General features: G+C 41.4%; 1 protein-coding gene across 3 annotated transcripts; it reads right to left on the bottom strand.

The window, feature by feature from the left end:
- Nucleotides 1-13,074: 13,074 nt before the first annotated feature.
- On the bottom strand, nt 13,075-55,420 carry BTBD3 (BTB domain containing 3). 3 transcript variants are annotated; one of them, XM_049869248.1, is made up of 5 exons: nt 55,206-55,420; nt 22,069-22,342; nt 21,480-21,570; nt 20,808-20,926; nt 13,075-17,513 (listed from the first exon to the last, which is right to left on the bottom strand). In XM_049869248.1, the coding sequence occupies exons 2-5, from the start codon at nt 22,209-22,211 to the stop codon at nt 16,481-16,483; spliced, it is 1,386 nt and encodes a 461-aa protein (XP_049725205.1). In that variant the 5' UTR covers nt 22,212-22,342; nt 55,206-55,420; the 3' UTR covers nt 13,075-16,480. The 3 variants fall into 3 exon arrangements, with proteins under 3 accessions (XP_049725205.1, XP_049725207.1, XP_049725206.1); XM_049869250.1 differs by lacking the exon at nt 55,206-55,420 and adding an exon at nt 34,017-34,870; XM_049869249.1 differs by lacking the exon at nt 55,206-55,420 and adding an exon at nt 34,191-34,870.
- Between the last annotated feature and the right edge of the window lie 16,669 nt (nt 55,421-72,089).

Raw genomic sequence — 72,089 nt, 5'->3', positions numbered from 1 at the left:
TGTATTAGTTATCTATTGAGGTCTAACAAAGTACCCTAAAATCTAGGAGCTTAAAAACCAATAGACATTTATTATCTCGCACTGTTTCTGTGGGTTGGAAATCTAGGTGTGGTTTAGCTTGGTGGTTCTGGTTTGGAGTGTCTCGTGAGGTTGAAGTCAAGATGTCAGCGAGGCTGTAGTCGGCTGAAGGCTTGCCTGGGGTTGAAGGACCAAGATGGTGTACTCAGGAGGCTAATATCAGGAGGCCCCAGGTCCTTGCTGACTCTTGGCAGAAGCCTCAATCCCGTAGCACTTTAACCTCTCCACACGATGGCTGAGTGTCCTCACACTATGCTGGCTGTTTTTCTCCTCATTACTGTTTATTTAGAGAACTGGAGGAAAGGAACGGTTTGGGAGGCATTTAAGCATTCATTGAATGTACCACCTTGCCCTGGAAATCCTGATTTATGCTTCTGAAAGATCTCTCTGGCTGCTGTGTAAAAACCCAACTAGAGGAAGCTAAGTTTGGATGTTTAACAAGTGTTATGAGGCTGTTCAGGCAAGAGATGATGGTGGCTTGGGCTGGCATATGGACAGTGGAGCTGCAAAGAAATGGATGGATTAGAGATGTATTTTTACTATCAAAACAGCGGAATTTGCTACTGGATTAAAAAACCAAAAATCCAAATCCATCGCCATCAAGTCAATTCATACTCATAGAAACCCTATAGGACAGAGTAGAGCTGCCCCATAGGGTTTCCAAGGAGTACTAATGGATTCAAACTGCTGACTTTTTGGTTTGCAGCCAAGCTCTTAATCACCATGAAATGACTTAAAAAAGAATCCAGGATGACTCTGATTTAAGTAACTAGATTGGGAGTGGTACCTTTTACTGAAATTGGGCAAATAAAAGATGAACAAACTGTTTTTTTGTGTGTGTGCTTTATTTATTGACTTACTTTTGTAAGGGAGGAGCAGCGGTAAATAAGACTTTTGCCTTGAAAATGAAAATTCTGAGATGTCCATTTAGAGATCCAAATGCAATTGTGAGAAGGCAGCTGGACATACAAACCTGGATCTCAGGTCTGGGCTGCTGTTGTTGTTAGGTGCCATCAAGTCAGTTCCAACTCATACCGACCCTACGTACAACTGAACGAAACACTGCCTGGTCCTGCCCCATTCTCACAATCGTTGTTATGCTTGAGCCCATTGTTGCAGCCACTGTGTCAATCCATCTCATTGAGGGTCTTCCTCTTTTTCACTGACCCTCCATTTTACCAAGCTTGATGTCCTTCTCCAGGGACTGATCCCTCCGGACAACAAAGTATGTGAAACGTATTCTTGCCATCCTTGTTTCTAAGGTGCATTCTGGTTGTACTTCTTCCAAGACAGATTTATTTGTTCTTTTGGCAGCCCGTGGTATACTCAATATTCTTTGCCAACAACACAATTCAAAGGTGTCATTTCTTCTTTGGTCTTCCTTATTCATCGTCCAGCTTTCACACGCATATGAGGTAATTGAAAACACCATGGCTTGGGTCAGGTGCACCTTTGTCTTCAAGGTGACATCTTTGCTTTTCAACACTTTAAAGAGGACTTTTGTAGCAGATTTGCCCAATGCAATGAGTATTTTGATTTCTTGACTGTTGCTTCCATGGGTGTTGGTTGTGAGCTAGAGACATAAATTTAGGAGTCATTTACACCCTGCCCCAGAACTTAGTGGCATGAAATGAAAATTGTTTTGTTATGCTCACAGATTCTGTGCATCAGTATTGGAAAACACACAGCGAGAGCAGACCCTCTCTATTCCATGATGTCTGAGGCCTTGCCTGGGAGTGACCCAAATGCCTGGAGCTGGAACAGTAGGGCCTGGAGGATCTACTTCCAAGATGGCATCCTCAGCCACATGTCTGACACCTGTGCTGAAAGACGGGCTCAGCTGGGAATCTCAGCCAGAATCTTACATGTGACCTCTCCAGTATGGCAGTCTTGGGATAGTCAATTTCCTTACATGGCCACTTGAAGCTCCAAGAGCAAGCATTTCCAGTGACCAGGTTAGGAGCTGCATGGCCTTCGATGACCTAGCCTTGGAAGTCACACCACATTACTTCCACTGGGCTCTATTTTGATCTAAATTCAAAAAGAGTAGACATTGGCCCCATTTCACAACAGTAGGAGTACTGGAGAACTCAGGGTCATGCTTAAAACTGCCATACCTTACTCAGTCTTCCCCACTGATGACATCAGCTCTGTGATGCAGGAATTTTTGTCTGTTTTGTTCACTCCTGTTTTGCCAGTGTCAAAAAATATGAATGATTATTGAATGAATGGATGAATGAGGAATATAAAACCATGAAACCAGATGAGCTCACTTGGAGAAAAAGTAGTAGAGGGGAGATTAAGACAGTGTGGGAGCACTCCAACATCTAGGGGTCTGGTAAAGGAGGAGGAGACAAAGTTCTTACACTGGAATCTCCTGAGCCGCTTACAAATCTGTCAAATAGAAATGGCCACCTAGGACCCATGCTTGAACCTCTGTATCATGGGGGATCTGGTACCCTGGAATTCTCTGCCCAGTTGGCCTCAAGAGCACTGCCTGGGCCTGCATGGGTCTTTCTCCCCCGATCTCTCCACACAAAAGCAGGCCATGTCACCAGTGTGTACACACCTAGCATTACAGGTAGCCAAGGGGAAGCTCTTTGATGTTGTGTTGGGGTGGACAGAGTTGAACATACCAGCTGAGGAAACCAAACAAGAACTCCTGTGCTGTGAGATAAAGTCAGGGGTGGTAAGAGAAAGGGTGCGGGCCATGGACGGGGGTTCATGATCCAGGGACCAGCTCTCCTCGCCTACTACGTTCTCTGGTGCAGAATTCTGAGGGGGCAAGACTTCAAAATTTGAACCTGGCCTTCCAGGTCACTATGGAGGCATATTTGTCAAGGCAGGATTCTAGAACAGATTTCATTTAGCAATTTGTTAGCTTGATTAATAACTTTTAATATTTAGACATATGGCATGTATGCTGCAATTTGCACAATTGTCTTGGGCCCTATAACCGTTAGGGTTGGGCATGGTCAGATGAGTGGTCTGAGGTGGAGAAGTGGGAGTGCTACTTCCAGAAGCCAAAATATTCAAGTCTCGACTCTTATCCAGCATAAATCCACACTACACTTGCAATTAAAGTTTGCTAAAATTAGATTATGTTACCCCCAGGGGAACTGTGAGACTGCCCTAATGAAATCATGATCTAAACTTTCAGGCTTCTCCCAGATAAGATTAACAAAGATCAAGAATTTAGAATGTTTTTCTATTCAACTATGAATTTTATGAAATAGGAGTCTTCATTCAAGCAGCTAAGTATAAACATCCATTCTTGCATTTAAGGTGATCAATAATTTAAGTTTTAAAATTCAGGATTCCAGTGTTTATGAAAATCTTAGTCTATGTCATGATGCTAGAGGTGGGCTGATCACAAAACCCTTTGTCTACATGTGTCTAAAACAAGCCACATTTTACTGGAAAACATATTCTTTATTGTGAGTTATTGGAGTGGGCCTGTTAGGACTGAAAATTAAATTTGGAGGGAAAAAAAGTGGTCTCTTACAAAATGTGTATGAACTCTTTGATCCAATCCCTACCACAATTTTAAAATTTTCAAACACACAGAAACATAAATTGTACAATGAGACTCCATCTTCCCTGCATCCAGTTCAACGATTATTGACATTTCCTTTAATTTTTTGTTTGGTGGTAATTTTATAATAGTTTCAAGCTGAATCCCCTTCTTGACTGAAGGCAATGGATACTTCTTTTTGGTTCGGGTTTGCTTTTACTTTATTTCTTGATTTTTATTTATCTTGCTACCTGAATAACAGTCATCCTTCTTCATTATATCCTCCAGCATGATGGCGCCCTGCTCCCCCAAAGGACATCTGCAGATAGATAAATGCATTCATCCTAGTTAATTGGTTTTCACAGTTTTCACATTGGGCCACTCTTCTTCCCCAGTTATTGCGCAAATGTTTCCATTGTTAACCAGAAAGGAAAACGTTTCTGGGAAGAAATTGGAAAGATGACATCAATTTAACATAGCCTTTTGGGGTTAGCACAAAATGACAGGACAACAGAAATCAGTTAAAAAGCTTCCCCTGACAGGAGACGCTAAGTGATTCTGAGAGCTGCTCCCAATCAGGCATGGTATTGACAAGAAACCCGCTCTGATAATGACCTACTAAAGACTTTATTGTGATCTCATGCAGTGATTGGTTTTTCTAACCCAGGGCATCATAGCAGGAGGTGGGAAGACTGCATGGCACCTGTATAATGGCAGTCACACGGCAGAGCCTGTAATATGGCTCACTTATTTATTTCAGCTGGAAGAAGCCACTTTTCTTCTCTTTTCTTATTGAGGATGGGGTGGCTTGCAGTACTTACCTCTGTCAGTGTGACAACATGGCGCCTGCTGGCTCTTGCATCCCTTTTGTCCTTCTTATTCCCCCATCTATTGTGAAGTGGTCTTTTAGCTGTAAGAGCTGAATGGCTTTTGGCAAGAAAAAGACTCCCTCGCCTTCAGCCTCTTCACCAAGAAAAGTGGTGATGGGGGTGGGGTGGCCTACCCAAGTTCCAGGGCTATGGCTGGAGCCCAGAAAGCAGCAGTGAGATGAGGTCATTGAGGAAGGAAGGTACAAATAGCAGGAGGAGTGAGACTAAGCCAAGACGGCCCCGGTTCCCCATTTGAGGCCAACTTTGCCCAATTCAGGAAACCCTGGTGGTTACTGGTTAAGAGCTACAGCTGCTAACCAAAAGGTCGGCTGTTCAAATCCACCAGGCATTCCGTGGAAGCTGTAGGAGCAGTTCTACTCTGTCCTATAGGGTCACTATGAGTTGCAATCTACTCGACGGAAACAGGTTTGGTTTTGGTTTGGTTGCCCATTTCAAGGGGTAGCCAGAGCTGAACAGTAAGGAAACTTGGACACCATCCTCTGGACTCCAGGTATGTCTATGGCCACTGTAAGAATGGGTTCTTTCTAGTGAAGGACAAAGCCTGCACATCTTTTCAGCTGCTGCAAGGCCTAAGGGCAGCACTCGGTGGAGAGGGATCAGGGATGGCCTGGTTTTTTCGCTTCACCTGTCAACCTTGAATGGCCTGCACTGTGAGCTTTATTTGGGAGGTCCAGAAGCTGAAAAGCCCTCAAGGAACAGCCCTGAGAATGTCACTCATGAGACTCTGGAAAAATGCTTGGCAAACCCACAAAGGCTCCTTACAGAGGGCAGGCAGTAGATCAGGGAGGTCTAACAGAGCCAACTCCCCTAACGCCAGCCACTTGTCACCATTCGGTGTCACTCATCCTATCCAAAGGAAACAGACCTGTTTCCATCATCCTTCACCCAAACCCTTTGTGTCTCAGGGGAAATGGTGAGGTGCTCTCTCCCTCCTCTGATCCCCATCCCTTCCCTGATTTGTTTTGCCTTCACTACTCTAGCCCTGGTGAGTTGCTTCCATAAAGATTATAGCCAAGAAAATCCTATGGAGCAGTTCTACTCTGTTACACACTGGGTTGCCAGGAGTCAGAATCAAATCAATGGGGTATCCTGTTTCTTGCTCATCTCTGGAGCTTTCTTGAGTTGAAGGTCAAGGTTCCATATCTGGAAGATTCGGTCTTATCAATCTAATAACTGTTTATGTGAAAAGGTGGGTGTTTCTTTGCAATTATAGGGAGGAATTCAGTTCATTTCGTATCTGACTTCTGAATTCTGTCTCAAATGAAACACTAAAAAATAACAAGAAAATCCACTGTAAACATCCAAAAAACATCCTTAATAGAGTTTTCTTGTACATATAAGTTAGTATAGTTAAGTCTTATTAAAAATGGATGTAGTTAACTGCTTGGTTATGCTTTCTTTGGGCATGGTCTTCACTGGGAGAGTTCCTCCTGAATGCAGTAAGCAAAAGATGGAAAGAGATAAAACGCTTTTGACATTCTGTAGCTGGGAAGAAGTTTTGACTGGGAGGTTCTCATATTTAGCCCTGGTTCTCTGCTGGAGTGGACGAAAGAGTCAATCTCTGGGAAGTCACCATGTCACAAGGCTCCCATTGATATTCATTGTTATCGCCAATCAAAATTATACCTATAGATAATAAAATACCTAAGAATAAATATAACCAAGGAGGTGAAAGACTTGTACGCTGAAAATTATAAAACACTGCTGAAAGATTAAAAAAACAAACAAACAAAAAAACCCATTGCCATTGAGTTGATTCCAACTCATAGCGACCCTGTAGAACAGAGAACTGCCCATAGGGTTTCCAAGGAGCACCTGGTGGATCCGAACTGCCGACCTTTTGGCTAGCAGTCATAGCACTTAACCACAACGCCACCAGGTAAGGCATCCCATACTCATGGATTGGAAGACAATATTGTTAAGATGTCAATACAAACTAAAGTGATCTGCAGACTCAACACGATACCTATCAAAGTGTGTGGTGCCAGGGTTTCCAGTGAGGAATATGTGAGTGGAAGTCAAATTTCCAGGAAGTTTGTTTATATTTGGGGTTCTCAACCTTTCACGTGTATCAGAATCCTCATCCTCATTGAGCTTCATATAAATAAAGGGGACCAGCCCTGCCCCCAGTACTAGTACCATTTCCTTTGCTGGTGATTCCAACTCATGGAAACTCCATGTGTGTCAAAGCAGAACTGTGCTCCATAGAGCTTTCAGTGGCTGATTTTTCAGAAATAGATTGCCCGGCCTTTCTTCTGAGGTGCCTCTGGGTGAACTCGAAACTCCAACCTTTTGGTTAGCAGCAGAGAGCTTAACCATTTGCGCTACCCAGGAACTCCAGTTTAGCCCCCAGACTCCTGAATGAGAACCTCTGGGGGCCATGCTTCTTGAAGGCTTATTCTGCAAAATGGAGGCAAATCCAGTCCTGAAAAAGAAACTAGAAATGCACATCCAGGATGTCTGGGCCCTCATCAAACGAGGCCACAGCACTGGCTCAAGGATTTGGTGAGAAGGCAGCGGAGTGGAGGTGAAGGAAAAACAACAGCAGGGGTACATGGACTAGGAGTTGCCCCTACTTCTGGCACACCCATATTTACTTGCATAAAAGCAATTAGCCATTCAAACATTCATAATGTCCAAATCACTCATCATAAATATCAAATCTGCTTTCGATACACAACTAATAATTTCAACACTAACATTGATTTTAATCCCAAAATACTTAGAGAAGAGGTTATGTCTAAAGTGTCTAAGACAGCAGGCAAAGAAAAAACTTATTCTGACTCTAGCAGAGCTAGCAAAGGGGGTGTTCTTTCACCTGCAAAATAGACTCCTCTTGGAAACTATCTTCAAAGAGTCTCTCAAAAACTCGTTACACACACATTTCAGCTTTTACAGTTGTTTTCCGAGGAATTCCCTCGCATAGCAGGTATCTGATGTGCTAGAATCCATCCAAATCAGGGTACCTCATTTCTATCTTTCATTACCATGACGAAATTGAAATATGTATCAGAAATTGGATTAAAATATGAGAATTCCTCAACAATACAGCCTTTTGTAGCTTTACAGACTCCCTAGCAGTGACTTAAAAGAACAGCAACAAAATCCATCTCTTTCATTTTGCTTTTTAATTGTCTTCATTGACAACTTGTAGGAGGTAGGTGGAAACTAAAAGCAGGCTGGTTCTCATAAACGCATATAGGAGGAAACTGCGTGAGTTTAATGTGTGGCCTTTTACATTTTGTTTCCTTTAATCAACACTTAGGGAATTTTCTGCTTGCCAGGAACTGTTCCAAGTGCTTTAGAAATACTGATTTATTTAACAGTCATAATAACCTTAAAGAAAGCACCATTATCAGTGCCATCTTTCTTGAGGGCCTTGAGGCTCAGAGAGGTTATGTAACTTGCCTGAAGTCACACAGCTGGAGCCAAACTTCATATCCAGGCAGGCTTGCTCCAAGCCTGAGCCATTACACTGCACTATGTCAGCTCTCTTGTTTTACCTTCTTCCTAAAAGAATCTAAAGATAGAATCAAGAGTGGGTATCTACAAGCCAAGTCTCTACAGAGGAAGGTAAAGGTGTACTCCTTCCCTCTTCATAAGGACAAATGTTAAGGCAAGAGGTTTCATTCCAACTTCAGCATGCCCTCTTTTAACTGGATGTCACAGTCCCTGCATCCTGGCACCCCTCCCTCCAGGTTTCTAGAATCTTCGTCTTTCTCTCCATTCCCAGGCCTCCTTCCGTCCTCGCTGGCATTACTCTCACAGCCCTAACTGCTTGCGGATGCCCAGTCTGAACCAGTTTATCCTTCCAAGAGTTCAGAAAGATGTTTCCAAAGCACAAAACTTTGGTCTTGTGTTTACTCAGTCTCTTCAATGTCACTGCTTTATTCTGAGGATAAAAGCCATGTAACTTAACCTAACAAGTGACAACCTTCATGCCCCTGCCCAGTTTGTTACCTGCTCCATGCCTGGCACACAGTGGGTGGCCCATTCTTTCACATGCACCCTTGACTACAGCCACGTTGAGCTGTTTGCTATTCTAGCCCCCTGCCGTTCCTCTTCTGGAATTTCCTCCCCCATAGCTACACAACCTACATCACCCACCTTCATCTGGACAGTTCTACTGTATCCTTCAAAACTCAGCTGGACCATCATCCCCCCGGGAAACGTACCGTTCTGTTCCAAGGCTGATCTTGATGCCCCTCTTCAGTGGTCCTTTAGTAGCCAAGGACATGTCTCCATGTTATGGATTGAATTGTGTCCCCCCAAGTATGTGCTGGGATCTTAACCCCTATACTTGTAGCTGTGATCCCACCTGGAAATATGATTTTCTTTGTTGTTAACGAGGTCATATTAGTGCAGGGTGTGTCTTACCTAAAGACCATATCAATGTAGGGTGTGTCTCAATCACTTTTGAGATATAAAAAGTAGATTAGGCACAGAGACAAGCAAGGGGGGAAAAGACAGATGTTACATGAAGACCACCTAGGAAGGCCGGGGCTAGAGAAGCTGAGACAAGGATTTTCTCCCAGAGAAGAGGGCCTTCCCCTAGAGCCAGTGCCATGAATTCAGACTCCTAGCCTCCAAAACTGTGAGGACCCTGAGTTGCACACACGGTTAAGTGCTCAACTACTAGCTGGAAGACTGGCATTCAAACCCACCCAGGGAAGCAGTGGAAGACAGGCCTGGTGCTCTGCTTCTTAAAGGTCACAGCCTTGAAAATCCTGTGGAACACAGTTCGATTCTGCACACAAGGGTAGCCACGAGTCACAATCGACTCGATGGCAACTAACCACAAAAAACTGTGAGAAAATTACCACCCATTAAAGCCACACACTTATATTTGTTACACCAGCACTAGCTAACTCAGACATGCTGCTACCCCTTCAAACCAGAACCAAACCCGCTGCTGTCGAGTCGATTCTGACTCATAGCGACTCTAGGACAGAGAACTGCCCCGTAGGGTTTCCAGGGCTGTAATCTTTACGGAAGCAGCAGTCACTGCCACATCTCTTTCCTGAGGAGCGGTGTTGGTTTTAAACCGCCGGCCTTTTGGTTAGCAGCTGAGTGCTGTAACCACTGTGACACCAGGACTCTTTTGCCACTACCCCTTAAAAAACAAAACCAAACCTGTTGCCATCATGTCGATTCTGACTCATAGCAACCCTACAGGACAGAGTAGAACTGCCCCATAGTTTCCAAGAAGTGCCTGGTGGATTCAAACTGCCGACCTTTTGGTTAGCAGCTGTAGCACTTAACCACTAGACCAGCAGGGTTTCCACTGCCCCCTCAGCACTATTAATTTATACCACCATTCACTAGAGATCCCTGTGATCAGCAGACAGGCAGGGTATGCAATTTCTCAGACCCCACCTATGTGACCTACCCAACCAGATACTCAGGGTTGGGGCCCCACCTATGTGACCTACCCAATCAGATACTCAGGGTTGGGGCCCCACCTATGTGACCTACCCAATCAGATACTCAGGGTTGGGGCCCCACCTATGTGACCTACCCAATCAGATACTCAGGGTTGGGGCCCCACCTATGTGACCTACCCAATCAGATACTCTGGGTTGGGGCCCCACCTATGTGACCTACCCAATCAGATACTCAGGGTTGGGGCCCCACCTATGTGACCTACCCAATCAGATACTCTGGGTTGGGGCCCTACCTATGTGACCTACCCAATCAGATACTCAGGGTTGGGGCCCCACCTATGTGACCTACCCAATCAGATACTCAGGGTTGGGGCCCCACCTATGTGACCTACCCAATCAGATACTCTGGGTTGGGGCCCCACCTATGTGACCTACCCAATCAGATACTCAGGGTTGGGGCCCCACCTATGTGACCTACCCAACCAGATACTCAGGGTTGGGGCCCCACCTATGTGACCTACCCAATCAGATACTCAGGGTTGGGGCCCCACCTATGTGACCTACCCAATCAGATACTCTGGGTTGGGGCCCCACCTATGTGACCTACCCAATCAGATACTCTGGGTTGGGGCCCCACCTATGTGACCTACCCAATCAGATACTCAGGGTTGGGGCCCCACCTATGTGACCTACCCAATCAGATACTCTGGGTTGGGGCCCCACCTATGTGACCTACCCAATCAGATACTCAGGGTTGGGGCCCCACCTATGTGACCTACCCAATCAGATACTCTGGGTTGGGGCCCAGCCATCTTAAAATCCTGCATGTCGTGGATCAAGCACTGCATGGACCCTAGCTCCTCAGAGCACACCCCATAGCTCACCGGCCTGTGACTCCTCATCACTTTTCTAACTGCCTGGATGGAGCAAGGAACAGTGACCAACGAATGGATGACTGTTGGGTTAATCCTTTGGTTCGTTTTGGGGGAACTGAATTATCCAGCAAACACTGTATTCTTCGGTCCATGAATGCCTCCAAACATTCTTAGAGTTCTTCTTCAGAATAAAGATCTGTGACAGCTTTTAGTTTTGAACTGGCTAAGGTTCAAGCGCACTGAGCGTTTCATAAGTGGTGCTGAACTGAAAATTTAGAGCTGATTAAGACAAGTACAAAACCTTTATTACATCAGATATATAGAATGTCTTTTAAACGTACCCTTTTACCTACTCTACTGCATAGCAGAAGGTGGTACCCTCTGCTTCAAGCTTTGAAAAATTATTCTTAGCTTCCTTAGTCATTATATATATACATTTTGGCTTTTCTTTTAGTAATTTAGGAAGGAAAATGCAAGTTTCACAGACACAGTAAAGGCTGCTACATATCAAAACATTGTCTCGTAGACTTTCCTGGTTTCTCCCAAGTCTTCCTGCTATATGTTGCTCATAAAGACTAATTAAAACACTTCCCGTTAATTAAAATTAACAAGGCTACTAGTATGATGTCTGTATTTTTTTTCCAGGTGTAATTTCAGTCCTCTAGAAGAAATTGATGTAAAAACGATTGTCTATTAAGTAGAAAATTGTTCATCAAAGCAGAAAGTATGCCTCCATTTTGAAATAATTTTCTGTATTGTTGCTACATAAACAAGGACATAATCCTTACAGTAGCTTTTAACATAAATACACTCTCCTTTCGTACCACTTAACCTGGTTACCACCAACAGCTTCAAGTGAAATTAGTAACTAAGCCTGCCAAACCAAACCAACCCATTGCTGTCGAGTTGATTCTGACTCATGGTGACCCTACAGGACAGAGTTGAACTGCCCCACAGTTTCCAGGGAGCACCTGGTGGATTTGAACTGCTGACCTTCTCGTTAGCAGCCTTAGCACTTAACCGCTACACCACCAGGGTTTCTAAGTAAGAGTAAACCAAAGTTCAAACATTAGTGGTCTAATAGGTGACTTCATTTTAATTATGCCCTATACGCATATTTATTTAAAGCACATATTTGACAAAAAGTGGGTAGTTGTATTTAACTGGATACTTTGAGGTTAGGGATTTTCAGAGGCAGAGTGTAAAATAGCAACATTTGCTAGTAAAATTGCTGCCCACTGGATGCTTAACCAAGCACATGGAAAACGATTATAAAAATAACTACAGTCTGAATTAAAAAAAATGTTTAGAAGAGGTGGCAGAGAGGCGTCCAAGTTGGGAAAATGTACTCAAACATTCTTCAGAGGCTCATTTATAGAAGTAGGTATTTGGAGTGACGGCGTAAATGGTCACCTTCACCTCTTCCTCACAAAGATATTCAGCCAACCGCTTTGCAACTTCCCGGTTGAGAAACTCTTTTCATTGGTGCGTATGTTGGTCGCAGAAACACATGGAAAAATTCTATTTCTGAAAACTTCTCAGTGTTCGTTTTGCTAGAACATGTATTCTGAAAAGTAGAACATGAAGCGCTGAGGAAAGGGAGTCACTGGTCAATAAATGTTAAGTGGCTTTGAAAAAAAGCTAAAATTCAAAATTCTAAAGGTACAGTCATCCTCTATTGAAGCATGTCAAAGGCACTCAAACCCTACTCTGATAAACACTTCAAATCATCTCAGGTTTTCAGGGCCACTTGCTAATTTCAGCCTCTGAGTTGTATACCATTTAATTCCTCAGCACTGCTTTCCCCGTTCCTGTGTTCCCCAAGTCTGAGCCTCGGGCTTTCACAGGCAAGCCATGCTGTCAACTGGGAAGAAAGGGTAATTGCAGTGACATGTTGATCTCTAAGCCCCAGCAATGGAAGGGGATCACTCCCAATTGTCTTGGGATGCTGTAAACAAACATATGAATTAAGTTTTAATAGCAACAGAGATGAGACAAGGTTTAGAGTTCCCTGGATTAAAGGTCTTTGTAATTTCAGGTTGTGTCTGTGATTAAGTTGATGAGAATGGGTGATTGCATTTCCCCTACTCTTCGGTAAAATTCCAAAATTCCCGTGAGCAGGTATGCTGTAAAAACTGAACCCTGAGTAGATGAAGTGGGTAAACAAATACACAGAGGTATCACAATAAACTCTGAGAAACAACAGAAAGCTGTAGAGAAAAAAACTATGTACACGTGTGTATAATAATTACGTATAAGCCAGACACACATACTTGATATGGGGAAATATAAAACTAGTTGAGCCCATAAAAATTATACTCAAAGTTCTCACATGACATTTTATTTATTTTTATTCCTAGACTTAAGCTATTCTAGCACAGCAGGAAAAACAGCACTGGTCACATCTAAAGCTAGATGTCGTTCACTGTCATCAACACCCCTTAGCACGGCAAGATACACAGGCTTTGAGCTGCTACAGGAATCCGTATCTACAGAAGGGGAATATAAATGCATCCATTCACGCCCTCTCTATAACTTAACTGTCAGGCTTTCAACAATGCAATTGAATAACATATTCATTGTTCTCTTATGCTTTCGCCTCAAATTTTCACTTCTTTAGGGATCAAAGAAAGCTGAATACTTAGCGAACAGGCTTCACCTGTGAAGCCATCTATGTAAACCACCACAGTGGTACCTGAAGTGCCAGAATTAACTTTTTTACTATTTCAGGGGAGCTACAAAAATGCTAAGGGAAACAAATCTACGAACCAGTTTTATTTTTATTTGCTTTTAACATGATTACACACATTCATGTGTCTAACAAGATCTGCACTGTTACATTAAAATACAGTACAATAACATTCAACATGAGGTACTTCATATTTATATTTTTTCCTTCATAAATAACGTTAAGCTACTAAATTCAAGCACCCTGATGCACAAGTGGCTACAGTGTCCTGGAATTAGCTGAGCTTATTAAAACACCTTAAAAAACAAAAAGACAGTTCAGTGCAATAATTAGGTAGAAATTAGACCATTTGCTTAAATGCTATTTTGAGATACTCTAAAAGAACGTTACATCCGAACTGCTAGCCTAGCTCCCCTTATTACCGGTATCAATGACAAAGACTGCCAGACACACTAAGAAAAGAAAAGTACGGCCTATTCGGCTCGACAAAGTTGTGTTTATATACTAGAGTTGACTGCCTTGTCGGAACTATGGTTTCTAGCTTTAAGAGCTACAAAATCAAAGATCGCCAAAGAAAATAAAGTGAGTACATCAGCCTTCATCCCATTTTGTCAAAAATACAGAAAGAGACATGAGGGTTGAAAGTATAAAATTTCATATTTAAATACAATTTTCAAATTTAACCCACAGCTTTTGGCACCAGCCAGTCTGATGTTGGCAGTGTCCAGTCTTTTGTTTCTAAGTAATGGTAATTAGCATGACATTAAGTCCTTCTTGGCCCAGCCCAGAGTACAGGATCTCATCTGGCTTTCACCAAGCTGTCCCCTCACCACATGGAGGGCAGCTAGCTAATAAGAGCACTGACTGGAGCGGTACAGGGTGAGCAACCTTCACACTGAGGTTATCGCACCCACCTCAAGAATCTGATAGGATGAAATTAGTGTTACATAAAGTTTCTTCTCCTCTGGCTTAAAAATGAGTGTCTTCCAATCAGATACACAGTCTACCAATCTACATGGTAGATATAAGTCACTGAAATGTTTAGCCATAATTTAAAAACAAAATCTTTTGCAGAAATATTTTTTGAAATTTGAAAATGTACCTTTATTTCACCGATGCTTTGCCAAAACTACTATCTGTAATCGTCCTAATAGGAATTAATTATTTGATCATTTTTGGAAAGTTGTCCTGGGAGTACTCATCTGTAATCACCAGTTAACGGCTTTTGATCATCTATGCTAACAGACATAAGTAATGGCAAAGGTGATTAGAGGAATTTCCCTTAATCCAGTGTTCTCCTCCACCAGGGAAGCTGGCCGAAGGCCCACGTTTACAAAGGAAGAAGTGGCCCAGAAGCACAGTGAACAAGGGAAGGGCAGTCACTCGCTGGGGCCTTACGGGGGCCAGCAGGGGACCATTTCTGTCCCACCTCTCACCAGCCAAGAAGGGAGGAGACAATTCCTGAGTCCCCAAACGCACGTGTGTGCACATGGGTATGCGCGCGCACACACACACACACCCCGGGACTAACCCCTGGCTCCAGACAAGCCAGCTTCAGGCTTGAAGGGCAGGAGAAGGAGGCGGTCAGAGACCACACTCTGGGTGGTGGGGGAAGCGCTCTCAGGATCACGCTGAGCAGAAAAGCTGCTCAGGAACACACGGATGCTTCAGCTGGAAGTGAAAGCATCGGACACTGCCAGGAACACAGGCACAGAACCACCACAAGCCATCAGTGAAGGAGAATTTTTTGATGAACACTTCTCTCTGTTGTTTACATCACCCATGGACAGAGAAGAGAGTGGGACGTGATGCTGATGCGCTATTAGTATAAACCAGTGTGTCGCTCCAGATCTTGTTGAAAACCCTGCAGGCATATATTGGCACTTCGAGATGGCCGGAGGCCAGATTCTAGCAGTCCAGGAACAGGACAGAATTATAATAACAAAATAGTATGTAGTCAAAGTAGATCAGGTAAAGTATATCTCAGATAGGAAAAAAAAAAATCGATGAATAAAGTGTCTTCTTACACAAACATGTAGTGCTACAAGATAAATTACTATTCTATTCGTCTAGAGAATTGTTTGGTCCACTTTCAATGGGGAAAGAAAAGAAGAGGAATTCTATATTCAAACCAAAAACAAGCAAATAGTGGGGACCAGAAACTAAGAGGGGAGACAAGAATTTGGCTTTTTCAAACCAGGTATTTTAATGTGCCATTAATCAAAAGATTTGTAGTATAGGACTTTTTAAGGCTTCCTTTCTGAACTGTTTTAGTTTAAACTAATGGGCCTGCAACTTTTTTCGACTGACAGGAGAATTTTATAATTTAATTCCTTTGAAAAGAAGTGTGTGTACTTCAATATTTTGTCTTCTAAACTAAGGGAATATAACCTGATTGTAGCAGAAGTCATAGCCTAAAGAAACACTCAGTTTCTTATTTTCTTTTTTCCATCTTACACTGACGCTTTGTAGTGCTTAATACATAACATTAGAAATTTAGGATTTAAAAAGAACACAAAGCCCAGAAGCAAAGAATTTAAAAGGAATGAAATAAAAGCCAAACATGACTACTGCCTACTTTCTAAATTACTCTAAAACAAAACTTCTTTCAAAACTGTACACTGATGTTTAATTTTGGGGGGGCAGGAGGGAGGTTCTGTTTAAATTAACTCGTCGTCATTATTTTAGGCTATTTATTTCTACCCATCAAAATAAAGCCCAAAAGGAAACTGGAGGTGATTCCAAGCATTTCTTCAAAGGGACAAAACTGGGCAACCAGAAGGGCAGTCTGAAAGAGAACAAAATCTCTCTAGGTGTACAGACGTACTCTAAAAATAAAAGTGTGCATCTTTTAAGCACAGAGTTAAGCGCTGAATACTGCATTTCTGCTTGTACACAATTAAAAGTTAAAAGAAATGAGAAACTGCCTACGGCATCATTCATTAAAATCATCTGCACTCATCATCTATCTGCAGATGAGCTAAGCATCGAGCAAGCAGGAACCAGGTGTGCACCTCACAGCAGCTCGCACTGCTCAGGGAAATGAGTTTTCAAGCATAGAATATAAGTTCAGGGATCTGCCCTCCCTGGACCCCAGTGCCGTTGGTGCTATCCGAGGAGCACTGGAATTGCACGGTCACTTTGCCACACTGAACCTCCGTCATGCCTTCCTGTCCGAAGTAGCTGAGTTCATTGCCATCAAGGATCACGCTGGCTGTGTAGAAGGTGTCGGGCTCGATCTGCACCGGGTATTCAAACCACACAGGGAAGGTACTGCTGGAGCCATCCGAGAAGTACTTGCTCAAGTTCTGCCCCAGGACAACGCCCTGGCGCTTGAGTTCAATCTTGGCACTGTACTCTGCAGAGCCACAGCTGGAGCCGTACAGCCCGAAGCCAGCGATGAACACTCTTTTATCGACTGCAAACTGGATGCTGTCACAGCGTCCCCGATAGCGCCACTGGTTGCTCCGATAGGCACACGACTGGAAGCGGTGACAACGCTGGGGGACAAGGCCCTTGCGGGCTTTACTCACGAACTGCAACTCTGGTTTTCTGGCAGCAGTGTACCAGAGGAAGATGTCATTGGTCTCATTGAGTGTTAAAACGCCGGACTGTGCAGCACCATTTGCAAAATCATCGAGGGCCATTGTGGGTATTCGGATCAGGTAAAGTGCCTTTCCCAGGACCTTGCGCTTATTTTCAATGCTCAAGGCGAGATCTTGTCGCTGGCATTCTACTTCAGCCCAATTGAGAGCTGCCTCAAAAACCACGATCTCTTTGGCGTTCAGAGTTTCCCTGCGGAGGATACTTTCTAGTGTCTGGAAGTCAATATCGCAGAATCCCTCGGACTTGAGAGCTAACTCGGCCTGGGCGTCGATCACCTCCCAGCACCGCTGGGTCAGGTCCGGCTCCTCGAACAGGCAGCTCTGGGAGAGGAGCACGCAGGCGTTCTTGGCGCTCAGGCTGGTTTCCAGGAAGTTAACGCAGGCTCTGGCAAGGTGAGGGACAATGTACTTTTTGGCAGCATAAAGAGTGGCCAGCACTGTGTCCGCGGCCAAGTCAATTTCATCGCAATAGATATACCTGAAAGGAAGCACACAGCATGTAAATGGAACGCTCACAAAATGAGAGCATCCAGCGTGAAAAACGTTTTCAAGTTAGTGCCAAGAAAATTATCTTAAAAAAAAAAAAAAATTCAGGAAACATCTGAAACATATTCATGAATTATTAATATTTGAACTTAGCAGTAACTTTGTATGACTAAAGACATTAGCTTTGGGTTGCCATTCTGGCCTCTCTTTTATAAGCTGCACTGAGTATGTTCGTAACAACAGAAGAGAATGAGATTGAGAAAGAGCTACATCTCAGAGATGGAAAGTATTAGGAAAAAAGTAGCAAAATTCTGTTACCTATATAATATTTAATCAAAGACCAATCTCCATACGCCTTCGGAGCAACATGCATGGTTTACTTTCAACTCATTCTGCTCGTTCAGATAGAAATTATTGTCTTAATGTTTGGAACTAAGTACGACTTAGATTTTCCCTAAACATAAAACAAGACCTGAGAGGAAATAAAGTAGCCCCAAATTCAACGGATTATCAAACACAGATCCTGGTGCTATCTTCCAGCTAACTTTAGAGTTAATTCAACACAGGCTTCATATCCGTTTTTTTTGTTGTTTTATTTATTTTTTATTTGAAACTCTTTCTTCTTCCTCACACATCCCTTCTACTTTCGCAACTAGAGACTACATTATTTCCAGATACATTTAATTAATAAGATGAAACCTTAAATATGTACTTATTTCTGTGAACTATCCCTATTTCTAGAGCCCTGGTGGTATAGTGGTTAAGAATTCGGCTGCTAACCAAAAGGTCAGCAGTTCTACTCCACCAGTTGCTCGCTGGAAACCCTACGGGGCAGTTCTGCTTTGTCCTATACGGTCGCTATGAGTCTGAAATCGACTCAACAGCAACACGTTTGGTTCTTTGGTTATCCCTATTTCTGGAGAAGAAACCTTCTCTGTGTTTGGGAGACTGTGGCTGACTCCCAAAAACGTTACACAAGGTAGAAACCATCCGCTTCCTTTAGACTGCTATGGCTGACATAAGAGCTAGGCAATGAGGACTGAGTATGAGTGGAAAATAAATACTGATAACACTTCATTTAAACTTTTTTTTATAGCTAAGGTGTAGAGCTACTTGCTCTGACATTTCTTCTCTAGTTCTTACATTTCACTTTGGTGAAACACATACAGCTGAAAAAATCAGAATGCCTTCTGTTAGAAAGGACAAAACCACAAGGATAGCAATGAGAAAATCTTCCACAGTCACAACTGGGACCTGCCTGTCTGCTGCCAAGAAGCCCTCTCTCTTCTCCGATAGGCTGAGCCAGCTACCACGGGCAGGGCCAACAGACAACACTCCTGCAGCTTAGCAATGCTCCCTACAGGAGCGCCAGCGTCCATGGAGAGGGCCAGGGAGCACTGTCAGCACTTCACAGCTCTGACCCTGTAACTATCAAGTGGGCGGCCTTCCGTTTCTCTCAACAGCCCCCTTTCTAGGAATACTGGCTACTCCCCACAATGCTGGGGTAAGGAAAATCTGGCCACCACTACCCTAGATGACAGTGTGGTACTGACCAAAGACGGCATAACAGTAAATGGTACATTACCACATTTCTGATTTTTACTACTTTACACGGACTGAATGCGTGTTTTTTAAAAAGCTTTTTTTTTTTTAACTATATATTCTAGACAATGTATCTGTGAGACAAGATGCTTATTAAATGACGAATCCAGTGACTTAGGTGAAATACAATTCTTTGCAATTCCTGCTCCCATTTCCTAATTACGTATACATCTGGGACGGTGCAATACTCTACTTGACTGCAGTGAAGCCAAAATGCTACACGACAGCTAGTATTCTCTCAGCAACAGATAACACTCAAATATACAAAGCTGTGACTTCACTGGGAAAAAAAAAAAATAGACAAAAATAAAACAAAAAAACCTTCACAGGTAAAATTGTTTTCTGCACGTATATTTCTAAGGGATTATAAAGGTCACTAAGTGTTGGTTGGCTTAAGGAGATGGTTTAGTTGATATTTAGGTATGTGCTCACTTGTCTTTAATTTCTCTAAATCCCAGTGGTGGGTTCAAAACGCTGACCTTTCAGTTAGCAGCTGAGCACGTAACCACTGTACCACCAGGGCTCCAACGTGAAAGTTCGAGTCAGTAGCAATTATAATACGTCAGTAGCAAACTATAATATGAATAAGCAATTAAATACATTTATGTTCTAGAATTAGTTATGATATTCTTTTTTTCACAATCAGTTCTAGAGTGTAAACGTAACTCAGTAGGCAGCAACAACACATACCGGCGTTTTAACTCTTTGTGGGATTACTGCCCAGTCTGTTGACCCCTGGACAAGTTTTTTCCAACAAGCATTGCATTTATCCAGTGAACTGCAATCCCTAGAGCAGCACGTAACCTTGAACTCTGATATACTCTGGTGTGGTAGAATAAGGATTAATAAAGATCATATAAATATTATTTAGAATAACCATTGGATTTTGATCACATTGTGGGCTGTCACATTGTACAGCACCAGTAATTGGTAAAACGGGCAACTCTGTTTACCTAGTTAACATTTATTAGATTCTCAAAAAGTCTGACTAGATATAAAATTATTTTCCATAAATGCAGAACATATAGCTTTGCATTTCATACTTACAATTGAAGCTTTTCTACATAAATCTAGAGAAAACTATTCATAGTTCAAAAATTTTTCCTCTACTATCAAAGGCAAATGCTTCATATCCTTGAGAAAGGATGCCTGATCTTAAGAATATGCGTACTAGAAAAAAAAAAAAAAAGGAGTATACGTATGTGTACACAAAGATCAGATTATTTCAACAGATAAATTTTGCATTTGTTGACAGCAACCCTTAGGAAAGTGAGAAATATCCTAACTGGTACTATTTAAACAATGTATGTGATTTATAGCACTGTGAAGTAAAATATATTTAAAGACTTTTTCACAATGCTTTCAGAGAGAACATGGTCTACCAAATAATGTTTACACCAGAAAATTATTTTTAATTATAAGTCATTAAAAATCGAACTGCTATTCACACCACTTGCCCCCAAATCCCATGTCGAGGTGTGATTATGAAAGCCGGCATCACTCCAAACGCTCCCGCTGAAAGATGCTCAGTAGTTCTCTCCACAGCATTCACAAGGTAAGCAGCACCCTCTTTCTTCGTCAGTGTTCCCACTGCTGTTACACAGAACTCCTGCTTCACTGTGAGCCCCGCAGAGGACAAATGCAGCATAAACAAACTCTTGCCCAACACACGAATGATGCTTACTTCAGCATAGCGAGAAAAGCAGCAGGTTCGACATCTGGTATACGGATTTCATCTTTGTCCTCAGCAAGTTCTCCGTAAAACATTGCATGGAACACAGAGCTCCCAACAGCTAAAACATACTGTGGAGAAAGGCAAATCTTATTTCATGCACCAAACTGAATGCATTTTCAGCAAATCAATCCAGAAAAACAACTCGAAGCACAGAGCACCTAAACCTGCTCCTGTGGCGTGTCTTGCTGTGGAAGCCTCGGATATTCAGGCCAAACAGTCTCTATACTGCTCATGATGGAGGCTTTAAGGGATTAATGCATAATTTCCTCCATTACGAAAATAACTTAAAAAAAAACAAAAAGCTTCTCTGACTGACGTCTAGAAAAGGGGTAAACAGACAGATGACTTCCTAACTTGTCACAGCAACTTCCAGAGACTTTATCCCACGACTGCAGAGCAAAGAGGGCATGTGTTTTGTGTGGGATATAAAACAGAGTAGAAGGAGACAAAGAAAAAATTTGGCATGCCCAAAACCCTCTGAAGAGGCTGGGCTTTCTCCGGGACTGGGCGAGACACGCACTGTCTGCCATCAGCAGGCCGCCCACCCCAAGTTCCACGCTCACAAAGAGGGTCCCTCTTTGTGAGTCTCAGGTCCAAACCAGTAACGCAGCTGTTGCTTACTTTGTGTCCTGGCAACCGCTGAGTCCCACCTGGTGGCCCAACCACAAAATGTACGTCTGCCATCAAATCATTATTGAACATCACCGCATTTCTATAAACAGAGGCAATTCATTAATTCACAGCAGTCAGCATTTTTAATGCCCACTCTCCCACATACAAAACCCACAGCAGATCTGAAAGCTAAGTAACAGTTTAATGGCTTCAAGGCAAAACAAGGAAAGGGTCTAAGAACTGTGTTTATAATCATTGCAAACCCATGGGAAGTAACTCAAGCTTAAAAACAGAAAAAAGCCAGAAAAGTTAGCCAAACTTTTCACAAGGCTAAGGACAAATAAAAGATTTCCATCCTCTATGGCCCCATAGACACAACCTTGTCAGTTAAATGTTACAGCTTGCAAAAACATTTTTATCTAAGAGGAAAACAGCTGTACCGTTTTGGAAAAGATACAAGGCAGTTTTCCATTACCAATAAAGCTTCTGGGAAACGTGCAAACACAGATCTGTGTGAAAATACATTACAAGTCGTGCAAAAGCAGAAACTTCGGCCCAGGAAAACTTTTTCACGTAGATACGCTGGCCCGGCACTCACCTTTCTCTTATGGTGGGGTACAGACCCTGCCAGTTGGGGGCTGGAAGCAGGTTGTTGTTGCTGAGATTCTGCTGGTGGTACTGCGGGACAGCGGTGGTGCTGGAGCTGGCTGGTTTTTTACGGGGAAACATATCAGCAGCCATCTTCTTCTTTTTAGTCTTCAAGGTAATAATTTCATAGCAAACTGGGGGCAAGCTGCTGCTGCTGCTGCTGCTGCTGCTGGTCGTGGTATTTGCTTTCTTGGAGCTTTTCCTGGACCTGTTCTTTACCGTCTCTGGAAGCATCAAGAAGAAGGTGAGACATTTCATGTTCTTTTCCTTGTCATCTACCATGAGTACAGTTTGTCTCTCTCTCTATAGCTAGATATCCCAAATTGGTGCGAATATCACGGAAAAGAGGCCAGCGCGAGCTAAGATGTTAACAGACACCAACGAGCTGATGTTTTGCTTCTTTTCTCAGCCAGGCAAGGTGACCTTTTCACTAGGTTGAATAGAAACTGGCTTTAAGTTTTATCCAGTACTTGGTCTGTTAAACAGACCCCCATCATGATTCCTGTTTCTCTTATTTGTTCATAAAAATCACCCAGTTTCCTAGATCACCTGGAAAGGCTACACTGAGCAGAGATGACAGGCACAGAGCCGCAGCACTTGTTTGCTGAATTAGGTTAGCAAGATGCTGCTGGAGCCGCCCGCACGAGTCTGCTCAGCCGGCTGAAGTTGTGTGGTGAATGGATCGGAGGAGAGTAGGTGTTACAGCCCTGCAGATGGAGTCAGACAGCCGGTGCTCGGAGCCAATAGCTGAAGTCACCGATCAGGATTGGCCCAAGCAAAACAGTGACACCTATTGTAACGTGCACAGTTCTGATATTAAAGGAACAGCAGTTGCACTCTTGCCTACTGTATATTTAAATAAGATAAACAACATATGAAGCATATTTGAGAACAGGAAGAGAAGAGTTTATACCCACAGATTTCTCTTCGGTAAACGTACATTTTTATTTCCCCAGTGAAACAAGCACGATCGATTAATCAAGGGTAAGGACTGATAACTACCCTACATTTCTAGTAAAATCTTCTTCCTGGCAGCATTTAATTTCAAATGTTTCAACAGAATACTCTAGTCTAAAAGCTAAAAGGGATTACTAATAGTAAAACCATACTAAACACATTACAGATTAAAAGAAGGAATTTTTTTTCAGTCTCTTTGAATTCACGTTATATTCTAGCACAAAATAAGAGATGAGGCCTTGCGTTCGTTCATTGTACCTCCCAAGGTTCCCAGCTTCTATAATCATCTTTGACAGGAGCCCCAGACCACAAAATACTGTTAGACTAGTATTTGTAACAGTACACTGAGCTGCACTGTAACAGAAGGCAAATTCTAGATGTAAAAATAAGATTCAAATGAGAGAAAACTGGTTATCAGTGTTACATGGTTTAATTCACTAAAAATATGGCAGATGGGGCCTGTTCGGGATCTCAGAACCCACCTTAAATGTTATGGCTGCATTTAGCTTCATTTTTTTTTAAGTTTAAAGACTATAATCCACAATTTAGAACACGGAACCAAAAATGAGGCTATTCCAAGTAAAACATGTTCTGATGCTGCCTGGTTAAAACACAAACAGGTTCTCTCTGCTTTGGATCAGAAGAATATAAAGTACTATGTGGTTCTGACAGATGTGAGTCCTCTGACAATTTATTTCTAGCCTTGGTAAGAAAAAACAAAAACACCTGCGGCAGATTCCACACATGCTTATTTATCTGGCAAGAGGGGCTAATGAGGAGATTTAATCTCCCCTTCTCTATCTGGATGACTCTCATTTGTTCAATATGCAGTAGCCATTTGCTCCCCTCCAATCTAATTCACCCTCCATGACCACAGCCCTGTTTGTTACACAACACTCATCTGAATAATGAGTGCCTGACAGGGTGAGGGCTCAACAAACAGGAGCTACTATTGTGATTGGTATAGCTAATAATCTACTACAGACACCAAACACGCCAGAAATCAGTCTTCGTGTTCCTAGAATTTTAAGTCACTAAGCTGAAACACGGCCTACCCTTTTACTGTCATCATTATCCTTCTTAAAACTATTGGCAACGCCACTACAAGACGTACTGTAAGAGAACCATCTGTGGCTCAAGGCTGTCCACCTCCATTTGAGATGGACCCTGAAGTCCTGCTTATTTATGAGTCTATTCCTGCTCGTGGGTTGACCACACACATGCATATCTACACTTCCGAATTGCCTTCAAACACACTAGAACATGATATAAGAGAAAGAGACCTAAAACTAGTTTTATAAAGAACATGGAGAAAGGCGTAAGGAAGACACAAAGGAGCCCCTCAACTATTCAGAAGACCATTTAAACCAAAGGATTTCCCTGCTCAAATGCTACTGACCTTCCCGTCTGCTTCCCTCCTAGGAAAGCCCCCACACAAGGCAGGCCCTTCTGCCTAGCAGTAATCCCATGCGTATTTCTAACAAACCTAGTCACCTGGCTTCTCAGGTTAGAAGTAATCAATGAGAATGGAAAAGGAAGCAAGCCACTTAGAGACAGGCATACCCATAACTGGCAGCTAGACAGGGACAGGAAACCCTGGTGGCGTAGTGGTTAAGTGCTACGGCTGATAACCAAAGGGTTGGCACTTCCAATCTGCCAGGTGCTCCGTGGAAACTGTTATGGGGCAGTTCTACCCTGTCCTATAGGGTTGCTATGAGTTGGAATTGACTCGAGGGCACTGGGTTTGTTTTTTTTTTTTTTGGACAAGGACAAAACAGAAAAAGAATAAAAAAAGACACAAGAACTTAAGACTGGTTCTTATTCATTTGGTATACAATTCAACACCCCTCATGGAGACAGGTTCCAGAAAACATGGCTCTTACACCACCAAGTCAAAGGAAAAAAAAGTGCCTGGGATAGTTTAAGGAAAAAAATTATATAGTATTTTAGAAAATGCTCTTTCTGAAATTACAGATTTCAGATATTTAGAAAACTAAGTTTTGTAGATCAGCTTAAAAATGAACACTAGGTAAATGAAGCAGTGCTAAATCTGAATCGCCAAGTACGGTCTGTAAAGGGGCATACCACTCTCGTGCGGGGGAGGACTGATGCTTGTGGCTGTTTTAAAAATATCTTAACTATAAGAAGAAATGATTCAAAAAAAAAAAGAATGACTAGTTTTTGAAGCCAATTTGAAAAAGCATGAGAATTTTAACAAAATCAAAACCATGGAAAACTTATTTGAGAGCTACCTTTTCTCACCATCGTAATAAGGCACGTAACACAAATCCTTGCTGCTCAAAGTGTGGGTCAAGGTTGGGAGTCCGCAGCAGCATCACCTTGGAATCTGTGAGAAATGCCGAATGTCAGCCAGACCCAGATGCTGCATCGGAATCTACATTTTAACAAGGGCCTTCGGGTAATTTAAGTTTGTGAAAATCCAGTACAAACTAACTTTAGTTAGAAAACTAAAGAATTTGTAGTATCTTCCCAGTGATCCACTATCAACATCTGGTGTCACATTTTTCACTCAATTATTAAATAATTATCAAGTCGATGGACAAATAATTCAAAATATTTGGTTTTAGACATAAACCAAAAAAAACCAAACCCAGTGCCGTCGAGTCAATTCCGACTCATAGTGACCCTATAGCACAGAGTAGAACTGCACCACAGAGTTTCCAAGAAGCGCCTGGCGGATTCGAACTGCTAGACGTAAAACTTAACAATCCTTCATCTCTTGTTCTGAAATTCGATTGTTGTTATTGTTAGTCAATTCCAACTCAAGGCGACCCCATGTGTTACAGAGTTGAACTACTCCATAGGGTTTTCTTGGCCGTAATTAATAAAACCAGATCACCAGGACTCTTCTCCTGCTGTATCACTGGGTAGATTTGAACAGTCAACCTTTAGGTTAGCAGTCGAGCGTAAACTGTGCCCCTTAAAATTCTAGGGTTCAGGCGGATAGGCAATCAACTGAGGGGGCCCCCAGAATATCTTTCCATTCTCTGGGAATGAAGGTCAAGTCCAGACTATCTCAAAGGATGATGACAGATAATTTTAGTGGGAAAAATAAAAGGTGAAAAAATGCAAGTGTAGAGACAATGTACCGCCTAATATTTTTAAATAATCTACAATTCTACTCAGAAAATTAGCAATGTGGCATAGTAAAAATTACATGGAAAATTAGGACTGTGTACTTATTTTCCTGGAAACAGAACCCATAGCTTTCATCTGCTTTTCAGATTAATCCATGACCCAGAACACAATAAATGCTATGAAAATTCACACATAAAACATTAGTAACATTTTGTTCTCTGCCTTCATTTCCATACTTTACTACATTAAATCCAAATATGGCCCCCTTTCCCCCCTTGAAATTAAGATATCGAGTTAAAATCCCATTTATCAAGTCTTTAATCCAGAAACATCACCCATGGAGTTGAAAAAGAATAAGGAATACCAGCTTGTCATCTATTGCCAAATTTTTATCTCTAGAATTTCTTTCCAACTAGGATTCTATCACTTGTTCCCATACCTCCTGAATTTCAGAGCTGTTTTCAAGACATGGTTAACTTACTCTAATGAGGTAAATGGGTCAAGAAGCCCATCATCCTTTATGAAGTATTCCCAAAATATAACATTCTATTCATGTGGTCTATCAGGTGTTGGGGATCCAGTGGTAAACAATATAAAGAAGCAAGCTTACAAAGTTAGCTAACAACAGTGGGTCTCAGATGATTTTATCATTGCCAGAAAGCTGTCTCACCTATATGGCTTTTCATTCATTGTCAACAGAATGTAAGCTCATTTGTATCATCCTTTTCACTGCTGGAAGGTTTGCCAGCCATCCTACTTTTATTTAGCACCCTCTGTCTATTGTTTGGGGAGTTGAATAAGGTCCGGATCTTACAGGGACTCCAGAAATCATTTAGTGCAACTCTGTCTCACAGGTAAGGCAAATGGGTGTCCAGAAGACAAAAGGATTTTTGCAAAATCCACAGTTACTTGGTGGAATAAATGCCTAGATAAAAATGCAGATTTTCTGACTGTTGCCCAGTTCCATTTGTTTCACTTACTTCAACTTTCACCCACAGTAATTACCCCCACATAATACTGTTATCTTCATGTTTCTAATCTACTTTAAAAGAAAAAATATATGTGCAAAAATTACAGAGTTGAAAACCATTAAGATCTGTAGTCTGCATCCCTGCAGGATGCACACTGCAGGAAAGCAGGCTGGTGGGCATTTTCTGGAAAGAAATGGAGAGGAACTCTAACAGGAAGAAACAAAAGCGTAACAGAAGAGGCTCTCCAGGTAAAATGAAAGTTAGAAAGCCAACCCATTCATGGCTAAAACCAACAAATTCTATGTCAACAACTAAGGCCCATTTCTTGTTACACTAGCAGCTCTTGTTTAACTTGCTCAAACTCTGGACTCCTTGTCTGGACTTGTACCTGGCTGACTGTGGGACACCTCAGCGGCTACAGCAGTCAGGTTAACTGAGGTTAAAATAGGGTGGAAAGAAATACGCGCCACTTCCAACAACAGCTGATAGAAAATAACAGAGGAGAGTCGTTTCATCTGATAAGTCTTGATGGAATTGCATTTTGATTTTTTTGCTTTTGCTTATTTTTCCCTTCTCTACTAAGCCAAAGTTACGGTTGTGATTTGGGAGGTAAAAAGATAAGCGACAAGTGTTGGCAGTCCCTAAAGACAGCAGCCGCTGCTGGAAAATAGACTATATGCTTTCCAAATGTGGAAATAAATATGAAGTCAAGCATTGGCAGCATGGTATAGTGGTAATATCAAGAGCCAATAGCAAGTGACCTTAAGGTTAGTTACTTAGTATCTGTGAGCCTCATTTTCCTCATCTGCCAAATGGGATAATTATACCCAAGTCACCCCTCTCAGGTTTACTGTGAAGGCAAGATTACATGTTTGTGAAAGCACTCTGATAAAAGCTGAAACACTCTAGAAAGCTAAGCCATCACCATTAGCAGCAATTGTACCTAAAGCAGGAAACATCAAACATCATTTGTGATGCAGTCTTTCAAAACACAAAAACCCAAAGATTAGCCGGGCTCCCTGTCCCTGTTACTGACACTTCATCCCTTCTGAATGTTCCGGACCCACACACAGGCCAAGAAGGTCCCTGGCTCCTGTGATCTCGCTCCGACTTTGTGGGCAAGGTTCAATCATCAAGATTCATATTTTGCATTGTGTTCAGGTCCCCAATCAATGCCTAAATCCTATGGTGTTGTTTCCAAAATCCTATTCCTGGAAGCTACACTCCAGGCTGGCTCTCCACCATGGACTGTAAACCTCCAAGAGGCCCTCTGCTGGCTGATGTCCTGCTGTATCCCCATCCTGAGACAGCGCACAGCTGCAAGTTGTCTGTCCAGCCACCCAGTGATGATGTCTGTATGTGCAAGCAACTCAACTTGGCCTCTCTCAACAAAGACGCAGTTTGAATTCCAGCACTAAGTCTCATAATTATGACAAGTAGTTGGGCGAGGTATACCTCAGTGCTGTCTATAAGGATGAGGTTCACAGTTTTCCCAAGTCACGTCCTTTTCACCACTCAGAGCTCCTGTTACCTGAAATTTTGTTTTAAATCTGGAACCCCAGGGTAGAATGTGACAATTCTTAAAAGGCAGGAAAGGTGACTCTTTTTAAAATTCCGTAAGGCATTTAACACAGTATTTGACGATTATGGCTCTAAAAATACTGTGCCTAACTGTATACCTTGTTTGGAATGTTAAACAACTAACTCATCTAAATCCCAAATCATCCTTACCATACATTAAATGTGGTGCTCTTGAAAAAGAGTATCTAAAATGCGTCGGGCATAGCGGTTAAGTGCTACAGCTGCTAACCAAAAGGCTGGCAGTTTCAATCTACCAGGTGCTCCTTGGAAACTCTATGGGGGAGTTCTACTCTGTCCTATAGGGTCGCTATGAGTCAGAATCTACTCGACGGCAACGGGTTTTTGGTATATGAGATACAGGCAGTCCCTGACTTACAAAAGGACCCATTTCAACAACTCCATCGTAAGTCACTTCTAATGTAATTCAAATAACTTTTTTTTTTTTAGTTTTCATTATTATTGCATTTTTCTCAAGGTTTTTTTTTTTTTTTTAACCGTCCATTAACTGAAAGATTACATAGCAAATTAGTTTCCCATTAAATAGTTTAGACACGAAGTGTTCCATGACATTGGTTCCATTTCCCACCATGTGCCTGCCCTCGCCCCATTTCCATCCTAGGTTCCCCATTTCCTTTCATCCTGATTTGCTACCACTTCCTGCTTTCTCATCTTTGTTTTTGGGCAAATGTTGCCCTTCTGATCTCGTATAATAGATTGTTCTAAGGAATATGTTCCTCTCGGATATTATTTTACGGGCCTGTCTGTGGTTGGGCTGATGGGTGGTCTCCGGTAATGGCTTCAGTTCCAGCTCAGAAGGCCCACAGTCCCAGAGGTTCCTCCAATCTCTATCAGACCAGTAAATTTGCTCTTTTTTGTGAATTTGTTTTGCAAGATTTTTTCCACTTTGTCTGGGACCCTCTGTTGTGATCCCAGTCAGAGTAGTCAGTAAGTGGTAGCCAGTTACCATCTAATTCTTCTGGTCTAGGGTTCATGTAATCCATTAGTCCTTTGGACTAATTGCTCCTTTGGGTCTTTGGTTTTCTTAATTCTCTTTTGCTCTGGATGGTAAGAGACTAAACAGTTCTCTCCCAGATGGCTGCTCACAAGCTTTTGAGACCCCAGATGCTATACTCACCAAAGCAGGATGCACAGCTTCATCTCCATGAACTATGTTTCATCAAATGATACAGATGTCCCTCAAGTCTACAGTCCTTCACCTTCTAGCCTAGAAACTTCATCCTACAAGGTGTCTGGTTACGTCTAAGATGTTCCCCTGACTGTGTCCCTTGCGTACTCTATTGTCTACACTGATACATAAGCATCACCTAGAGTTATGTATGTAGAGATATCTACCACCAGACCTGTATCTGCAGATGGACATTATTATTGCATTTTATTATCAGTACCTTTATAAATTCAATCTTTATCTGTCTTTGGGGGTTGGAAACATTACATATAAATAGCTGCGAGTGAACACTTGAGAATGATAATATCAGCCAATTATGTACTACAACACTGTATCAGTACAGATTACTAGTGATAAGATATACAAAAAAAATGATGGTCATAAGTACATGTCTTAGTCATCTAGTGCTGCTATAACAAAAATACCACAAGTGGATGTCTTTAACAAAGAGAAATTAATTTCTCCACAGTAAAGTAGACTAAAACTTCAAATTCATGAGGTCAGCTCCGGGGGAAGGCTTTCTCCATTGGCGTTCTCATCAGTCTTCCCCTAGACTAGGAGCTTCTCCATGCAGGGACCCCAGGTCCAAACGAGGTGCTCTGCTCCCAGAACTGCTTTCTTTGTGGTATGGGGTCCCCCATCTCTCTGCTCATTTCTCTCATTTATATCTCAAGAGACTGCCTCAAGACACAATCCAGTCTTGTAGACTGAGTCCTACCTCACTAACTGCCTCTCACCCTCCTTCATTAACATCATAGACGCAGGATTTACAACATATACGAAAATCACACAATACCAGGAATCATGGCCCAGCCAAACTGATTCCCACAATCCATGACAGTGCAGTTCATGGTAATTAAAATACATCATACATCAGGGACAACCTATACTCTAAAGATAGCAATTTAAAGGAAGACTGCTATGAAATCTTTTGTGAAGTTTAATATACTTTGGTAAACTAGGTAATCAATTGCTAATTTTTATATAATCTGGATGATTTCATAGTAAATTTCCTCATGTGTAAAAATGTTGACTACATAATCTCTTACCTTTTCCAATTCTAAATTTCTAGGATTAAGGCATCTGTCTAATATTTGGCAGAAATAATTTCTTTAATATACTTTTCTTTATATTTTAACAGTCTGATTATGACCAATGCACAACTAAAACTCTAATATGTATACATGTGTGCCATATTTTATCAATTTTATGATTACTTATTTTCTGCCACATTTTTTTACATCTCTAAAATTGCATCGTGCCTTATAATTGATAGCATCTCACAATTATAAGCACCATTTTTTATCTTTCTGAGTAATCCATAAAATAATGGCATGCCTTAGAACTGATGGCACTATACAGTCAGTAAAAGAGGGAACAGAACACACATAATTCAATAGAAAGAAATGCTTCTTTAGATTGGTTAATTATTCTCCTAACTAAGCAAGATGACAGCTCAGAATTCTGGCTGAACTACATTAGAATAATTGAGCTTTCATCAAATAGTCATTTAATAAAGTATATAATCACAATTCTCAATTGAGACTGCTACTATGACAAGTGCTGATATGGTTGAGAGTCTAGATGGAAATCCCAAAATGGGAATTTCCACTGCTTGAACTGGTAAGAGCTCCAGTATTAACAGGCTGAATTTCTAATATTTCCTCATTGCACATAATGATACATATACATAAAATTGGTTAGTGGTGGTGGTGTTGCGTGTTGAGTTGATTCTGACCCATAGCGGCCCCATGTGACAGAGAAGAAACACTCTGTAGGGTTTTCTTGGCTTTAATCTTTATGGTGCAGATGGCCAGGTCTTCCTCCCATGGAGCTGCTGGGTGGGTTCAAACCGTCAACCTTTCAGTTAGCAATCAAGGGCTTAAACATTGTGCCACCAAACTGATTAGTAAAAGCCTTGAGTAATATTACTCCCTTAAGTAATATTTTCTAAAGATATTTTATTTGCTAAAAATATTTTATCAGGCAAGCTATGATTTATTAACCTACATGTTTAACATGTTAACATGTTTAATATACTTTGAACATGTAACTGACTCCTTATAAGTTACTGCTTATTTTCAAACAAATAAAATTGATATTAAAATGTTAGTTTATGACTCAGGGAACATCCAGCTCAGCTGGCATAACATAGTTTATAAAGAAAATGCTCTACATTCTACTTTGGCGAGTAGCTTCTGGGTTTTAAGAAAACATTCTGGGATCCCACTTTGGAGAGTGGTATCTGGGGTCTTAAACGCTAGCAAGAGACCATCTAAGATGTGTCAATTGGTCTCAACCCACCTGGAACAAAGGAGAATGAAGAACAACAAAGATGCAAGGTAATTATAAGCCCAAGAGACAGAAAGGGCCACATAAACCAGAGACTGCATTAGCCTGAGACCTGAAGAAGTAGATGGTGCCTGGCTATAACCGATAACTGTCCTGACAGGGAACACACAGAGAACCCCTGAGGAAGCAGCAGAGCAGTGGGATGCAGACCCCAAATTCTCGTAAAAAGACCAGACTTAACAGTCTGAGACTAGAATGACCCCAGAGGCCATGGTCCCCAGACCTTCTGTTAGGCCAAGACAGAAGCCATTCCCAAAGCCAACTGTTCAGACAGGGATTGGACTGGACTATGTGACAGACAATGATACTGGTGATGAATGAGCTGTCTGGAGTGAGGAGACACATAAGACTATGTTGGCATCTCCTGCCTGAAGGGGAGAAGAGAGGGTAGAGGGGGTCAGAAGCTGGCTGAATGGACATGAAAAGAGAGAGTGGAGGGAAGGAGTGCACTCTCTCATTAGGGCGAGAGCAATTAGGAGTATATAGCAAGGTGTTTATAAATTTTTGTTTGAGTCTGACTTCATTTGTAAACTTTCACTTAAAGCACAATAAAAAAAAATTTTTAAATGCCAAATTTCCCCGATATAAATTTACAAGAAATAAAACAAAAATATTCACCCACAAAAAAAAAAAAAAAAGCTTTTAAGCCGCCATCTAAAATACTCCACTGGTCTCACACCATCTGGAGCAAGGGAGAATGAAGAAAACCAAAGATACGCGGGAAAGGTTAGTTCAAACGACTGATGGACCACAAGTACTACAGCCTCCACCAGAAGGGGTCCAGCATAGCTGAATGATGCCCAGCTACCACCATCGACTGCTCTGACAGGGATCACAATACAGGGTCCCAGACAGAGCTGGAGAAAAATGTAGAATAAGATTCTAACGCAAAAAAAAAAAAAAAGATCAGACTTACTGGTCTGAGACTAGGAAAACCCTGAGAAGTATGGCCCCCAGACACCCTTTTAGCTCAGTAATGACCTCACTCCTGAGGTTCATCCTTCAGTCAAAGATTAGACAGGCCCATAAAACAAAACGAGACTAAAGGGGCACACCAGTCCAGCGGCAAAGACTAGAAGGTAGGAAGGGACAGGAAAGCTGGTAACAGGAACCCAAGGTTGAGAAGCAGAGTGTTGACATGTCCTGGGGTTGGTAACTAATGTCACAAAACAGTATGTGTACTAATTGCTTAATGAGAAGCTAGTTTGTTCTGTAAACCTTCATCTAAAGTACAATAAAAAAAACAAAAAGAAATTTATCTTAAAAGATGCCATGACAACACTAAAGCAAATGGAGGTTGGAGGACTGTGATTACAGTACCTAATAAACATTCTTACGGCAAGTACAAAAAGAAAAGTTAGTTTATGAGGGAGATATATTATTATAATATTACAATGATCTGATTATATTATGTATGAGTCTCTCCCAGGTACCTGCAAACAATTTATCCAAACATAAGTAAAATCAGGCCTTCCCAAGGTCTTTCCTGATAAGACCTGCAGGGTGGCTATTCTGATCAACAGGGAACGTGAGTTCTACTGAAAACAACAGAATGGAACAGCCTCACCCAACCATTTCTGTGGCTTTCTCCAGGTCATTTGTTGACACAGAAGGGAAATATATGTTTTGGTTAGTTAAAGAAAAAACATTTTTTTCACAGATACTTTTTATTTTCGCTGGTTATATTATTTCCCGATATTAGGAATTATCTCCACAATCATATCCTTAAAACCCAAAGCACTTGTCACTTACATTGTTGTTGTTCTCAAGTGCTCTTAAGTTGGTTCCGACTCATAACAACCCTACGTACAACAGAACAAAACACTGCTGGGTCCTGAGCTAGCTTCACAATCATTGCAATGTATAAGTATATTGTTGCAGCCACTGTGTCAAATCATTTCAAGGGTCTTCTTCTTTCTCACTGACCTCCTACTTTACCAAGTGTGAAGTCCTCCTCCAGGGACTGGTCCCTCCTGATAACATGTCCAAAGTACGTGAACGAAGTCTTGCCATCCTTGCCTCCAATGAGCATTCTAGCTGTACTTCTTCCAAGACAGATTTGTTCGTTCTTCTGGCAGTCCATGGTATATTCAATATTCTTCACCAATACCACAGTTCAAAGGCATCAATTTGTCTTTGGTCTTCCTTATTCACTGTCCAGTTTCCCCATGGATATGAGGCAATTGAATACACCACAGCTTGGATCAGGCACACTTTAGTCCTCAAACTGACAACTTTGCTTTTTAAGATTTTAAAGAGGTCGTTGCAGCAGATTTGTCCAATGCAATACATCATTTGATTTCCTGACTGTTGCCTCCATGGGTGTTGACTGTGGATCCAAGTAAAATGAAATCCTTGATAACTTCAATATTTTCTCCATTTATGGCAAAGGGTTTGGTTTGGATCAGGATGCTGCTTATATACTTAACCAAAAATATCTTGCTTTACTTGGGAAGGTCACTCTTTTCCACTGGGTACATGGAATGAGAAGAAAGAATCCGGACAATCCCCAAACGACCAGACATTCTAGTGATCCTGATGACTAATGACGTTCCAAGTGTCACGGCCGAATTTTCCCAACATCCACAACTCTTATTGAGAAAACTCTACAAGAAATAAAAAAAAAAAAGATTCCCAAATACAAGTCTCCTAAATGTGTGCTGTACCCTTATTCACTCAAAAAGTATACTTAGAAATTAATACTTCTACCCTTCAATTTGCAACCCCCCCAAAAACAAAACTGAAATAACTATTAAAATTATCTTAGATTTAAAAAATTTATCACTGTTAAATGAACAGAAAAGGTTTGGGAAAGGCAAGGCCAGAAAAAAAAAACTTAATAAGCCATTTCTTATTTTAGCAAAACCACATAGAAAAGGCCACTTACCAATTTTACGTTTGACCATCACTAGTCAAGACCATCCACAAGAACCTCAATTAATTACTATTTAACAAAATGCCTTACTTTACTTTTACATTGTATGTGATTAGAATGAAATAGTTATTTTAGTCACACAACGCAGTATCTGAAAATAAGAGGTCTGCTATGCTGAAGTCTGAGAAACCCTGCTATATGAAAACACAAACACATGTGAAGTTACAAGATACTTGGACACCCAAATTCTAACATATCTTCTTCTGGAGAAGATATCACCAGTGAAAATTAAAGACGCACATTCTAGACGGAGTCACAGTAACTCCCTAACAAAAAGTTCAACTAGAATTAGAAGCCTGTGACAGAGGGCTATTATAAAACCAACTTCTGGCAAAAATTCAAAGTAAAATCTATTCTAAGTCCAAATTAAAAACACATATATGTTTCATGCTACTTGTAATTAGCATTAAAATATACATTTTCCCATGACTGCTGTGAAAGACATAAAGGCACACTGTACAGGTAGTCCCCGGCTTACGAAGTATTTGAGTTACGTCTGTTTTTTTTTGTACATCCTATTGTTAGAAATACGTAGTTACATACAATACTACAGTGCGTAACTTGCTGATGTTAACCAGCCTTAGGTGTTCACTCGCAGATGTTCAAAGATTGGAAGATTTATAAAGTTAACTGATAATAAAATGCAGTAATAATGAATACTAAAAAAAAAAGTAACAGGAATTCAACTTACGTCAGAACCAACTTAAGGATGGAGTCCTTCGTACAGAACTCTGTCATAAATTGCGACTACCTGTACTGCAAATCTTGGCATGACCTTAACTATATCAGCACCGAGAAATATTCAGAAACTCTTTATTTGGTTCAGTAATAATTACTTGGCATGGATAACGTAGTCCCTGTTGCTTCCATTGCTCGCGCTGCTGTAATCGGCATAAAAGTTTCAGGAGGCTCTATACTTAGCTTGGTCCCATGTGCCAGAACTAAGAAAACAAGGTATTCCAAACAAAAATTCAATTCTAGTAATATACTCAGCCAAATTTTTTTTTTTTTTCTTAATTAAGTACTGTACAAGTAGGTCAATACTTGTACCACCCAGCAGTATAGAATAAAATAATTTAATTGCTCTTAAAAATAATGCTCAAATAAGTCTCAGAAAGCCAGAACTATTCATAGAAATGTTCTTAAATTTGGGTTTCTCCAATCTCTGCATCATCTTGTAATAGGCAGTGTTTACATGTGTAACTTAACTCTAACGAGCAGATTAAAAGCATCAACATCAGAATATATCTTCAAAGAGTGGCAACACAACTGCCAATACTGTGGGTTTATTGTTTTTAATAACACACAGGGAAGCAACCATTCACCATGGTTGGCAGCTACACAGTCTCATACAAGATCCTTGGTAATGAGGATGATGAATAAGACCAAGAAAGAGCTGACAATCCCTGGAAACGGTGATCAAACGCTACATCTGGGTCAGGTCTCTACTGTACGGTGCCATGACCTCATCAAAGTTCTAGTTTAGGAGGCCAGGTTGATATCAGTATCTGTTAATACCATCTTGTAAAATTTAAAACAGAACATCTAAAAGGAGACAAGAAGGGATATTTATTAAACGACACATGGCCAGGTCTTAACTAGCTATCCTCTGTGCTCCTCTTCTGGGAAGGGCTCCATTATTGAATTGAGGGTGGTTTCTCCTATTACTTTTTACCAGAGGAACACGGGTCAAGCATCTATCCAGGAGAAGAGAAGAAATTCCTATCTTGCCTTTCTCGGTGATAGGAAGCCTTGCAATGCATCCTGGATCTCCATGACCTGGCTCCAACTCCTCATTAGCTCTGTGACTTGTCCTCTTCATTCACCCACCCTGCAAACACAACTATCCCCACACAGCGAATGTAGCCCACTGCCCTCCTGCCTCAAGGCCTTGCCTTGTGCCATCCTCCCAGCCCTTTCTACCCCACAATCCTGCCCACCAAAAGCCTGCATCCTTCCTGATGCAGCCCAAAGACCACCACCTTGGCAACAAAGGTTTTCCAGGGCTTTGCCCAGATGACTGCTCCCATTCGGTACGCAACTGCAGCACTTCGCTTTCGACATTTCGTCTTGCCTTATATGAGTCGGAATCGACTGGACAGCACTGGGTTCGGGGTTATGTTGTCTAATTACACTGTGAGTTCTGAGGTCTGTAAATATGTCTCTAACAAGAGTTAACAGTTCCAAACCCACACACCCGACTTCTAATTGTTAAGTAACAGGAAGGTTTAAGCCCAACACATCACCAAATCCATCTAGAACCCTATATTACATTTGTAGGTCTCAATTGGTCCTGAGATAAAATGCTTCCAGCCTCTGAGCTTTATGATGTTTCTAGCCGTCTGAGTTGCAGGATTGGATGGAGTACAGTGGTAAAGACCTAGACATCTATTAAGTGTGTCCTGGGGCTCTGCTGAACATGCCTAAGCACAAATGTGGTATTTTAATATTCCAGTTACCTTGCAGTGAGGCCAACTGAAAATACTAAAGCTTGACTTAAAGCAAGCCCATACATGTGCTCAAGGCAAAGCTCTGCTTCATTAGATGTCTACCATATATTCATATATCCAGAAAAACATGGGTTAACCAGGAACAAGCTTCAGTTACTAGGACAAAGCTGCCTTTATCAACCTCCCAATTCATGGTCTGGCATATTTATTTTTAGCACCAGTAAAGAACTTTAGTGATTTAATGAACTGGAGTATGATAAATTCTCAATAATTCACATTAAAGGAGGAAAGCAGTCATATGAATAATCCAAAAAAAAAAAAAAATGGGTAATTAAAAAGACTTTTATGTGTGGCTTTGAAATGTGTTTCGTCTGTACTTGAAACCAAATGGATGAATTTCCACTAGATTAGGCACACCCCATCTTCAAACAAAGTAATAAGACAGGCTTGTGTGTGCAGGGCTGAGTGCGTGAGCAGTGGAAAACTCACACTTACCCTGCAAACAAGCCACACTGCTAGAAGCGGCCGAGGCAGAGCGTGAGCACAGAGAGAAAGGAACACTCCTTAAACGTGTGTGTCTCCACTTCGCATTTTACTTAAGAACTAGGGCCTGATGTAATCAGGGTTTGGTTTATGTCAAAAATAAAGAAACCTCAACCGCCCTCTCTGTATATGCCATCACGTTACTGAAATAAGTATAAATGAAGAGGAAATATCAATAGTGGAATAGCTGGATATTCTGGCTACGGATGGAAAGTTTCTGGCGGGCTGGTGAGTTTTTGAAAGCAAACTGTTACCACCAGCGATGATTTTTAAAACTGTTAGTGGGGTGGATAATGTAAACAAACTGTTTTAAAGTGACAGGTTGGCCAAAAAAAAAAAAAACTTGAATTTTCAAACAAATATAACTGGTTATGAAAGTGTACTTTTTGGAAGGCGGGATGAGGTAAATACATTATGTGTTGTACTTACTGTTTGAAGTGTACATCATTTAAAAATATGAAGCATTTTAAGCAGCTCTGAACTGCACCAGTTAGGAAGGCATCTGTGTGAATCCCTCTGAAACCTTGTGCCCACCCAGCAATGTCTGGTGGTGGTGATCCATAACCCCCACGGAGGGGCCGTTTGCTCCAAAGGGGAAAGGTATGTTTTTCTCCAACAGGTCCAAACCATAATGACCGGTCCACAGCCCGGCTCTGTGATTTTTTTTTTTTTGTTCTTTTCACTATTGATGCTGCTGGTTCCTCAGCTGTTTGAAGCTCACTCCACTGGACCCTGGACAGCAAAGGGAGCACGACACTGAAGTCAGGTCACCTTACCTCCCCATCCCTCCCCCACCCACACCAGGATGGATTTGGGTATAGTATAGTGGTGAAATGGCCTGGGTGACCGCAGAGTAGCTACTGTGCACTCCGTTGCCATGATCAATGTACCGATCCATGGGGAATCTCCAGGAGATGCAGCAGTGAACACTGCTGACTTTATTAAACCTTGACCCTTGAAGACACATCTTATATTCTGTGGGATCAAACAGTAATTACACATAAAGCATTTCCAGGGAAACTAAAATAGAATGGTTGTCTCAAGAAAAACGTTGGGCGCCGTTTGTTAGCAGCCAAACCAGCCGCCTCTTTCATGGAGCACCATCATTACTGAAAAGAATGACCGGCAGAGTACGCTTACTTAGACTTAGTGTTTGGCAAACATTTTCTCAAAAATGAATGAAGTGAGCTTGTTATGTCAAGGAAAACTGACGTTATTTATTGCTGATGATAAAATTCAACCCTTCAAGCAAAAATTCAAGTTTCGGAAACCTCGATTCTATCACATGAGCTTGACAGCTTCGCAATACTTAAAGACTGTTCTGATGAGCTAGGTGGTAACGTTAAATGAGTATGATTTTTTTTAATAAGGCATAATGAAACATCAATATTTGGAAGGTCTGCGTAACTCAGTGAACCAACATTTTCTAACGATGATGCACTACGTTACAAAAATCATACATGGGCAAAAGATCCATTCACACTACAAGACAGACCAATGGATTTTAATGTAACAGTAGTATGAAAAGTTCACTGATAGGGTCTTAGTTTCCACACGGCAATTAACCTTTAAGAAAATACCACTTACCGAGTTTCTGTGAGGTAGCAAAGAAAAATATCCACAATTATATGGAAAGGCCATTAAAATACTTCATTTTCCAGCTACAGATCTGTGTGTGGCCAGATTTTCTTCATATACTTCAACAAAAACATGTATTTATTTTTAAGTAAATAAATACTTAAATCTTTGTTTTCATTTCTACTCCAGTAAATAGTTATAAATAGAACCCCTATAAACAAAAGTTCTCTGGGCTTCTCAGTAATTTTTGAGAGTATAAAAGGGTCCCAAGACCATAAACTGTGAGTAGCACTGATGCATGGCACCATGAGGAGTTTGGATTTTATCGCACATGTGAAGGTAAGCCGCTAGAGGAGTTTAACAAAAAGGTTCTTAAAAAACAAACTATAAATAATCCCGGCCACGTTTCCACACATACCTGCTTTTTAGTTCACTCTCCTAGGGAAAGAGTAATAATTCACAGAGCATGACTGTCAACCCTTAACTCCAAAAATATGTTTTTGAGCAGTAAGCAGAAAGATTATGGGACCCAAGAAAAACATGACAAGTTCTGCTGCAAAAATTAACAGCAGTCAAGGAGCTAATGCTCTATGTGTTCCATGACATTGTTTCGCATCTTGGGATGGACCCAACCTTACATTCACTGAATGTAAGGAAAAAGATAATCAACTGACATCCCCTTTGAAGAACTTGTGAAAAATTCAATGTACTTTGAGCAGGTGACTGACCCTAGAAACTCCACATAAACCAGCAAGAAAAAAAGCAAATCACTCGATTGCTCGGAAAACGTCTTTCTCCTGTATCACCTCTTCTGGGAGCATTAGAAGTAGCAATCTTTGCTATTCTCTCATACAAAGCATGGCTGCCAGAGTTTAAAAGATCTGTTGTTCACCTTTTTCTTTCATTTAAAGAAAGACACACTAGGCAGATTCTACCTCCCCTCCAGCATACATTTTTAAAGCCTTCTTGGATATTATACAATAGTAAAAACCTTCTTACACAGTAAAATGGAATTCCTGGGCGGCACAAATAGTTACATGCTTAGCTACCAAAAGACTGGTTGTTCGAATCCATCCAGAGGCAATTCAGAAGTCTTGTGATTTACTTCTAAAAGATCACAGCCATGAGAGGCTGACTTCCTAAGCATCGGAAGTGACTTCTATGTGTGCTTTCTCCCGCCACTGCCTAGCCTCTCTGCTGCCCACAGTCAGGTGAAAGCCCTGTTCTCCAACAGCTGGGTCCCAGGTTCACGCATTTCCACACCCTATCTCCCGAGGTCACAGGAGCAGGTGGGGTGCACCCCCTCGGTATTGGTGTCTCTAGCGTAGGAGGTGAGGGTCTACAAGAGAAAGCAAGATCAAGTGGCACAGCTGTTTGGAGGCTGTTTGAACCTGCACCTTGAGCAGAAGGAGGTACTTCTGGGTAGCTTCTCATCATTTTAAAAATTAGCAATAAAATTATTTGGGGAAGAAACGCCTGCTGCAACCCTAATTAAGAATTTTATCATTTTTCAGACTTTCTAGGAATGTAGATGCTACTCCCCAATAACATATCTACAAGTGGTTTAACTTTATTACACTTGACTTTTCACTGTATTTTCCACAGACAGAAATAGGTGGAGCCCCTGCCTATTCATGGAGACCTAAAGCACATGAATAGCTAAGGGCCAAAATCGATGCCTCACTATAGAATAGGTATGTTTGCTGGTAAGCAAACCACTTACCAAAAAAAAAAAAACAAACTGGATAAATAGGAGAAATGAGACAGGGAAGGGGGGAAAAAAAAAAAAACCCACAGGTGTAGTAACTACAAAAACAAGATGTGTTTTTCAACTGGGCTATTCTTAATTGCCTAAACTGAGGGAAATTTTGTGGTTCAGCAGCAGAAAGGTAGGTCAATGCTTTCCATTCAGTCTTGGCCAATAGTACTGACTGCTTAGGGTTCAGTATAAAATAAATTTGTAACAGTGGTATTTTCAGAAGAATGAGTCCACAGAAGAATAATTTACAGACCAACATTAATCAGTTTCAAGGCAAATTCATTAGGTAGATGCATTCCAAACAGCCGTGCTTGTGAAATTTTATTTCTAATACGTACGGTAGTAGTGTTTTGTTTTGTTTTTAGTGTTGTTAGCTGCCATCGAGTTGGTCGGCCAAGTCATGGCAATCCCAAATACCACAGAACAAAACACTACCCAGTCTTGGCCATTCCCATGATAATGCAAACCAAGATCAGCCCAGGACTGGTTCCTATGAGGTAGAGGTCAGACATACCTCCACTCTCCAACCATTTTACCAATTCTGACACAGGTATCCCTCCCACGGCACTCTCAACTTCTCTGCTGGGTTCAATGATCCATTGCAATGGCCACACACAACTCACAAACCATACTTATGGTTAAGTGGTTTATTAAGAAAGTAACAGAGTACAACTTGGGATGAGATCAACTGTCTATAACTCAGGATCAGGAAGCACACAGGCAAAGTCCGGAATGCTCCCCGGAAGAGGAGACCACATCCCTCCCTTCTTCAGCGCAGGACAGCTCTCTCAGCAACTCCTGGCCATGCAAGTAAGCAGGCCGTTCTCTCAGCCGTGCAGGTCTCCTCTGGGTCCCCTGAAGATAGGCTCCTCTCAGCCCCCTGAGGACAGGCTCCTCTTTGCCTTGCTATCGCTACTGACTGCAGCAGGGCCCCTTCCAGGCCTGTCACCACCAGCTCTGCCACTGGTCCCCTTCCAGGCCTGTCGTTGTCTTCAGTGTTACAGCCCTTGACCCGTTACAGCTTTTTTAGGAAGTTCCGTGCTTCTCTCTCTCCCCTTTTGTTTCACTTCTGGCTTCTTTCTGTCTTAAAAGCCTCTGCGGGGTTGGCTGCTTATATACAGCAATTGTCAATTTCAAGGTATGGTCCCTCCCAGCAGGGGCCACAAATTGATGTGGCCCTCTTCTCCAGTAGGCCACAGATACTTCATTTGCATAAATATTGACCAATCCCTGCAAGGTGCATACCAATCACAAGGCAGGCTACAACTCAGAGCCAGACAAAAAGCATCAAACCATGAGTTGTTTACAGCTTACCTAGGAACCTGGACAAAAGTAACAAACCCTTTAGGGTAGAAAACTAGGGCAAAGCTAACTCCTCGGTGCTTAGGGGAAATCTCTCTCAAGATGATTTTTTTCCAAAGAACCAAAGCAAAAGGCCACATAAAGGAGCTCACTTCACCACAGAGTTTACACATTTCTAGAGAGAGAGACACAACATGGTTTGGGGGTATTTTATATTATCTGGCTGCCTATACTATCTCCAAAATAATCATCTTTTACTCAGAAATGACATCAATTACTTGCACTGCAGTTCTAACAGTACACATCCTATAAACATATCTTACTCTACTAAAAAGAAAGAGAAGGAAAAGGACTCTGGTGCCTTTGAAATACTCTTGGATTTGAAGGATACTAAGAATTCTAGAAACACTGTAAACAGAACTTTAAAATGACTGCTATAATCACTGCTGTGGGAATGGCTGCAATGTACTTTTTGTCAGGGACCTAAAGGCTGAGAACCTTTGATCTTGTGGGTCTATTATCCTGTGCAGTTAGTTATATGCCTCGCTGTGCCTCTGAAAGGTTTCAGAATCACCTTACAGGAGAAGTGTTTTAGTGAGGATCTCAGATGAAAAAGGCTCAAGGGGAACCTGAGAGATGTCCTTAACACACGAGGTAAAATGATACAGTCTAATTAGACAGGTGCTAAATGGTAATCACACCAGAAATAGAATCAATAGGTGGATGGTAAAGAAGGACTGACTATTTGCAGTTCAACATAAAGAACATTTCCAACAATTGGAACTGTCCAAGGATGTTAGACTAAGCTAAGCCAAGCAGCAGTGAGTTCTGCATCGTTGGGGATGTTTAATTCTATGTCTGACAGCTACTTACTCAAGATACTGCTGGCACAGGCTGATCAATAATTTAAGATTTTACCACCAGGTAGACAAAGAATGGGGTAGAACAGGAGGTTATCCACAGAGGGGAAAAAAGAAGAGAAAAAAAAAAGACAGCCTTAGACGTCTCCTCTAAAATACCAAATGCCAGAAAACAAAGAAATTCCTACCAAAATTTGAAAAAAGTAGAAATTCAAAACCTTTCCATTTACTCAAACTCCCTTCCACATATGAGGATACAGACAAGACTCTCTGTATCTAGCTGTCCTAGAACATTACACCTAAACCATCCCAGGTGCACTTGAAACAAACTACTCGAGGACATCACACACGACAGGAATGTGCGGTAAAATTAAAGTCACAAGAAAGGTCAAATTACAGCAAATTGCTGTAAATATGGATATAAGATTGACGCAAAGGACATTAATCATTTTAGAAGAATATTTTTAAATGTGAAAAGTTAAATTTAATAATAGTGTCTTAACCAAATTTCTGATAAGAAAAACAAAAGTAGGGTAAGAAAAGCTTGAGACACGTAATCAGGGTACAGTCAACTTCTTATCTACTAACACAGAAGGGAAGCAAAGGACTCCGTTTGTCTTGTGCTTCCCTGATCAGAGAATAAAGAAAATCTCTGAGCATCTTACCAATAACAACTAGGAGAGTTAAGAACAGAGTTCTTGAGTGGCTCAGATGGTTAAGTGCTCAACTACTAGCCAAAAGGTTGGTGGTTCAAACCCACCCAGGGAAGACTCGGAAGACAGGCCTGGTGACGTGCTTCTGACAAGTCACAGCCTTGAGAACCCTATGGAACAGTTCTACTCTGCACACATGGGGTCGCCACGCATCTGAACTGACTTGATAACAACTCACAACAACAACAGAGTTAAAAAATAGCCTACCTTCAAATCACTAGAGCCCTGGTGGCGTGGCAGTTAAGAGCTCAGCTTATAACCAAGAGGTCAGCAGTTCGAATCCACCAACCGCTACTTGGAAACTCTGCGGGGCAGCTCCCTGTCCTATAGGGTTGCTGTGAGTCAGAATCAACTCAACAGCAATGCGTTTGGGTTTCAAATCATGAAAGAAGGTAAAAAACAAAAACAAAACAAAGGAAACAGCAAGAAAGCATAAGCGTAGAAAACAAATGTTTTTATTTCAAGAGAAAAACACTTGCAGACTGGTTAAAGAACAAAAAAAATAATAGCAGTACATCACTGATATTTACCAGGGAGTCCAGGCATATAAGTATTTTGAAAAGCTCCCAGGAGACTGCACTGTCTACTCTTGGTCAAACACTGAAATCCAAAGACAGGATAGTGTAGAATACAATTCATATCATTCAGATGTGAATGGGAGCAGTTGGCCAGGTTTTGTTGAGAGTTAAGTGACTTGGTAGTATATACTGGTCCAGTTTAGCACTTTACAGTCTCTAATTTAATCCACATAACCACTGTCTTAGCTATTTAGTGTTGCTATAACAGAAATACCACAAGTGGACGGCTCAAACAGAAATCTATCCTCTCACAATCTAATTAGGCTAGAAAGTCTGAATTCAGGGTGCCAGCTCCAGGGGAAAGCTTTCTCTCTCTGTCAACTCTAGGGGAATGTCTTTGTCATCAATCTTTTCCTGGGTGGGTCTAGGAGCTTCTCAGCTCAGGGACCCTGAGTCCAAAAGACTTGCTCCCCTCCTGGTTCTTCATTCTTGGTGTAGGAGGTCCCTCTGTCTCTGTGCTAGCTTCTCTTTTATGTCACAAAAGAGATTGACTTAAAACACAACCTAATCTTGTAAATTGAGTCCTGCCTCATTAACATAACTGCCGCTAACCCCACCTCATTAACATAATAGAGATAGGATTTACAACACATAGGAAAATCACATCAGATGGCAAAATGGCGAACAATCACACAATACTGGGAATTATGGTATAGTCAAGCTAACAGATATTTTGGGGGGATACAATTCAATCCATGACAGCCACTCTATAAATTATTATCTCCATTATGTTATCAGATGTATTGAAACTTCTCCATTGCTTATGGGTAGCTAAATCATCCATGTTGGATCCCCAAGTCCACAAAAGCCAAAGGACTATGCATATACTGCTTTATGAGAAATTCACCAAAAAAGAGAGGGGAGATTACATTCGTTCATTCAAAAAATATTTATTCATCACTTCTATGTACCGGGCACTGTTCTAGGCACTTGGGGCATACTAATGAGCACACAAATAAAATACCTCATGGAATGTACACTCTAGCAGGGGTAGGGGTGAGACAGGCAATTCATAACTAGTCAGTCTGTAAATTATACAGTAATTTAGAACGTAATGGATATTATGGACAAAAGAAGTCGAGCACTGCAAGAAAAATACAGGGTGCTGCTTGCAATGAGCAACAGCGTAATCCTCATTGACAAGGATATTTCAGTTAAGTCTTGAAGGAGGTAAGGAAGTTGATCATGAATATACTGGGAGGATTACAAGCAGAGGGAAAAAAAAAATAACGCAGCGGCCTAAATGCGGGAACATGCCTGATGCGTCCCAGGAACAGAAGGAGGCAAGGATGGCTAAAGTGGAAAGCTCAAGAGGAAGAAAAGTGGGAGACGGGTCAGTTAGTGGAAACCAGACTATGCACTGCTTGGTGAATCACAAGGAATCTGGCTTTTACTCTGAGTGAGATGGAAAGCCATTGGAGGGTTTTTTTTTTTGTAATGATCTGACCTGTTTTAAAGAAACCACTCTGGTTGTTATGTTGATAACAAATTAAGGGGAAGCCACGGAAGGAGAAAGAAGGCCAATTACCCATTAAGAGTTCACTGCAATAATCCAGGCCAGAGATGCCAGAGGCTGGAAAAGGGGTGTTAGTAATAAAGGTGGCAAATATGGTTGAATCTGGATTTATTTTGAAGGCAGGATTCTTCATTCTGAAGATAGAGCAACAGAAGTTGTTGACAGCCTGGATGTAGAGCACGAGAGGAGAAGAGCAGGGATGACTGAAGTTTTTGGCTTGAACAACCTGAAAAATGGAGCTGGCACTAACCAAAGTGGGCAGGCCGTGGGTGGAGCAGGTTTGCAGAGGAAGGTCAGAAATTCTGTCTTGCTTCTTTAAAATTGACTTTTTTTTCCCCCTTTTACATATTCAAGGGAAGATGTCAGAAAAGCGGAGAGATAGAGGAGTCAAAAACTTAAGATATGTTCGAGTTAGAAATATACATCTGGGAGTCCTATGTGGTATTTTATTAAGACCTGTGGCTGTTTCTGACGAGAGTCCAACAAAAACTGAGCCCTGAGACATTCCAAATTAATAGGTTGTTGAGAAGAGGAAAGATTAAAAAAAATAAAATAAAAGGAAACCAGTGGGCCAGTGGTGTAGGAGGAAAAGCAAGCAGGAGAGTGCGGGGTCCTCAAATTCAAATGAAGACAGAGTATCAAAGAAGAGGAAATGCCCGTTCACAGCAAGTGCGCCCAAGTGGTGAAGATGAGTTGGGTTTACCGACGTGGAAGATCTTCTTTTGAAAAAGCTCTCGTGACTACTCTCCCACCTCACCCAAGAAGGCATGATTACACGCTGAGTATGATGTTATATCTTAATCTAATGATGTGAATTCATTTTTCTGAAGAATTATCCATAAGAGTTTACCCCAATTTAATGTTTGAGAATCACATCAGCATATTGAATAAGAAATAATGATAAATTGCAGACGTTAAACGTTATTTGCTAATATTCAATTTCTACCCTTCAAAACAGAAAAAAAAAAAAAAAACACCTCAAGGTAAATCAGAAATAAACGATAGATTTCCATTGTCCTATTAAAGTACTATGTAAACCAAAAGCCAATATTGCACTTCTGTTTTTCCTGTAAAAATAATACCATTACTACTTGGTAATGTTCCAGGAGCATTTTAGAACATTCCAGGATGCTAACTCTAGTGTAACCTGCTATAAAACCAAAAATAAAAGGTATAATCATTAGAAAGAAGTAGACATAAGTATCATTACCTGCAGTTGATTATATAACTAGGAAATCCAAAAGAATAAACTCCAAAGCTCTTAGAATAAGAGCCAGCTATAAAATAAATACACAAAAAATCAACAACCGTCTTGTACCAGCAATAGCCAATTTGAACAACCCATCACAGTAGCAACAAAAACATAAATGCCTAAGAAATACCCTAATGGGAAATGTTAGGACTTACATGACATCAACCAAACTCTGCTGTGAGAGATAAAGGTATGAATAACCTTTTATGTACCTTAACAGGAATGATGACTCCTCTACAGACAGCAGTCCTTCATAAAGGACCAAGATGCAACTCAATCAGGTATTTTTTAGTTCTAAGGATCCATCTGCAGAGCTTTCCAGGTCAGAAGGTAGAATTAACATACACATCTGATTATACCTTTCCTCTAAATCCTACTGAAATGACAGTAAAGAGATCCTTCTAGAAAACAGAGACCCAAGGACCTGAGGAACAGGAACGGAGACAACAACAAAATCAACGAGTGGAAAGCAAATGGACAAGTGGCAACTGTTCTATTAACAGACCAAAAAACAGCAGAATGTTAAGCCAGCAATGGGGAAAAGATAAACAGCATTCCAGTTTATTCACAGCAGAATTCAAAAAAGGCTCAGAAACTGGGGGCGAAAAGATGGCGGGCTAAAATAAGGTAGGTAAAGGTTGTTTGATGCCTTTTCCAACTCCTCACCTTAGCCCACTGGCCAACCATCCCAAAACCCAGCAAGACTGGAGATGTGTTCTCAGAAGAGGATAAAACAGATAAATCCTAGGACTGTGAGAACATGGGACCCTTCTCAAAAACAACTCTTTACCAAAGAGGATGTTGAGATGCCAACCACATTCCTCTATGAATGCTGGCAGATTCCTTCCCTCAGAGCAGGACACTGGAAGACCACTCACCACTCTCAGAACAATCTGATCAGCCCAAGAGGAAAGACCCTACAAATATGGCCCCACTGAAAAACTCAGAAGAAACAGTAAACAGTTCAAAATGGCTGCAACAGGGAAGGAGAGAAGGGGATGGGAAGGGAGGGGATAAGGAACCACTTATTTTATAATAAGACTTTTAGTACTTCTAGACTTTTAAAACTGTGTGCACGCATTAACTTAGAAATAGTAATATTTATCTAGATGACCTGACCTAACCCGTTACCATCAAGTTGACTCCAACTCATGGCAACTCTATAGGACGGAATGAATATAATTACTATTTCTCTAAGAATAGTAGGACTTGCCCTATGCATTCTAAATAAACAATTAACACGGTACAGCCACCATGGAAAACATTTCGGTGGGCTCTCAAAAAGTTAAACATAGGGCTACCATAAAAATCAAACCAAACCAGTTGCCGTTGAGTCAAATCTGAATTACGGTGACCCCATGTGTCTCAGGAGCCCTGGTGGCACCATGGTTAAGAGCTCAGCTGCTAACCAAAAGGTCAGCAGTTCGAATCTACCAGTAGCCCCTTGGAAACCCTATAAGGCAGATTTACTCTGTCCTATAGGGTCGCTATGAGTCGGCATCGACTTCAACAGCAGTGGGGTTCACGTGTTTCAGAACAGAGCTGTGTTCCACAGTTTTAAGGTTGTCACCTTTCAGAAGCAGATCGCCAAGGCTTTCTTCTAAGGCATCTTTGGGTGGATTCAAACCACCAACCTTTCGGCTAGTAATAGGGCATTTAACTGTTTGCACCACCCAGGGACAAGAACTACTATTAAAAAAAAAAAGTGTGTTGCCATCGAATTAATTCTGACTCATAGAAGCCCAGCAATTCCACTACTAGGTATCTGTTCAAGAAACTTGAAAGCAGTTTAACACATGCTAAGTGAGGTAAATCAATCACAAAACAAGAAATAATGATCTCACTTATATTAAATACCTAGAACAAGTAAATGTGCAGAGACCAAAGTTTATCAGAGGTTACCAGGGTTGGGAGGGAGGGAGAAAGTGCAAAGAATTGTTTAGGAAGCACGGAGTTTCTGTTTATGGTAATAAACATACAACATGATTAATGTAACAAGTATCACTAAATTGTACGCAAGAAAAAAAACAGGTAAATGTGTTATATACGTATCTTCACAAAAATTTTAAAAAAAAGAACCTTTTTCAAGTAAACAGAAAAATGAAGGGGGAAAAAAAAAAGACATGGCATTAAGAACAGAAATCAATGCGTAGATGAGTAAGACCCAAAATAGAAAGAGACTCAAAGATAATCAAGATCTTAAAATATCTAAAGAAACTACCAAAAACCAAGGAGGAAAGGATGGACTACTTAACAAACGGTGGTGGTAGAACTGGCTAACTGGGGAAGAGAAAGGGGTTATAGATGAACTCATATCCATCTGTGATGCAGGATTCAATGTAAAAGCCAAATATATTCCCCAATTTTATGCTTCATTTACTTCATCTCTGGGCTTTCCAAACACAAACATTTATAAGGAAAAAGCACAAAGAACAAAAGATGAGGACACATCTACTTCAGCACGTGAAAAATGAAGGTATTTTATTGCTTAGAAAACACCAGAAAGTGAACTGAAACACAAATAATGGACTGTGGAGGCGGGGGGTAGGGGGAGAGCCCTACTAAGAGCATAAAAGCACAATGCTCTTAATCTATCAATATAAAACAGGTATTTCAAATCTGTTAAAGAAAACAAAAAAAAACAAGAATAAGGTGGGTAAAGTACCAGAATTGACAATTTCCAAAAGGGAAAACAAAAAATTACTAATCTCATTCGTTAACCAAAACTATGTATTCAAGTCAAATAACATTTTCATAAAAAATCGGGAAGACAAGAGTGTGGGCGTGGTATGAGGAGACCATCCAGCACGCAGGGGAATACTCTCCGTGTAAGTAATTCAACGACACGCCTCAAGAGCCATAAAAATGGCTCACCTCTGCCCCAGGAATTCTGCTGCAATAAATCTAGCTTAAGCAAGTAAGAGACCCTGAGAGTTTCGGTTGTCAAGGAAAAAAATTATTAACAGGCATCTTACTTTGAGTTTAGGGTTTTTCTTATCCACAAAACCAAGTACTAACTGTAAAGATTCCTGACCAAGTCCTGCCATGGCTTTTTCAGCCAAGATTGCTAATCTTTTTTTTCTTGCCAGAAGCCAGGCTTACTTAAATTTCAAAAGATATCATGGTTGCTGGTGGGTCAGGGGCCAGAGATTACCCTGTGACTACATTATCAGTTGATCTCAGTAAAAGGGGGAGGGGGAAGGATTCAATCAATCATGTAAGATTAACCAATGGCTGATCTTTTATTCTTCTCCCTGCTCTTTACAAGCCTCCCTGTAACTAGCTCACTTCTAGCCGTCATTTGTTTCTGGAATCAGAACGGTCTCCCTGTATGCAGACAGAATAACTGCTCAGAATAAACCTTACGTTTCAATTTCTTTTGAGTTTTGATTATTTCTAACACAGTGAAGGACATTTATCCCAGCTCTGCCTGTCTGTCTGCTATTCTGAGCCTACTTTCTTTGGCACACCCTCTTGGAGCCTTTGGTTCATTCCATCTCCCCAAAACTCAACAGTTCCGGCACCATTATTATCTCTACTTTACGTATAAAGAAAATGTGATTAAACAATAGGTAATCAAGGCTACTTAGCTGGAAAGTGGACAAGCTAAGATTTGCACCCAATTTAATATCTATATTCTCAACTACTGAAAATGAAAACATGTCAAACAACAGAAAAATAGCTCAATAAACTTTGCCATAGCCATCATGAAAAACCCTACTTTCAAAGAAGATTGAAGCACATGGGAAATGTTCATGATACAATGTTAAATGACAGTGCGGTATTTAAAAATGAAGATAAAATTAAAACAATTTTGTTTAAAAACTTCTATACACGCAAATAAAAAGGGCCAAATGGAAGCACGTCTTTGCACTAACAATTGTGCATTCGTAGATGATGTGATTAAATGTGATTCTTCTTTTCTTAGTAGTTTTTCAGCAATTTCCAAAACGTCAACAACAGGGATAACTAATTTTTAAACAGAAATTCTCAACTGTAGTTTATTTGGGGAGGGGGGAAGAGATACCAATAATTGAAGCCATCAACTTACAGGTTCTTGTCAAGCAGATTAGCAAATGAAGTCAGCCAGACACAGGGTTGGAAGAACAGAAAGGTTTATTCAGTTTACAAACTGGGAGGCAGGAAGGGTCTCATGACCTAAGGCTGCCAGCTCCCTGAACCAGGGCAGATTTGCTCCTTTTATAGGAAGTGGCATATATATCCATGAACAGTGAGGGAAGGATTTTCAGTCTCGTGATGCGTGCCCAGTCCTCATAATTTCAGTGAATGGGTTTTTGCGCAACCAAAACCAAACCAAACCCAGTGCTGTCGAGTTGATTCCCACTCATAGCAACCCTACAGGACAGGGTAGAACTGCCCCATAGAGTTTCCAAGGAGCACCTGGCGGATTTGAACTCCCAGCCTTTGGTTAGCAGCCGTAGCACTTAACCACTATGCCATCAGGGTTTTGCGCATAGCTCTAAAAATCCTGGGCACAGCCCTGAAAAACTGGCAAAGGCTCGCTACTGCCACCCCAAGAAGGTCGTTAAGTAGGCAGCTTGACACAGAGGGCCTGTGCCACCGCCTCAGTCAGGAGAAACCTGGAGATTCGACCAATCATGGTGAAGTGCTGTAAAAGCTGTAACAGAAATGTAGCAAGAGTAGACTTTTCTGAAAAACTATTAAGGGAGGGTTGTTAATAACCCTTTATAACCGTCTCATGACTGCTTCATGATTACACATTAATACACTTTCAAGAAATTGGTTACTCGGTGACTAGGTTAAAGACACATTAAATTGAGAAGGTTTAACATTAAAATTTTTTGAAGAGCGGTGGAAAAAGCAAAGATTCAGTGAGTGGTTGCCATGTTAGCAGCACAGCATTACTGTTTAAGCATAAGGCCCATCAAGTGATAGGGTTTTCCACTGCCATTTTTCCTGTCTCACGGAGTGAAATGGGAAAAAGAATTAGCCTTACAGAATTTGCTCGGTGGCCGTTTACTGAAATTTAACTTGCATATAACACAGGGGACACATGAAAGAGAAAACCTCTTCAACTCTCAGAATCACTGGAATGGTAAAGGCACTTTGGAACTGACTGAATTCTGATCATCGCTTACATAGTAAAGTTTGAAAGGTTTAATTTAAAAAAAAAACAAAAAGCCCAAGGCACTTAAAGGACATATTTTTGCACTATTTTATTCAGAAAAGCTTCTTGCAAGACAAACAAATTCAATGACTACAGAGTTATTGTACTGAGCATACAACAATGAACGATGTTTAAAACTGAGTTCCTCTGGATGTCTGTGTTGGGACAGGGAAGGAGTGGGCAAATTTGTAGACCATGCTATAGGGTCGCTATGAGTCGGAATCGACTCAAGGCAGTGGGTTTGGGTTTGGTCTTCCCTTTGTTATTCTAAAGTATAGCATTACAACTGGTTTAGCGTCTTAGAATCAATTTTGGCAAGGCACTTCCTAGGAATAAAACAATTTAAATGCGCTAATGACATTTCTGCCACAAATTACGGAAGCTTTTTAGCATGTATGTATTATATTTTACCTTTCAAGTTTCTTAAATATAAAGTATCTTTGACTTTATAGAGAAACGATGCATACAATTCTTAGGTTTGTGTGTCCCAAAGGAAAATCGTTTAAAAGCTACTTTTCCACCTCACTTTGAAACTTGGTTAAAAGAGTTCTAAGTGCAAGAACTGGAGAAAATGAATATTCAGCGGAGAACAACACAGCTGCTAGCAGTATCACCACCCTACGCAACTGCATTAATAAATAATTCTGTAATTACCTTAGAAAGCAAGCCTGGGACTGAAAGAGCTCACCCTTACCTGCACTGAGGCCAAGAACTGAAATGTACGATTCAGAACCTTCAGAAAAGGAAATCCTATTTAAAAACCCCATGGTATGAGGGCCCGCCCACATCCCCTCGAGGACTCGTTACTATGGGAACCCACCGTAACCCTTCAGAGCCAGTACAGTTTGGGGAGGAGTTATCCTCCTTGAAGCTGGAAGAAGGTTAAAAAAAAAAAAAAAAAAGGGGGCAGGACGAGGGGGAAAACCCTAGGCTTTGACAGGGAGGTCAAGAAAGGTAAGCTTGGTAATCATAACAGAAATTTAAAACAATGATGTGGGAGCTACAGTCATCTAGTTCAGTTAAAGTTTCAACCATTAGAGGTACTTCCCTCCCTCGCCGGTGGGAAACAAACCACCCTTTGTGAGTTCCTGTCCATGGAAAAACGAAGCCGGAGCTTCATCCCAAACCGAATGCTACTTCATGAAACTGAAGTCTCCCCCCCTCCCCCGCAATTAGACCACTGATTGTCCAACTCTGTTGCACATTAGAACCTGTTGCACTGGAGATCTTTTTTAAAAAAAAAAATTAATAAATTGTGATTTAATTGGTCTGGGACGCGACTTGGACATGGGACGTTTTAAAAACTCCCCAGTGATTCTTTTCTGCAGCCAAGTTTGGAAACTACTGTACATGATATGGCGAGGTGGCGGGAGTTTGAAGAAAAAAAAAAAAAGCACTATAATCTCCCTTTGTCTTTCTACGGCTAATAATAGAATTTGCTGGCTTTCTCCAAGCACATACAGGACAATAGGCTGTTGATAAATAGGAGCCCCCAGAAATGTCCTAACAACACTTTCTTTGAAATCAAAAAGATCAGGCAGTATACGCCTTCTCTTCCCGAGAGAGCAAACATCTTCTTACCAAAACATCAAACTTCTTCATCTATTTTAAGAGCGACTGAGCCACGAATGCCACTCAGAACTTGGAGGACAGGCTCCATAACCAGAGGAACCCGACCCGCAAGGTCGCCCACCAGCACTAGCAGGGGTCCTGCGGGGGCCGGAGCTGCGCCAGCCCGCGGTGTCGGGCCCGGGAGCCCCCAGCCCGCGCCCCGCCCCGGGCCCCGCCGGCGGCGCCCCAATAAAGTTACTTGGGGCAAGTTTGCTCCAGTTTCCCACCGCGCGCCTCCCCGGGCGAGGGGTGCGGCTCCGGCCACCTGCTCAGCCCCGAGGCTGCCCCGCCGCGCCCCTCTTCGGACTTTCGCCACCTGGGGGGCCGCGCGCGCACCCTGGGGGCGCCCGCGCAACCGGTCAGAGCCCCACCGGGCTCGCCTCATCCCGCCCCGGAGCTCTTCGGCCGCAGCCCGCCCGGCCCCTCGCCCGGGCGTCGGGACCCCAGCGCGAGCACAGCGCGCTTCGCGTGCAACCCTCCGGGAAGCCCCGCCTGCGCGGCCAGCGCCTCTCCAGCCCGGGCGAGGCATCCGCTTTCCCTGCACCCCCGGGCCCCAGGCCAGCCCCCCAGCCCAGGCCCTGCCCGGCCGCGCTCTGCCCCTCCGGGTCGCAGCCGGGCGCGCGCCTCTCCCCGGCGGCCCGGCGCTGCGCACGCGCGGAGGCACCCACTCGCTCGCCCGCGGCGCCTTCACTCACCGCCCGCGCTCCTCGTCGCCTCGCGCTCCGCCGTCGCCGCTCTGCTCGCTGCTCTCCGCCCGGGCCCGGCGCCCGCTCCTCCAGCCCCGGCCGGGGCACTCGGGGATGCACCGCCCGGCGGGCTTGGCGGGCACCCGCACGCAGGGGACGCTCCACGGGGCCGCGCGCTCGAGCTCAGGCACCAGGAGTGGGTGGTGCCGAGCAGGAGACGCGCCCGGAGGCGGCCGTGGACACGGGGCATGCGCAGTGCCCGCGTCTCCCGGGGGTCGGAGTGCCGAGCGGGCGGGAGACCCAGGGTCCGTGGGAGACAGGAAGATGGAGAGCCGGGGGTTCTGTCCCTTTAGTCACCTTCGTCCTTGTCCCACGACATGCAGTTTTCTTCTTTGGTTCCCTCATCGATCAATGAATTAAACCTTTATTGAACACGTACTTTGGCAGAGCCGCTGTGCGGGACACAGGGCATGTTCGGGTAATTGGGGAACGGATTACTTTTGGCATTGGGGCCCCTTTTCTGGCACTGATTCCAGCCCTCCCCTTGAGCAGATAGAGTTTAAATAGGGACTGCCCACTCTTAAGGACACACTGCTGGCTGGTGAGTTCAAGGAGGGTTCTTTGCGACGCTTGGAAGGAGTTGGGAGTGAGAAGTTCACCGGGAGAGGAAGGTGAACACAAAGGCGCTATGGCAGAAAGATAAAAGAACGTGTGAGCCCAGGGACCCTCTCGGGAACCGATGTACCCTGAGTTTATTTTTCATAATGAAGGGTGAAAAAAGGTAGTTGAACCTTGTCTGGCATCATTCCTTAACGCTTAGCCCGAATTTTCAGCTTATTCAGCGGTAATTTGGAGGTGGGGAGGTGTTGGTCTGATTAAACGCAGAATTTAGAAATAAAGACTGGAAAGGCTTGAAATGCTATAGTATGTATTTAAGAAAAGAAGTAGGGAATTCAAGCGTTGGCATGAGGAATGGAAAAGTGGAAACGTTTCCAGAGATCGTGAAGAGCAGAGTGATTCCCGGCTTCTCTGAGAGTAGAGAGCTATTTACCATGACAGACTTCATGAGATTAGATCATCATCATTAATAAGTATTTATTAGTGGGCAAATTAGACCTATGAAATAAATAGCTACAAATATAAATGCTCCTTTTACCATGAGCTTGGCCCTGAAAGAACATATTTCTGTTCAACCGAAAAATCATTAGTTCCAGAGAAAGTATTTAGTGAAAAATACATGCGTTTTGGAAAACAAAAACCTGTTTAAAAGTCCAGATGCCCCATAATAACCTGAGTGATCTTGGGCAAATTACCTGATATTTCTGATCCTTAGCGTGCTTGTCTGTAACGTGGAACCATAACACTTACCTTGCAAGGTTATGAAGACCAATAGAAAATAAATTAATTCTCATCTGAAAAATAGGGGTTATTGTCTATAATTTGTGAGGTTATAAAAAATTAAGTAGAAGTGTCAAAAGCATCCAACACGTAGTACTGTCTGAATAAATGACAGTTACCAAGATCTGATACTAACCAAAAGGTTGGAGGTACAAACCCACCCCGAGGCACCTTGGAGGAAAGGCCTGGTGATCTGCTTCCAAAAGTTCACAGCCCTTGAAAATCTTGGAGGGTACAGTTCTACTCTGGGGCCACCATGAGCTGGAATCAACTATACATCAGCTTGTACTGGTGCCATGTGAGCAAATACTGGAAGGAAAAAACTGGAGGGGAGAGAGTGAATATTGACACTTTGAAAGCATTTTCTCATTTCACTGGGGAAATAATGTTGTTAGGTGCCGTCAGGTCGGTTTTGACTCATAGCAACCCTATGCACAACAGAACGAAACACTGCCCGGTCCTGAGCCATCCTTAACAATCGTTGTGACGCTTGAGCTCATTGTTGCAGCCACTGTGTCAATCTACCTCGTTGAGGGTCTTCCTCTTTTCTGGTGACCCTGTACTCTGCCAAGCATGATGTCCTTCTCCAGGGACTGTTCCCTCCTGACAGCATGTCCAAAGTATGTAAGACGCAGTCTCGCCATCCTTGCCTCTAAGGAGCATTCTGGCTGCACTTCTTCCGAGACAGATTTGTTCATTCTTTTGGCAGTCCGTGGTATATTCAATATTCTTCGCCAACACCACAATTCAAAAGTGTCAACTCTTCTTCCTTATTCATTATCCAGTGTTCACATGCATATAATGTGATTGAAAATACCATGGCTTGGGTCAGGCGCACCTTAGTCTTCAGGGTGACATCTTTACTCTTCAACACTTTTAAGAGGTCCTTTGCAGCAGATTTGCCCAATGCAATGCGTCTTTTGATTTCTTGACTGCTGCTTCCATGGCTGTCGATTGTGGATCCAAGTAAAATGAAATCCTTGGCAACTTCAATCTTTTCTCCGTTTACCATGATGTTGCTCATTGGTCCAGTTGTGAGGATTTTTGTTTTCTTTATGTTGAGGTGTAATCCATACTGAAGGCTGTGGTCTTCGATCTTCATTAGAAAGCTTCAGGTCCTCTTCACTTTCAGCAAGCAAGGTTGTGTCATCTGCATAACACAGGTTGTTAATGAGTCTTCCTCCAATCCTGATGTCCCATTCTTCATATAGTCCAGCTTCTCGTATTATTTGTTCAGCATACAGATTGAATAGGTATGGTGAAAGAATACTACCCTGACACACACCTTTCCTGACTTTAAACCAGTCAGTATCCCCTTGTTCTGTCTGAACAACTGCTTCTTGATCTATGTAAAGGTTCCTCATGAGCACAATTAAGTGTTCTGAAATTCTCATTCTGGAAAAATAATGCTAAATTTAAAAAACAGGTTTAATTGCCAGATTGGTTTTCTAGGTTTGAAGACTTAGTGCTTTAGTCTCATGGGACAACTCAGTCAACCAGCATAATATAGTTCACAAAGTTCACGTTCTGCATCCTAGTGAAGTGAATAGCATCTGGGATCTTAAAAGCTTGAGAGGAGCCATCTAAGATACTACTATTGATCACTAACTGTCAGGAGCAAAAGAGTAAAAAGGTAGCTAAAATCACAGAGAAGAAACTAGTCTACAAGGCTGATAGCCTAAACAAACCATAACCTCAACTACCCTGAAACCAGAAGGGGTGGGTGATGCACAGCTACCATGACTGACTGATCGGACCAGGGCCACAATAGATGATTCTAGCTAGAATGGGAGAAAAATGCAGAACAAAGCTCAAATTCATAAAAATGGCCAGATTAACTGGACTACTGAGACCAGAGGACCCCCTAAGACTATTGCCCTGAGATGCAATTCAAACCTTAAACCAAAACTGCCCCTTGAGATCACCTCTTAAAAGAAAAGCAGTATGACTCACAAAATAAAGGACATTACCCATTAGATGGAGCCCTGGTGGCGCCGTGGTTAAGAGCTCAGCTGCTAACCATGTTACCGGGTAGAAACCACAGATTCTCACTCGGCATAACTTGTATTGGCCAATAAACGGGAGACTGAGGTGGGAGAACAAAAAAGGCACCTTTATTTCATTGTACAAGGAAATGCAATCAGCCGGAGCTTACTGCTGCCAAGACTGCTTGCCAAGGGTGGTTGGGTAAGTTACTTTTAAAGAGGTTTACAAGTAGGGAGTTCATATAAGTTATATCAGCAATAGTCTTAATTATACTACGCAGGCGCAGTGGGGCTTACGTATAACCTCCAAGCAAAAGCAGGATTCAAATGGAAAGCTGAGGGTAAGGAGGGAGGCAGCAAAGGAAAACATTTTGCAATATAACACTGTAGGGGAGGAAGCCAGGTAAAGAATACAGCACTGTGGTGGTTCGGTCATGACCAGAAGGATGGCAGTTCAAATCCACCAGAGGTTCTTTGGAAGCTCCTTAGATCGGTGCTCTATATGAAATATCTGTATGAGTCCAAAAGGTCAAATTTATTTCAAAGTGAAGGTGAGAAGATAAGGGGGCAGGGAATCTACAATCCTGGAAAAAGAACAACCAGAACACAATTAATGAGAATGTCCATACAATGTGAAAAATCTAACTCATGTTATTGATCAATTTATGGAAATTGTCAAAGGGAAACCTAACTTGCTGTGTAAACTTTCACCAAAAACACAATAAAATATTATTTAAAAAAAAAAAAAACAGTTTTAAGAGGTAAAACAAAATTTTGGTCTCCCTAGTTCTAAAAAGACATCTCTATGTATACTTTAACTGTATGCAAATAAATGCCCCAATGAGCCATGAATTAAGGATAGACCTGACTACACCCCGAAACACCAAACATGAATCCACATTTGAACATGTCGTTCCAATTTAAGTTCCAGTTGAGTTCACTTCACTCCACTTGCTGCTAAGAAGGAGGGACCTAGGAATAGCATAGTTTTGAAATAATTCCTATCTCAGTAGGTGCACTTATTTAATATGTTTATTGAATCTCTTCAGGGATAAGTCAAAGCAATTGGGAATATACAAAAATGGACAAAATAATCCATTCATTCTACTAATAGTACCATTTATTATGTACTAGGCACTGTCCATGCCCTCAGGGGATTTATCAAATATCATAGGGGAAAAAAAAAAACGTGAATAACCATAACCATGAGTTAAGGTGAAATGTGACAAGTGCCTTAAGATGGACATAAATGATTAGGCCAATTGTACCCCCTTCATGAAATTGATGCTGGGGGCTCACTCTCCTAATCCTACCTCCACTGTAGCCCCCACTTTAGCATATTTCGGGATGGGGCAAGGTAATACACCAGCATCTTTTAAAAAATGTTTTGAGCAAAGTTGGTAAATATCAAATAAATGAACATTCTCGTTGCACATTTGCCTCGGAGCTTACAGGAAACAGTAAGATAAGGTGAAGTAAACCTTTTGCCTTCGAGTTGATTCCGACTCATAGTGACTCTATAGGACAGAGTAGAACTGCCCCATAGTGGACTTGAACTGCCAACCTTTTGGTTAGCAGCCATACCTTGCTGTAGTTCTTAGCCACGGTGCAACCAGGGCTCCAAGGTAAAGTAGGAGAGGTTTCACGGCGCGTTCAGTTGTAAAAGCTCCTTTTGTCTTTGTTTTCCTTCTTCGCTATGGATGGTGATTTGTTTAAAGGAGAATTTTTAGAGTTAAAAAAGAAAACTGAGACAAATTTCCCTGACATAATGGAGACGTGTGGGGAAAATACAGAAAATCACAACATGGAAATAACAAAAGGTAGGGGTTTGGGTTTATAAGAAAACAATGAGTGACTGCGTTGGAAAATATTAGCAAGGTTGAACAGAGATGACTGTCGTGTTTGTGGTGTGGTCAGTGTTAACTGTCACCCTGTGACATCCTTTTTCCTTTTGGCTGAGAATGAAATATTCCATTGTGGATGAGAGTTGAAGAACCACAGGACTGACAAACCGAGTGCTTGGGAGAAAATACACAGCATTTTTAGCAACCTTTAAATGATCAGGATGATACTTATTTTGAGAATTTGCAAATACATTCATTTCGTGAGCTTAGTCACAGGGACTGGGAAATAAATTAATCTGGGATTAAAAGAAACCCTATACTAGAAAAGGAAGGGTTTTAATAAAATTGAAAGGACTGGCTTCAAGCCATGGATGGTAATTTTCACCTGATAGATAATAATGGTGATAACTGAAGATGTGAAATAAGTTAAAATAGATGGTGGGCCACATTTTTAAAAAATTACAAACCTTGGAATGGTGCCTTGCGAATTTAACCAATGTGCTAGCACTGAATGGTTTAAAATTAGACATAAAATACAATTAGCACTACTCTGTCTATTCATATGCAACACTCTCCTTTTCCTGGTCTTTCTTTTATTAATGCTTGTCAAAAGAATTCAGTCCAATTGGTGTCACAAGCACAGTGTTGTTCATTCAGTCAAGAGAATGGCAATATACGTATTTCTTACTACAAGAAGATTTGATCATGAGAAATCAAATTTTAACAAAATGGCTAGGGGCACAGTATTCTCTTCAGGTTCAACACCCCTCACCCCCCACACACAGCCTGCCCAGTTCTTCCACCCTTTACCTGGTACTTTAGTATTGTATTTTATGGACAAAATGTGATTGATTGACATGAAACTTTTTAATAACGTGATTTTTGTACATTTTAAATATACCTGTATCACAAATCCTAAATAAACTTTACATCCAGTGTGACATTTACAATATTAAATTGAGTGTAATAAAAATTAAATGCATATAAATTATTTTGCGTCAGCCACAACAAACCCAGTATTGGATTACAGAGGGTTTCTTTAAAAATGAGCCTCCCACAGCGCACTGTATCCAGTATTCCAGAATGTAAGCACAGACTTCATTAGGCAAATTTATGAGAATCACATGAGTGTTAAAATAATTATTTTCATACTTCGTTGTCTGGTTTAAAGGCACGGTCTAGATCAGTGCTGTCAACGAGAAAGAAATGTGAGCTACATTGCTGTTTTAAATTTCCTAGTAGTCATATTTGAAAAAGGAAAACATACATCAGTCACAAAAATGAATTCAAAAGGGATCAAGGACCTGAATGTGAAAACTAAAATCAGAAATTTTTAGAAGAAAATGTAGGGCTGAGGCTGTAGGACCTAATGTTCAATGACAGATTATCAGATATGTGGACAAAAGCCGGAAAAGCAAAAGACAAAATAGATAGAAGGGACTTCATAAAAAGTAAATACTTGTGTACATCAAAGGGAGCCCTGGCGGTGCAGTGGTTAAGAGCTATGGCTGCTAACCAAGAGGCCGGCAGTTTGGATGCACCAGCTGCTCCTTGGAAACCCTATGGGGCAATTCTACTCTGTCCTATAAGGTCACTATGAGTTGGAACCCAATGGGTTTTTTTTTTAAAAAAAAACAGGTACATCAAAGGGCATTATCAAAAAAGTGAAAAGAACGTACAGAGATCGGGAGAAAATTTTCAGGACCCATATAACCACTTATCAACATAATGACAAACAATCAAAAAAACAGGTAGAGGACTTGAACAGACAGTTCACCAAAGAGGGTATTTAAATGGCCAACAAGCACAGAAAAAGATGCTCAGCGTCATTAGGAATTGTTGTTGTTTGTTGTAGTCAAGTTGCTTCCATTCATGGCCACCCCATGTGTGCAGAGTAGAAGTGCTCCACAGGGTTTTCAAGGCTGTGAACTTTAGGAGGCAGATCACATTAAAAAAAAAAAAAAAAAGTCATTAAAAAAAAAAACTAAAAATTAAAAAAACGTTGCCGTTGAGTCAATTCCGAACTCATAGTGACTCCATAGGACAGAGCAGAACTGCCCCATAGGATTTCCAAGACTGTAATCTTTACAGAAGCAGGCTACCACATCGTTCTCCTGCAGAGCCAATGGTGGATTCTAGCAGCTGATTTTTGGTTAACATCTGAGTGTTAACCACTGTACCACCAGGGCTCCTTGCATTAGTCATTAACAAACAAAGAAACAAAACAAAACCCATTGTAGTCAAGTCGATTTAGATTCATAGGAACCCTATAGGACAGAGTAGAATGACCTCATACGGTTTCCAAGGAGTGTCTGGCAGATTTGAACTGCTGACCTTTTGGTTAGCAGCCATAGCTCTTAACCACTGCACTACTAGGGCTCTGCATGAGCCATTAGGGAGATGCAAATCAAAACCACACCTCACCTCCATTAGAAAGACAATGATAAAAACAAAACAAAACAGAAAACAACAGGTGTTGGTAAGGTTGTAGAGAAACTCGATCTCATGTGTCGCTGATGGGAATGTAAAATGGTACAGCAATTTCGGGAAAAAGTTTGACCATTCCTTTAAAAACTGAAATGATCCAGCAATCCCAATCCTAAGCATATGTTCAGAAGAAGTGAAGGTAAAAAGACAAACAGAAACCTATACAGTAATGATCACTACAGCACTTTTCATGATAGCCAAAAGATGGAAACAACTGAAATGTCCATCACCAGATGAATGGATAAACAAAATGTGGTATATACAATAGACTATTACTCAACCATGGAAACCCTGGTGGCATAGAGGTTAAGTGCTCCAGCTGCTAACCAAAGGGCTGGCAGTTCGAATCTGCCAGGCGCTCCTTGGAAATTCTATGGGGCAGTTCTTCCCTATCCTATAGGGTTGCTATGAGTTGGAATCAACTCGACGGGACTGGGTTTTATTACTCAACCATAAAGAGAAATGAGGTTCTGATGCATGCTACTACGTTCACAAACCTTGAAAACATTACGTGAAGAGAAATAAGTCAGTTGAAAGGGACAAATATTATATGATCTAGCTTACATGAAATAAGCAAATAATAGAAAGCAGTGATTATTAGTGATTACCAGGTGTGGGAGACTAAGGGTAAAGGGAACTTTTTGTTTGGGAGGCATCGAGTTTATGTTAATGGTGGTGGAATATTTTGGAAAAGGATAGCGATAATGGTGGCACAACATGAAAAATGCAATCAGCATCGTTGAGTTGTAACCATGAAAGTTGTGCTGGACAGAGTTGTGGTGTTTATCTTTTCACCACCAAAACAAAAAAACCCTTTGCTGTCAAGTCAATTCAGACTCATAGCAAGCATATAGGACAGAGTAGAACTGCCCCATAGGGTCTTCGAGGCTGTAATCTTTAGGGGAGCAGATTGCCACATCTTTCTTCCATGGAATAACTGGTAGGTTTAAACCTCTGACCTTTTGGTTACAACTGAGCGCTAAACCACTCCAGGGTTCTACACAGGGCTTCCTTGAGAATCGCTAGTATCACTTACTTACATTTTTAAAAAAGAATTATTAAAACTTTAATACTATGAAATCAGTAGCAATTGTTCTCATATTTACTTGAAACCAACAACTTTTTAAATTCATGATGAAATTTGCTGGGGGTATAGTATATATGGAACCCTGGTGGCACATTGGTTAAGAGCTTGGCTGCTAACCAAAAGATTGGCAGTCTGAATCCACCAGCTGTTCCTTGGAAAGCCTATGTGGCAGTTCTATCCTGTCCAATAGGGTTGCTATGAGTCAAAATCAACTTGAGGGCAACTTTTTTTGTTTTTGGTTCAGAATTATAGTATACGTGGGCTAAAGCATAGCAAAGGTTGTGAGGACAGCCCGGGCAAGGGCAGTGTTTCTTTCTGTTGTACATAGGATTGCGCTGAGTGGGAACTGACTCGACAGTACCTAACAACAACATAGTATGTATAGCGTATAGGGTATATGTACACTACTAACCAAAACAAAACAAAACTCATTGCAGTTAAGTAGATTCTGACTCTTGGCAACCTCATGTGTTATAAACTGGAACTGCTCCATAGGTTTTCTTGACTGTACTCTTTACAGAAGTGCATTGACAGACCTTTCTTCCATGGGACCTGTGGGTAGGTTTGAACCACCAGCCTTCAGGTTAATAGTCTAGCACAAATCTTTTGAGCCATCCAGGGACCTTACGTACACCACCAGTGTATCTTAATACACTTAATAACTGCTAATAAAATTTTAATGCTTTGGTTAATATGGCCATAGTTCAAACGCAGCATGGGCCATTCTAGGTGATAATTTAATCTTCAGTAATTAGTGTGAACTGTTGAATAGTGGCACTCCTGTATATGTTTTCTGGATTTTTTACTTTAGGTTGGCTTAGCAAATCTCCTAACAGAGAAAGTATCTTTCAAAATGGGCTCATGAAATCTTTCTATCACGCCAACATTTATTTGATATGTTTAATTTTTGTGTCTGATATCCAATCACTGAGCATAAGAGCTAACACATTTATTAAAATATTTCCCATTTTGTTTTCTACTCCACTGACCATTGACTATTTCTAATATATAAGTTATTGTATGATGAGTAACAAATTACCCCAAGACTTAATGATTTAGTGGCTTCAAAACAACCATCTTTAGTAATTCCATTAAGTCTGTCGGTTTGCTGGGCAGTTTTGCTGATCTGGGATAGGTTAGGTAATCTTGGATGTGCCCACGTTTAGCCGTTGGATTGCCTGGGGGCTGGCTGGTCTAGGTTGGCTTAAGCTGAAGCTGTTCTGCTCTGCTCAATGGTCTAGGATGGCTTCAGATGAAACTATTCAGCCCTCCTCCAGTCTCATCATCTAGCCCAGGCTTATTCTCAGAACAGTGGTGGGCTTCCAACAGACAGTGTAGAAAGGTGGAAGCACATTTTTGAAGCCTCTGATTGCGTCAAGTTGCCACTGTCCAATTGGCCAAAGCAAGTCACATGGGAAGCCCAGAGTCAGCGTGGGAGGACACTGCCAAAGGGTACAGGCAGAGGCAGCCAGTCTAGCATGCCCAGTGTTTTATTCGCTTGATTCTGTTCATTTCCAGTGTTCTCATTCTGCAACGTTACATATCGATCGTAGTCACGGCAGTGTTGAATACCTGTTCCTTTTGTAAACTGGGTCTCTGTTTCTCTAAGTTTTATTAATATCCCTCTGTTTTTTAGAACATTCTTGTGATTCAATCATTTTTACCCTTTTAAAAATGTTTTTTAAATCTGATTAGGTGCATAAATTATAACAATGAATAAAATCTTTGATCAATTAAACAATCGAATGTATTTAACTGCATTGCCTTAAACAGATGCAGTGTGTTTACAGGCTTTATGCACAGTCTTGAGATACAAAAAGTTGTTAAATACATTTTGTCAAAATTTGAAACCTAATTTCAAAAAAATAAAAGCTTATGTGCATACAATATTGATAAGTGCTTATTTCCTACCTGTCAATCGTCCATTGGATATCGTAATTTACACGTTTTTCACTGCATTCCTTCACGGTCAATGGCTCAATTCATCATGTCAAACCATTCTTAGATGAATTTAGGGGAAAATATACTGCAGAGTTATATATGGAAAAAAAAAGTATATATGGAGAGATTCTTAAAACTAGACATTAAAGTAAAAGGGACTATATTTTATCAATTGAGACACTCCTAAGCTATATTTTAGGAAATAAAACAAGTACATTTCCTTCTCGGGGGTTACATATTTGGCATCTGTGGAGTTTCAGAGTTCTATAGAATTCTTTTTTCTTTCTCCTTTTAAACAGTCACTGTAAATGATTTGTTACTAGATTATAACCTTTATAAGAGTAAATTATAGTTCATAGAGCTTTGAATTACCATGCAACTTTCTGTGCCTATGTGAGTAAATGACAAAAAATAGAATAAGAAAACACCACCTGGTTAAGTTACACTGTGTACCCTCTAAAATGGTTTATGACTGTATAAATCCCTATCAGGAAGAAAAGACTAAACCTTCTTGTGTTTAGCTGGAGAAGGTATTCTTTCTGATCAAATAATAACTTGTACCAGGAGAAGCCCTGTGGATTCTAATTGTCCCAAGGTTAGCTTTATGGGTTTTGGGTATACAGGAACCCAGTATGGCAGCGCAAAGCCCAATCCCAGCAGACCCTCTTTCTTTGATTTTGCCCAGAACCAAACTCCCAAAGAAGAGCTTGAGTGCAAGTAGTTTATTTGGAAGTGATCCAGGGAAACACTGGAAGCAATGTGGGGAAGTTAAACAATGGAGAGGCAGCCAACGCAGGAGATGTTGTTATAAAGCAAGTTATCAGTGTAGGCAACTGGAGCTCAATCTTGCTGGGGAACTCTGGAAGCCAGTGTAGAGTACACGCCTCAGGGTTAACCCAATCAGGAGCCAAGGGAACTGGGATCATTATTCACAAACTCCCAGACATCAAAGGTTAAGAGCTGCTGCCAGGGAAGTTAATTTCCCAGCATCTTTCATCAGCCCCCACTCGTAAGCTAAACATGATCCTATGGCCAGAGAAAAGGCAAATGATTTCAACTGCTGGCAATCGGAAGTCAGGCTTCTGGCATCTGTTTGTATGAGGGCGTATGAGCAGGACAGCACCAGCCGGTACACAGGGACACAGAGTGGCATCATGAAGCCTTTTCCTAGTTCTAGGCAAACCTAAAAATTTCCTTCATTCCCTCAATCATTGCCTCCTTTCTCTTGTTTGTTTTGCTTTTTTATTTGTTGTGCTTTAAGTGAAAGTTTACAAATCAAGTCAGTCTCTCATACAAAAACTTACACACACCTTGCTATGTTCTCCTAGCTGCTCTCCCCCTAATAAGACAGCATGCTCCTCCTCTCCGCCCCATGTTCCCCATGTCTTTTCAACCAGCTTCTGTTGCCCTCTGGCTTCTCATCTCACCTCTAGACAGGAGCTGCCTACATAGTCTCTTGTGTCTACTTGAGCCAAAAAGCTCAGTCCTCACCAGTATCATTTTCTGTTTTATAGTCCAGTCCAATCCCTGTCTGAAGAGTTGGCTTCGGGAATGGTTCCAGTCTTGGGCTAACAGAAGGTCCAGGAACCATGATCTCCAGGGTCCTTCCAGTCTTATTCAGACCATTAAGCCAGGTCTTTTTGTGAGAATTTGAGATCTGCATCCCACTGTTCTCCTGCTCCATCAGGGATTCACTGTTGTGTTCCCTTCCAGGGCAGTCATTGGTGGTAGCCGGGCACCATCTAGTTCTTCTGGTCTCAGACTAATCTCTGGTTTATGTGGCCCCTTCTGTCTCTTGGGGTCATCTTTATCTTATACCTTTGGTGTTCTTCATTATCCTTGGCTCCAAGTGAGTTGAAACCAATTGATGCATGTTAGGTGGCCACTTGCTAGTGTTGAAGACCCCAGACACCACTCAGCAAAGTGGGATACTGAACGTTTTCTTAATACATTTTCTTATGCCAGTTGACCTAGATGTCTCCTAAAACCATGGTTCCCAGACCCCCATCTCTGCTACTCTGACCTTCGAAGCATATGGTTGTATTCAGGAAACTTCTTTGCTTTTAGTTTAGTCCAGTTGTACTGACCTCTCCTGTATCGTGTGTTGTCTTTCCCTTCACCTAAAATAGCTCTTGTCTACTATCTAGTTAGTGAATACCCCTCTCCCTCCCTTTCCACCCTCATAAACATCAAAGAATATTTTCTTCTGTGTTTAAACTTTTTCTTGAGTTTTTGTAACAGTGGTCTCATGTGATAGTTTTCCTTTTGTGACTGACTAATTTCAATCAGCATAATGCCTTCCAGATTCCTCCATGTTATGAGTGTTTCATGGATTCATCATTGTTCTTTATCGTTGTGTAGTATTCCCTTATGTGAATATAGCATAATTTATTTATCCATTCATCCATTGATGGGTACCTTGGTTGCTGCCATCTTTTTGCTATTATAAACAGTGTTGCAATGAACATGGGTGTGCATGTATCTGTCCTTGCGAAGGCTCTTATATCTCTAGGATATATTTCAGGAAGTGGGATTGCTGGGTTGTATGGTAGGTCTATTTCTAGCTTTTTAAGGAAGTGCCAAATTGATTTCCAAAGTGGTTGTACCATTGTACATTCCCACCAGCAGTGTCTAAGTGTTCCAGTCTCTCTACAATCTCTCCAACATTTATTATTTTGTGTTTTTTGGATTAATGCCAGCCTTGTTGGGGTGAGATGGTATCTCACTGTAATTTTGATTTGCATTTCTCTAATGGATAATGATCGGGAGTATTTCCTCATGTATCTATTAGCCACCTGAATGTATTCTTTGGTGAAGTGCCTATTCATACCCTTTGCCCATTTTTTAACTGGGCCTTTTTGTAGTTGAGTTTTTGCAGTATCATGTAGATTTTAGAGATCAGACACTGATCAGATTTGTTGTAGCCAAAAACTTTTTCCCAGTCTGTAGGTAATCTTTTTACTCTTTTCGTGAAGCCTTCGGATGAGCATAGGTGTTTGATTTTTAGAAACTCCCAGTTATCTAGTTTATCTTCTGGTGTTTGTGCATTGTTAGTAATGTTTTGTATACTCTTTATGCCATGTACTAGGGCTCCAAGCATTGTTCCTATTTTTTTTTTCCCCCCATGAACTTTATTGTTTTAGATTTTATATTTAGTTCTTTGGTCCATCTTGTTTGTTTTTGTCTTTTTGTTTTGTTTTGTTACTACCCTCTCTGAGCCTCTCAATATTCAGTATGCTCAAGAGAGGAATGGTCTAAAGAGGTACACGCCAGACAGTGACCTGCCATGCCCAGAGGGCAACGAGGCAAAATATAAGGTTTGCCAAACCACCAGGCTACTTACACTACCCACACAGCCTCTGAACAGGGCACCTTACGTGCAAAATATTACTAGAAAGTTTGGAAGAAATTATATGAAGGTGTAGACATCTTAGAGAAGATCTGAAGACAAAAATCTTAGCAAAAGACCCATCTAGAGCAGTGGTCTCAGCTAAAGGGAATCTTGCCCCTATCCTGTTCCCAGGAGATATTTCGCAATGGCTGGAGACATTTTCAGTTGTCACAACTGGGGAGGAGGTGCTACTTGCCTGGAATGCTGTTAAACATCTTAAGCTGTGCAGGACACCACCCCCCAATCCCAACAAAGAATCAGCTACCCTAAAAGGTCAATTGTGAGTTGCTGTTGAGAAACCATGATAACAAAACAACATCAGTGGGAGAAGAAGAAGGTCGTACATTGCAATTTCCTCTCCTAATCTTTACTCCCAATTTTTACTCCAACAGGCAAAGTTTCCATTGATTTCTAAAGGTATTTCTAGGTAGGTTGAAGAGCGTAGAAAGGAAGCTTATTACATTTTGTGAAACTTTACTAAATCGAATAAGGGAGTAACAATCTGACCTTTTCAAATGTTTCCAGATGCTGAGCACAGAATTGAAATGCTAAATTCAAAAAACCAACTATTGCTGATTAGTGGTGCTAAGGCAGAAAGGGCAGTTTTCTTTTGAGGCACCGAGTCATGGAGGATGGAAAGATACTGACATTCAGTGATTAATTTCTGGAAATGTGGTTGAACGAATCAAATTATGTATCATTTGATGCCATTACATTTGAGTTCCTGCATTATAGGCGGACCTTTCGCTTTTCAAGCTTTCTCAGTGTGTGAAATTGAATGTGCCACTTACAAGCTATCATGTAATTTTCTGTTTTCTGAAACAAAAGCAACAATCTGGGTACATTAAAGACCATTATATAATTGACAAAACTGCTTTTTAAAACTTGATCCAAAACACTCACAATTACTATCATTTGCCAAAGGGAGTTATTTCTTAACAGTGCAAAATCATTTAAAAATTAAAATTAAAACCCTGTTTTGCTTTGTTCCCGTCAGGATACCTTTCATGGCATATGTATGCAGAGTTTACAGAGTTTCTCTTTTTCATATCTATTAGCTCACTTGATTTTCAAACCAACCGTATGAATAGACAGAACAGATAATCATTATTCCCATTTTTTAAATGACAAAATCGTAACTCAGAGATCACAATATAATGATTCGGCTATGAACACACATTGTGTTCACTATTTGTAAGACAACCGCATTTTTCATCACATTGTATGATTTTGACTTTATGGTTAACTTCCATTTTTAAGCCTTTTATTAAAGCCTAATATACATATGGAAAACTATACAAAGCATAAGTGTACAACTCAATGAGTTTTCACAACCTGAAAACATCCATATAACCAGTAACCAGATCAAGAAAACAGAGCGTGACCATATTCCTATGGAAGGGATCTTTATGCCCCTTTTTGACGTCGCTGCTCAACTGCCTGAGGAAAACCATTATCTTTTATCCTACCTCTGACAGCATTGATTCATTTTGTCTATTTTGTTCTTTATATAAGTAAAATCATGCAGTATGTACTCGTTTGTGTCTTCCTTCCTTCGTTCAACATTAGGTTCGTGAGGTCCATTCAGATCATTAAGTGTGGTTGTAACTTGTTCGTTCTCATTGTTCTGTAATATTCCATGTGTGAACATCTCAAAATTTATTCATTCATTTAGTCACTTATGGGCATTTGGGTTGCTTCTTACAAATTATAGTCTGTGAACTCCCTTATACATATCTTTTGGTGAATATCAGTACATACTTCTATTAGACTCATATCTAGGAGTAGAATTACTGGGCCAACCAAACCAAAAAACCCATTGCCGTTGAGTCAATTCCGACTCACAGAGACCCTATAGGACAGAGCAGAACTGCCCCGTATGGTTTCTACGGAGTGCCTGATGGATTCAAACCACCAACCTTTTGGTTACCAGTTGTAGCTCTTAACCACTACGCCACCAGGGTTTCCTACTGGGCCAGGAGATGTGCATATATTCAGCTTTAATAAACATTGTCCAACAGTGGTTGTACCAATTTACACTTCTACCAGCAATGTGTGAGAGTTTCTGTTCCTTCTCATCCTTGTCAACACTGTCTTTTTTATTTTTTTTCTTTTTAGCCATTCTGTTAGATCTGGCATCATATGTATTTAGTTTCAGCTTTAATTTTAGTAGTTGGAACCCAAGTCTCTCAGCATCATGAGCCTATAGATTAAACACTAAGTTTTGCACTAGCACTTTCTGTTTCTAGCCCCCACCTACATAAATGCAGAGTCTCACTCAACACCCAATTCAACGTCCACCAGTGATTTCCAGTTGTCTATTTAGCCCGTAGGAACCTTCTTCTGGAGCTTATCTCTGGCCACTTCATTGATGTTTAGTGCCCATGAGGCATGTGGACAAAATGTTTCATCAGGACCATGGATGCCAAGACCCCTGAGTACAGCACCTCCACTGAGAGGAATTTTGTCCAGTACTCCAAATGCTGCCAACATCCAGGGCTACTGAAGAGTATATCCTGGGTTCCTTTCTGTTCTTACTTCATGAAAGCCATATTCCGTGTTCTACTACAAAAGGTTCTTTACTACCTGGGTTCTTTATTACCTGAGTCCCAAACCATTACCTCTGTCTCTACCCCTATACTCCTGCCTTGATCCAGCAGCCAAATCTCATCAAAATCCCACGTTTCAGCTCCTGCCTAATGACTCTCCTCTCTCTCTAATGGGTCATCAATACCTGATTCCTGGAGAGGGCTTGGAAGA

Source organism: Elephas maximus, chromosome 25 (genome assembly GCF_024166365.1).
Source record: "Elephas maximus indicus isolate mEleMax1 chromosome 25, mEleMax1 primary haplotype, whole genome shotgun sequence".
Lineage (NCBI taxonomy): Eukaryota > Metazoa > Chordata > Mammalia > Proboscidea > Elephantidae > Elephas > Elephas maximus.
Note: the sequence above shows the minus strand (reverse complement) of the source record. Positions and strands in the feature narration are given on the sequence as shown.

What these genes read in the sequence shown, in the direction of transcription:
- BTBD3 (XM_049869249.1), bottom strand. Translation starts at nt 34,347, where the DNA reads ATGGACTGCCAGAAGAACGAACAAATCTGTCTTGGAAGAAGTACAGCT. An exon ending in CACACTTGGTAAAGTAGGAG is followed by an intron (nt 22,343 to 34,190) that starts GTCAGTGAGAAA and finishes TGATGCTTCCAG; the next exon opens with AGACGGTAAAGAACAGGTCC. An exon ending in AGCGGTTGCCAGGACACAAA is followed by an intron (nt 20,927 to 21,479) that starts GTAAGCAACAGC and finishes CTTTCTCCACAG; the next exon opens with TATGTTTTAGCTGTTGGGAG.